Raw genomic sequence first — 72,089 nt, forward strand, 5'->3', positions numbered from 1 at the left:
AGAAATCCAACGGTCGGATTAAGATTTGGACATCCGGATGCAAAAGTGCAGCTTTTTGGTAAAAACCATTTTCAAAATTTTCCAAATCTCATCCTAATGGTCACAAACCTGTGGGAACACTTTGGACACGTCAAATAAGATTAAAAACACTTGATAGAACATTCAAATGATGAAAAATCCCTATATATTAAAATTTGACCACCCGGGTGCCATTTCCCAAAATGGACCCTAAACCCCCAAAATGCACAAATCATACAAGAGTGGTCACAAATCAATCCAAATACTATGTATTTATATAAATACATATGGTAAATATTTTCACTTGGCTCAGAGCTCTTTGTGGGGCCCACGCACCCACTCTCTCTATCTAAGGTATATGCTTGCCCATAGCACACCATTTACAATGTAACCAGTTTGCATTTGCTTATAAAATCACACACCACACACACACACACACACACACACACATATATATATATATATATCAAAATAAATATCTGCTTGTAATAGAAACTTAGTCTACTAAGTAAATCCATCAAAACCACACACCATAACTAAGTTTCCTAACCACAAGTCTACAAATAGACAAAAATTCATACACAAGCACACAATCCACACATATTCACACACACATATATAATCATATCCTACTGGCACCCTAATCTTAAATACATTATAATATATTTGCTCAAAAGAAAGGGGTTGCAGTTCTTTACAAATCACAAGCAAACCCCTACCTTTGCTCCTTTTCCCGTCTACCACTAGATCCTTCGCCTGGACCTAGAATATTGAAAAGAAAGGGGTGAAACAATCACAGTCTCAGTAACAGAGAAATTTACATTGATTATTACAAAGTAAGCCATAATCAAATAAATGAATAATAAATTCAACATAATATATAATTTAGCCATTTAAAATGCATGAATGCATGACCTAGGCCGGTATGGCCTTTCATGACCAACAGAATGCCCATTGGCACTCTTTAACTCGCAGGTAAACCTTATACCTACTTGTACCTCCACAGGCATAAAACATAATCTAAGGCATGATCTAATCCACCGAACTGCCTATGCCCCTTCGACGTGAATCCTGAGCAGTCAAAGTTAACTCCCTCCCAGAGCCAGCCCGACTTACTCTCCATGTGAGGGCTACCTTAGTCTAGACACTCAACCTCACACTTCATATGTCAGATTCCCTCCCCCATTGAGAGGTGTCGAACACTCAATACACTAACCACTTTAATGCATTGAGCCCATAATACGTAAGGCAACACTGAGTACTGACAGTGTGCCATAGAATATAAAAAGTACACACTTTCTCATTGGTGAACTCCCACCGAGATCATGCCTTTTATTCGTGTCTACCTTTTCTGAGTATTGACCACTTCAATACTCTAAGGTAGTATAACATTTATAAATCTCCCTTAAATGGTTCCTTAGCCTATCTAAGGTACCTTACTTAATTACACTTCCTTAAGTGTAACTTCTATTCCTTATTATTAAAATACATGTAAACAAATCTCGTTTTCATAAAAACATTGTTGTTAAATAATTAGAAAACATATTTGCACTATAATCAAATTAGTACCCCATAACCCCTTATAAAGCACATTTAATCTTTTAAAACATGTAATGCATGATAGCTAGTAATATTTATTTAAAAATAGCTAAAACAGAGTAATAAAAAAATAAATTTTCCTTGTTACCTCAACCCTTTGGTACCAAACGGGTTCCTTTTGTACAAAATAGAACTTGGCTTGTTCCTTAACTTCTGAACAAATTCCACCAATAATCCCTACAACATATAAGTGATCCACATCACTTATCATGTCAAATAGTATTAATGAAGACTATAACTCATATCACACAACTTGGGTCTATGAGCCATAATCCATCCCAATGGTCCATATATTAAACCAACCATTCACATAGTATTACTTAACCACCAAAACCATTTATTAGCTATCACTAGGCTAATTTCCAATTTATATAATTTTTTAATCAATTAAAAACCTTTACTTAGTGCCACCAACTTTCACCATTAGCTCTTATAATGAAAACCAAACCTTAATTTAAATCTTATTGGGCTCAAATAGCAAAATTATAACTAAATCAATAGGCTTAAACCATTGAGGAGCAAAAACCCAATTTCTCAGGGTTTATTTTGTGCCCAAAACACCTCTTTTCATCCAATTATCCATTCAAAACATTAGATCAATATATAGAAACTCAAAACATGCTCCCTAGGATCCAAAGAAACAAAAGCTTACAAGAATAAAGCCTTTGGGATCAAAATCTAAAAATTTTCTCTTGCATAAATTGAAAAAAAATCAAGAGAAAGGAAAGAGGATTGAAGTAGGGAGTTTACCTATCGTGTAACCGAGCTCGCAACGGTTGCAAAGACTCCTAGATTCAAGCCTAACTCCCCCTTTCTCTTCTCTTCTTCCTCTCTCCCTCTCATGCATTTTTTTTCCTTTCCTTTCTCTGCGTTTCTGCGTCTATTTTTTCCTTATAAAAGCTGATCTAAAAGTTTGGGAAAAATTACAAGAAAGGGCCCAATATTTTTTACTATTGCACAAAAGCCCAGGTCAACTTTGGTAATTTTTTCATAGTTAAAAATCAAATAAAACCAAACTTTTGCTTAGTAAAATTCAAACTCTAAACCTCTATCAAATTATTCTAAATTTTAATTTAATTATAGATATTTTATTTTATTTTTATAAATTCGAGTCTTAAAATTTCGGGATGTTACATATTAGGTCTTTTTGAATTTAGTTCAAGGCCTAAAATGGTCTAATGAGATAAGGAGAGTGATTTGAATGCTTGAGTGCGTAAAATTTTTTAAAAAAAGTAACTTTTTACACCTAAGTGTCTAAATTTTGATCGAACCATTAGATTGTGTCCAAATTATCATCATTAGTTATCTTATGGAATAAGCTTCATGTGGGCTCTTGTATTACTCCGATCGGAGGTCATATGTAGAAATGGTGTATGTCGAAAGTTTACCCTGTGAACTAGTTTTTGACAGCTGTAGAAATTGTCATGTGGGCCATGGTGCATAATACAAAGAAGGCCAACTCATGGCTTTGTGCCACATGCTGCGGTGCATGTGGTGCATGTCATGGCGCATGACCTAAATTTTGACTTTATTTTTTTATTTTGGAAGCATGCATGGTCTCTAATGAATGTATATGTATCTTTCACTATGCTATGCTCTATTTTGTTTTGAGTTAGATGAGAATTTTGATTATTTTCAAAATCGAGTCTTGGACCCAAGCTTTTCAAACTAAATATTAGATTACAATATGTGATATATGTGGTGATTATGCTAATCCTCTCCTTATATGGTGATGATATAAAGAGAGGGTTACAATTCTTGTGCTCTAGGTTGACTAGAACATCAAATCTGGATCTATTTTGGGGGTTAGGTCCTCTATTTTGGTATCTATTTCCTGTTTGGTACTTCGAGGTTCATGCGCAGGTTAGTCGTCAGAATTTCATCCACTAGCTATAAATTTCTTCTAGAGGGTAAGCTTCTGATGGCCTTGCTGGAGATTGAATTTGCTTTTCTTTATTAATATGGTTTAAAGAATGACTGGTGGGATTTCATATATTGTCTTGACTAGGATTATCTGAATCATTCTTACTCTTCTCTTTCTCTATGTATTTGCTCTTGAGACTATGTGGGTAGATGTTTTTGTTGTGGCCATAGCAACTGCATCTAAAACAAATAAGATTTAAACTTTCATATTCAACATTGTAAAGCTCATCTCTAATAAGAATCCTTGGCACAAGTTTCTTCTCGAGATCAATTTCAACACTAATTCAAACAAATTTTCCTCTTTTTGTTTTACTAGGCTCATTTTGAATATCTACTTCAAAGAGTGTGTTCATATTAACTTTAAGAGTTTTGCCTATACAATTTCCTATTCTCCATAGGATTCCTTTGTCATAGTATTGGATAGGAATATTGTTTAGTCTTACCCAAAGAGCTATCTTACCAATAATATTTGTGTTTGGGTTGAAGCTTGGTGCCCAGCTTTGGACCAGAATACAATAGTCAAAGATTGTCCACGAACCTCCATTAAGAATGTTTTGATAAGCTGATTGATCCTTGGTTCTAATTATATAATAACTATTAACCAAATTGATGAGTTCAAAATCTCTAATCTGCCACATCTTCGCTAATCTAGGCTTGAGAGATTCAGGATTAAGTTGAATACCCAATGTTTTGATGACCAGAGCATCCATCCAGGGTGTGCATATTTTCTTTCATTCTTCATCTAAAATTTGGATGCCAAGATAGTGGTGCATCAATTTCTTGGTATGGTTTAAGGGAGTCCACTTTGATTCCAGTTCCTTAGCTAATGTATCATTAATGTACTTAGTGTCACTCCCTTTATTAATCCCATAGCACCTATTATAGCCTATCAATGAATCTCCATTAGAAATGGGAGTTTTGAATGCTTTAATACCTTGAATCAATTTTTCTCTGCTTGGATTGCCTACTTTGTCACGAATACTCTCAGATTCTATGTCCATAGGAAGAACCTCATTCTGCTTGTTTATTGTTCCTTTGTCTATCATTTCTTCATCCACCTTAGGGGCATTTTGGTTGATCAAATCAACCTCTTCTTTAGATGCAGGTGGATCCATGTTAGCATGTTGTGTTGTTGAGGCAGAGAAGATGAAGTTGGGGTTAAGATTAGGCTTAGAATTCATGAAAAGCAGTCGAAAGTCTTTTTTGCTTCGGCAAATTGAAGTTGAGATGCCTATGGAACATTCACGCTCAATGCCCAATCATAATCAATTCCAACATTTGTTGCCAAGCTTGCGTTGGGACAGACTACTGAAGGCGAAGAGGCTATTATGATACTCAGAAATGGAGCCTGATTAATTTCTAGCCTTTATTTTTTACTATTTGTTTTGTCTTTTCTGGCTTTTCTACTTTCCTTTGATTATAAAAACAAAATGACAAGCTCGTAATTCACAGCAAAAAATAAAATAAAAAAATTCTTATCATAACCAATCTGAAAAAAAAAAATTTATCTTTAACACACACAAAATCCTTCCATTTAAAAATATAAGACATTTTTAACAAAATTTCACGTCCAATAAAGTAGTTAACTACTTTCAAACTAACTCTATCTTTCCATAGTTATCCCTATTAAACACCCCACAATAAATATAAAGTCATTATCAATAGGGACACTTTTGAAAAAGGCAATAATTACTCTTCAAAAGACTAAAAATGTCCTAGATTTTTGAATATTCAATTACTCAAAAAATATCTTACATTTTTGTACGGAAGGAGTATATGTTAAAAAAATCAACTTAAAAATGATTAGATTTTATAATTAGATATTTCAAGATAATTATAAACATATATTTTTAAATTAAAAAAGTTAGAATATACAATAATTTGTTATCATTATTAGTTCAAATTAATTTAAAATCAATCGTTGTGAGTTCAAAAAATATGAAGATAAAATGTTCCTATCTCTATTATAAGGCACCCCAATTATTTTACTGAAATCAACGGGAGACAGTTAAATTATTAACTCTATTTAAAAATAAAACAAATATTTAATTTTATCTCTAATTAAATGATTTTTTCAAATTCACATTATATTTTCTTTTATAGTTAATAAATTTAAAAAAGAATAATATTTAAAAAGGTAATTAACACTTCATAGTATATCTTATATTAAAGACAACAAAAAATACTTGAAAAAAATGTCCTATGATGAGGAGTGAATGGAGTATAATAATATCAGTTCAAATGCATATCTCAAAAATCAATTTCCAATCCCCTTGATCTACTCCCTCTAGTCCTATTTATAAATCATTTTTAACATGTTTCACCACAATATGTGAAAACCTTAAATCTCATTAACTTTCTCTTAAAATTTAACAAGTTTTCACCTTTACTCATAATAAATATTTTTAAATCTTATCACTGGTATTTTTTTTTATTCGAAGCATTTAATAAGGGTAAAAATGTAAGGAGGGCTATTGAAATTAACAAGTGCCTTATAAATGGGATCAAATTTTTTTCTTCTCTTTGTGCCTTAAAAATAGGACCAGAGGAGTATTTTACAAAAAAAAAATCCCCCTAATATATTAAAGCTACCATTCTCATATTTTGAGAAAACCAGTTCATCAAAGAACAGTCAAAGGAACAGCATACCTGTCTTCCATTGAATAAGGGCAAAAATGTAAAGAGGGCTATTGAAATTAACAAGTGCCTTATAAATGAGATCAAATTTTTTTCTTCTCTTTGTGCCTTAAAAATAGGACCAGAGGAGTATTTTACAAAAAAAAAATTCCCCTAATATATTAAAGCTACCATTGTCATATTTTGAGAAAACTAGTTCATCAAAGAACAGTCAAAGGAACAGCATACCTGTCTTCCATTGAGGTAGAGCCTGTAATTCGGGCGGGCCGAGCTTATTTGGGTTGGGCTTGAAGTATCTTACCCTCTCTTAAAAAAGCTTGTATAGCTAAGGCCAGCCCTAACTTTTTTCGGCTAGTTCAAGCTGGCCCGTCGAGCTTGGCCAAAATTGCCAACTCTATATACATATAAAACTAAAAATTTCAGCAATCGAGCTTATTCAAACTGAGCTCAATTCAAACTGGATATATTCCAATCAGGTTTAAAGATCCTTTTAAAAAACTGATATAGCTAAGCCCAGTTCTAATTTTTTTTGGAATGAATTTGGGATAGCTAGAGAATTACTGGCTCTACATTGAGGAATTTGAGCCACGTCATTTTCACCTCATCACAATGACATTCAAACTTGTTCCACAGTGTAACCACATCTTAAACATCCACTTGGTGCATGAAAAATCCTCCGTCTTTTTTCATACGTGAAGAGGTTACCACTAAGCAACCATCCAGTTTACCATTTGGATCCTTCCCGGCCCCTGCCATTGAGAAGCTATTAGGTTTGGAATCTCTAATATGTCTTTCTCTAGTATCTTTTATAACATTTCAATATAATTTTCCAAACTCCTTTCTCCTTTTTTTTTTTTCTAATAATTGACTTCTATATAAAATAAAAAATATTTTGATATCTTGAAGTCTTAAAAGAGTAAAGTTTTGTATTTTTTTAGAATTTTTCAAGAAAAAAAAGAATATAATGGTGATATTTAAAAAAATATTTACCATTCTCAAAATTTCAAAATACCTCTTATTTTATATAAAAGCCAATAACTTAACCCCAAAAAAAAAAAAGGAAAATAAGGTTAGAAGGTTGAGACATTACATAGAACATTAGAAAAACATAGGTCCCATTTGATTATTAAGATGGTATGGATTAAAAATAATAATACAAAATGAACTAAATTATTATTTTTTCTTTTGATAAGTATAATAAAACTCATTCGCATATACTATAAATGTAAAAATAATCATACCCTCTAAAAATATCATGAATTATAATCATCAACTTTATAAACTAAATTACCCCTATCTTTTATTAATGCAGTTTACTATTTATTTTAATCATCTCATTTGTATGTTTACTTTTTTAGTCAATTTCACTATTTTTTTTTTAATAATCAAATTGAACCATACATTAGAAGCTAATAACCGGCCGAAAGTATCGATCTCCGACCTCTCCAACCATCTCACGTTGTCGTCGATCTTCTTCATTATTTTGAGGTGGCAATTGTGCTTTAATTCTTTGAACAATATCAGTTGGGAGCAATACAATAAGGGAGAATTAAATTCAGCCTTGTTAAAAAAATTAATCACAGATAAGGATAAATAAAAAATAAATTGTTATAAAAATGAGAACATGACTTTTTTTTTTAATAGGACTTATTGTTAATACTTATCTGTAATTAATTTTTTTAAAAGAGCTGAATGTGATTTTTTCATAAATTAAGGTCTTCCACCATCCACGGTCCTTCAATTACTGCACATCAATTTACGCATCTCATCAGCTGCTGCACAACTGCATTTTGGACAGTACATGGCATCATCCATCAACCATTTATCTGTCCAGGAACGTGTCTTCTTTGCCATTATCCAACCTTTCAAAAACTAAACCGGATTGGCAAATCAGAAAAATCAACTGATCATGATTTTCAATTTTTCATGATTTAATACTACAATGATGTCATCATAAAATAAAAATCATATTTATATGTGTGTGTATATGAATAAAATATATTAAAAATATTGATAATATCATTCACAATTTAAAGTTGTTTGCACTTTTCGCATAACATATTAAGTTTTAATTTTTTTTTTTCATTTGTGTAGGATTTTTTTTAAATTTCCTTATTTGTCTTTTAAAGTAAATAAGTTTTTTTCCTCTACAGTTTATTTTATTTACCCATCATTATTTTATTTCTTAAATACATTTCCCGCTCTCTTATTAATAAAAGGATAGTTTTACAAGTTTACAAAAAATTAAGATTGTAAATTATATTTAAGAGATTTTAGCAGTATATGTAATTTTTCTAGAAAATACATTGTAAGTTGTGAAGGAGAGAGTATACATATAGTTCGGAAAAATATTTTATAATACTAAATAGATGAAATTTATATATATATATATATATATATATGTACATATATGTATGTATAAAAAAAAGATCCGAGCAAGTAGTAATTAAGTTGGACATGCTTTAATGTAATATGCTTTTTTTTTATTAGAAGAGCATGAAACAACTACTTTGATCTTATTTATAAGGTAGAGGAAAAAAAATTTAGTCCTATTTATAGGATAATTGTCAATTTTCAATGCTCATCTTTACATTTTTTTTATTAGATGTTTTGAATAAAAATATCAATAATGAGATTCAAGAATATTTATTAGGGATAAAGGTTGAAACTTAGTAAATTTTTAAAAAAAGTTAATGAGATTTAAGATTTCTCTTAATTTCGATAAAACATGTTGGAAGTGACTTATAAATAAAATTATAAAGAGTAACTATCTAAAATTACAAATGTGATCTCCTCTTTACAAAAGAGTATACATATCGCTAGAATTTTTTCCAAAACATTCTGGCGTAGACTTGATGTCTGGCTAATAAAAAAAATGTTATGTTATATGGGTGTAAATATAAATTTACTTTGTGATTGATGATGATAATGAGAGAAACAACAAGAAATTAAATCTCAAAAATAAAAATATTAAAAATAATAATATATAAAATTTTATTTAATTAAAATAATATTAATATAATATATTTTTATTGAATGGAATATAAATGATATAACGAAGTAGGCGTTGATACAAGAATTTCTCTTTCTCAATAGCAAATTATTGAAGGAGCAACCTTACTTTTGTGCCAAGGGTCAAATTATTGAGGCACGGACCCATTTATTATAAATTGTTGGGAAGCAGACAAGCAGTATCGCCGTGGTTTTCTAATTGACAGGCCAGCTGGCACGCGTATGCGAAGACTTTGAAGTTGACTCTGTTGATCTCTTTCTCTCTTTTAAATCTCACCCTTCTTCATTTAAACCAATCAATCTCTCAGTTCACAGTTCTTCCCCCATTGTTCTTATTTCTATGCTCTTGTTTTCTCTCACAGAATTCATTTCAGTTTCAAAACAAACATATGGAAGGAAAAACGGAGATTCCTCTATCAAATGGTTGAAGTCTCAATGAAGAAAAGGTAGAATCTTCTCATTCTCAGCATCTTACTATGTTTTCGCATCTCATGAATATATTCTCATTATGTTTAGCTTAGCTGTATACGGAAATCCAAATCAATTCAGCTGATTGAATTGTTTAATGGGTAAGCTAGTGTCTTGATTGATTTAATAAAATGATTGGTTATGACTAATTTGATACAGTTCGATTATGATTTAACCATTAATAGTTGAACTAATGTCTTGATCAGTTTGGTTTTCACTATCTTTCTTAAAATATATAGATTAAAAAGTATTTAAATTTTATATTCTTGTTTAAAGTTCCAATTATTATTAGAACTTAAAGCATCCCTTTTATATATTTTAAAAATTTTAATTTTAATTAATTATACAATAATAGCCTTCATAAATTTTAAATCCGAAGTTATTCTACTTATTTTTTTGTATAGTTTTAAGTAATTCTCATGTTTCTGATTTTGCAAATTTTTTCACTTTTTAGGGATTGCTCAAGTATTTCAAATCTTTTTTCTGATTTTACAATTTTTTCTTATTCAATTTTCAATTGTCTTCTACTTGATTACCCTTAAAACAACTTATATATATATATATATATATATATATATATAATGTTTTATTAATTGATTCACATGATTAGATATAAATACAAGAGGCTTTTGCATATATAACTTATGTTATAGGACCAAACCAAGCAAAAACTTAACATTTATTATATTTTATATTATGGCTAGTTTATATGTTTGTCAATGCTATACATACTGTTGTATATTAATGATAAAATTTTTATAAATTTTTAAAATTTCAATAATAAATTTCTTTGTATATCAATAATAAAATCCTTGTCTATCAATATGAACCAGTCATACTCTTTAATTTTCAAAATTTTGGTTCATATTTTTTGGATACAAGATTTTATTCAACTAGTGGGCCAATTTATCCTAAATACTATGTTGATCTCATATAGAAAACTTTAGAACAAATTTACATAAGAAGAAATTGAATTTTATGCTTTAATTAATAAAATTATTAATTTTGTGGTTAAATTAATATTACTAAACATGAAACTTATGTAAAATTAATTTGAATTTAAATTGAAATGGTTTATTTTTTATAAAAAAATTGAAACGGTTTTCTTAAACTTCGATATTGATTGATTTTAATTCGAATTATGTTAAGGGGCTTTGTAGATATAACTTATGTTATAAAATCAAATCAAGTAAATAGTTTTACACTTATTATATTTTATATTATGATTGGTTTATTATATTTATCAATAATATGACGTATATTTTTAAATTTTTATAATAAATATTTTATATATTAATGATAAATTCCTTATATGTTAATATGAATTGGCCACACTTTTAAATTTTAAAAAATTTAATTTATATTTTATGGGTACCAAATTTTTTTCGGCTGGCACGTAAGTCAATTTATCCAAATATTACTTATTTAGTGTGGCTTTTGTATTAAATCTAATACTGAGGTGGCATGCCGGGAATTCAACTTTAAGCCCAACCCTGCATATATTAGTTATAAGATAATCTATTATACGCATATTTTAATTAAAAATCATTTCACATTGGCATACATATATATATAAAAATAAAATTATCTAATAGGGTTAAAGGACAACTTTACCTATAAACCCTAAACTCGTTTTTAGCGTAATATTTTCTTTCAACTTTAAAAAAACTGTACAATGTCACCCCTATCATTAAAAAAAATTAATTTTGACTGTTAATTGATATGATAATTATAAAAAAGGACCCAAAATTAAAGATAAGGACCTAAAAAATTATTTTTCTTAGTCATTTTCTATAATTTTTTTGTCAAATTAATAGTTAAAGTTCATTGTTGTTTATGGTAGGAGCAATACTGTTTTTTAAAGTTAAATGTAAACATTATATCAAAAATGAGTTTGGGATCATAAATACTCCTGCACCTATAGTTTATAGACAAATTTGTCCCTCAGCACTATCTAATACGTGACCTTGATTTATTTGGAAAATATATTTATCTCCCCAACGGCATTACATTTAAAATAATGTTCATAAAAGTTTTCTCACAACTTGATAATGATTTTGTTTAACTTGAAACCAATAATTTTAATAATATAATTTCAAATGATTTTTAATTGAGTTTTCCATTATTCTCAACTAATCTTTTTCGTATTTACAATTGTGTTTGTCAGATAACAAATTTAAATTATCTTTAAAAAAATGTAATTTTCTTATTATTTGATGATAATATTTTAAAATTTCATTTTTTATTTTAGTTAAAAAATTATAATATTAAATTTCTTTCAATATTATTTTCAAGAGAGTTTTCAGTTGTTTCCAACTAATTTACAACTCTGATTTTCATTGTCCTAACTAAGCTATAATTCTTCCAAATTTTATAAGTGCAAGATTTATTTATTTAACTTTATATATTTATTGTACTTTTATTCAATCAAATTAAAACAATTGAATTTTTAATGTGCTAATAATACTAATAAAAAATTTTTATATATAAATAGTTTATAAATGATACACATATATTGATTTATTTAAAAACAATTATTTTTTTTGCCAACAAAACAATGATTTTAAATATATAAAGTTAAATATATAAGTTTTTTTCTAATATTTTGGGCAATATAATTATTTTCTCTCAGTGCGGCATCAAGTTTCTAACATTCATAACCATTGTCCTAATATATTTGTCCCTGTCACACCCTTAATAGATTAAACTGAAGGTTAAAGAATCAAGAATTAAGCAAAAATCATGGAAAAGAACAAAGACCCCAGTATTTTTTTTTTCCCCCATCCCGGGCTCAAGAACTAGATATTTGGACAATAGACTAAACAATTGTTCGGACGAGAAGGAAATTAGTCAAAAAAGAAAAAGTATAAAGAAAAACTCTTAAAAATAGTAAAATATTTTATTAGTTTTTAATTTTTTCCCTAGCCTTCACTCCGTCACTTTTTTCAGCATCCAAACCAAGCCTAAAGCCCGAGAAAGAAAATCTAGGCCCATGAAAACACCCCTTTAACAAGACCCAAGTCCAAAACCACCAAGAGAGTCAAGGTGGCACACTAAAATAATCAAAAAGTTAATATAGTTAGTATGAATCTGGCCTATAAATAATAAGGTCACAAAATAAATCTTGTTGTGATGGCCTTGTTAATGAAAAATTTGTAAATACTTTTAGAAGCACTTATTTGATCTAGAAGCATGCTTCAGCCTTACTGAGTTTTCGAGACCCAAACCCAACTCATCTAATTTTTTTTTAATGAAAAAACTATGTTAAGATAGATTTGACCCGTGTCTCAAATCCTCTTATAGAATTACTGCCCTATCTTTTTCTATAGCCTATATTTTAATCCAACAATTTATATAGCTTTAGCCAAATAGTTGAGATGTAATCTTATAAAATCACCCTTTAATTCATAATTTTATATATTTCTGATCAAGTATTAATTTTCAAGCATTTATGAAATTATATGACTGCAATGCGAATCGTCTTTGGCATGAGGATATTTGAGAGACTCATGGATTCTAAATCTTAAAGTAGAAAATATCCAAGAAAATTTTGCCTAAAAAACAATCAAGATAATTAAAGACACAAAAACGTGTGGGCCAGATTTCTGAAAACGAGTCCAACATAAAACTGGACATTATAACCCAATTATTCAAGCCTGCAAACAAATAGTTAACATTCTCACTATTACCCGAAGAGAGAAACATTCCAATTCTGACAAAGATCAACGCACTAAAAATATACCAAAGAGTTACAAGGCAATCCCAGAGTAATTTCATACTCGAGCCATCGAGTTGACGTGAAGTCCAAGTTAACCATCATAAGCTGATCCAAACAACAAGCGGTCATGCTTCAAGGTTCATAATTAAATGTTAGACCATAATGTAACATGGATAAACAATCGATCCAACAACTATCAATCAAGGGTTACAAACCAAACATAATACAGGAAACAAATTCATCAAGTTCATATACTTAGCATCATAGTACGGTGGTAAAAAATATAAAATAAAGCTAGTTCCAAATCTAATAAGACCATAATGAAGAACTACTTTTTCGGTTCCTTTCTCTTGCTTAAACCATCAGTACCTCCAAAATAGTTCGAATAATAATGGAAAAATGACAGTTAGATCCTAGTACACTGAATTAATAACAGTTGAATCCTCAACAAAATTTTGTATGAAATAAATTTTAAATATTAATTCAAACATTTACAAATGAAAATTTCTCTTATAATCTAAGAGTTATATTTACTTATTTACAATCTAAGACCTCCCCCCCCTTCGTTTTTCATTTACAGCACCTTTGAGGAGCTATTCAAATGAGGGAGAGAGAAAAACGCACAGCTCATTGTGCTTTGTACTTCTGATTGCAGTAGCTGAGTTCTTATTTTCCTCCATCTTTGTGTTTCCTGGTAAAGGTTCTTTGATTTATTAATCGACCACTTCTTTGTCTGATTTCCTTCTTCCTTCCTTCAATCTCAAGTGATTTACATATTTCTCTTCCCACTGTTGCTGTCAAACAACCATTTTTCTGAAGTTTTCTTCATTTCCGCACTCAAATTAGGGGAGAAGATTTGAAGTGATTGCTGGCCAAAAGGTTAATCATTTAAGGTCTAATGAAACAGGTATTATCATCACCAATTTTCTAATTGGCTTTTACATGTGAGAATAAACCTAGTGGCCTATTTGATATTCCTTTCTTCGTTTTCTAAGCTTCCACATATTTGAATTTATATCGTGAAATGGTAGATATGTAGTTTGGAGAAAGATTCGTATGTCTTGGGATTTATTCTATGATCATGATCACAAAGTGCACACAAACTGTTCGTCAAAATAATTGAAAGACACTCAAACTCCATGTTACTATATAAGTGTTAGAAACGTGGTTTCGCTTTTTGGAATCATTAGCTAAAAGGTTCGTCATTTGATTTAGACTATGTCGAAAGAAGATTGTAATATTGAACTGAAAACAATTGGATGTAAGAATAATGTCTCAGTTGAATGATGCGAATTGTCCTATAGTTATTGTATAAAGTTGGGTATAATTTCTCTGTTGACTGATATTATTGAATTTTGAGTTCAATAAGTGTTCTTGGAATAAAGAATTTGGAACATTATTAAAGAGATAAATATTGAAATTGAAAGTTTGGCTATAACATGGAATTCAGTTGAATGTAAAATAATTTTAATCTCTTTTCTTTGGACGGAGAATAAAGGATAGATATGACATGTCATGGTTATATTTGATCAATTGGGCCGTCAAAATTTTTTAGGGATTGTTGAGACAATAAGCATAGTTGTTCCTTTTAATATTAGGACTTCACAACATACAAGGGAGAAACTTTTACATGAAGGGCCATTAAAGGAGAAGCCTTTCTTTGTTACTTGTTTAGCAAGTAATGTCCCAAATATTTTTCTTACAGATAATATTTTTTAATCACTTGATATAATTTTAAATAAACCACCAATGTTTCTACAAAATTATCACATCCCAAAAATTAGATGTAACTGGTACGAGATATATGCATAAATATATATCCCTTAAGCCATGGTCAAGAAAACTTTAATCTAATGTTTAATATTTATTTTTAAAACATAATTATACTTATATTGAAATCTTTAACACCTTTAATAATTTTCATCTATAATAAATATTTCAATATTTTTGTAAAAATTTTAACATAACCTTCCTTATTAATAGAAAATTTCAAAATTCTACAATATAATATTTCAATCAAAATATTAAATCAATTAGGAGCAAAGCTCCTTTCACCCCACAAACAGAATATATAACAAAATAAAAAACTTAGCTATGTTCAGCCAACAAACAGAATATATAACAAAATAAAACACTTAGCTATGATCTATGTGGAGCATCTAAAATATGTTTACAAAATAAAATTTCATAATTAAATTTTATATCAAAGAAAGCTTAATCCTTAGTTCGCTCACCTTTAGTAATAGACTCCTCAATGTTCAGTAAGTGATTCAGTGTCAGCTATACTATCTAAGACCAAAATTATTTTCAATGAATAACATCCCAATAATGAATAATTGAACATGAATAAAAGAGAAATGTAGAACAATTATGCAAGTTAAAGAAACAATGATTTTTATAAAAATTAATAAATTTTGAAATAAAAGAGATTTTATATGACTTTAAATGAAATCTTGAACCATTTAATTTTCATATCACTATCACTTGCTTTCAAAAAAGCAAATAAATGAAATAAATAAAAAAATAAATAATTATAAATAAATTACTAATTCAAGCCAATGAGATATCAAATCACCAAATAATCAAATTCATGTTTATATGGACTTGTCAGAACAATTAATAAACATGAATACAAGTAAGTTACCAGACGTGGTCAAAGTCGCAAACAAATTTAAACATACAATCCATGAGAGTAACTAACCAGACGTGGTCAAAGCCACGAAATAAATACAAGCACAAGACCCACGAATAACAAGCGTGAGAATAAAATTCACGAAAATCAAACTAGCTAATGATTGATCATGGCACACCAAGGGCTAATAGAACTACCGTTAACAACTAGTGTTCTAAATAAAATCCCTTCTTAAATTCACTTTCAAACATGCGAGAAAATTATCACTTTCAAAATATAATTTCTCTTCTTCATATCAAACTCGCATGAAACATATAAAAACAACAATCTTTCTAAATATGAAAATTCAAAACTAATATTTCATACACTCTTCACCAATTTTCATAGTTGGCTTTATCAAATAAAGGACTGCTAAAATTTGTAAAAGCATTTTCATCAATATAAAAAGTATAGGTCATGATTTCAAGAAATAAAAATAATTTAATTAACAAAAATAACTAATGCAAAAGAAACACATAAATATCTATAAAATGTTAAAATCAATATTTTGATAAAGAAAATTTTTTAATATATAAATTAATTGGGATATTATTCACTTACGTGAAATGTTTTCAAAATTTGAAATTTTTCCCTTTTATCATTTCAACCGAATTTTTCGTCCTCCAAACATCCTATAAAATCATAATAAAATTTTATTGAATGTTCAACTAATATAATGGTTCCCTTTCAATCTCATCACCACCAATATCAGAGTATAATATATTTAAAACTTCAAAAATCAAGGCTTTACATTTTTTTAAAAAAAAAATCCTCATTTGCATTTTGTCAAACACCAAATGTGTGTGTATGTATTTATCATTTCTAACCCACTCAAAAAGACTCTAGCTTTCAAATATTTTATCATTGAACTATCCACCTCCAAGGATTCAATTAATCACATGTTATTGATTTCATGGTCAAATTTCCTTTTTAACTTTTAAGTTAAATTTCATAGATTAATAATATTTAGGCTAATTATACTTTCCACAAAAATTAGTAAAATTTTAAAAATATTTAAAATTAAGTTTAACTTTTTTTAACAAGCATTTTAACAAATATGTTATAGGTAATAATCTCTAAGTTTTATGTCTAAGGCCAATCTCGTTCTAACCAATTCTTCAACCTAAACAAGCCCAAATAAAAATCAATTTAGCTCAAAATTCTAACCCATATATATAAAATCAAACTTTAATATAAATGTAGAGCTTAATCTCCATTTCCATCTCCCTACACAGCACGGCAGCAGCAGATTTCCAGAAAAAAATTTGCAACTTCGACCACTCATTATTCATACGCACAGATTCAGCACAGCTTCGAACCACTAACACATCACACACACACTTAATTTCAAAGAGAAGAAGAGGTCAAAGCTTCTCGCTGCACAGCAAAAATAGAGCAGATAAACAAGAGGAGAGAAATATCTGATTCTTATGCTCAACAATAGCAGTTCATGAAGCAGAGAAGAAGACAAAAATCATGGCTGAAAAAGGAAGAGAAGAACTCACGATCTGTACCACAATACAGGGGTTCACGGCAAGCACCGAGCAGGGAAGAACGAACAGATCTCAGCCACGTCACAGTAGCGGCTAGCGGAGTTCCTACTCCCGTCGACTGCGTGTTGAACGGCGGAAGTCTGAGGTGGCTGGATCGAGGATTCAGAACTTTTGAGCACCAATTTTTTTTTTTTTTCTTGCTCCTCACAGTCCCTATGCGAGCCAAGATGAGGGAGGAAGAAGGAAGCCTCGGCCTAGCAGAACAGCGAAGGACTAAGCAGCAACAGCATCTACACCGGTAACGTCGAAAAAATGAAAAAGGAAGACGACGGATGAGTTTTTGGTCACTCAGTTCTGAAGCTTCTGGACCTCTCTGCTCACTCGAATGAAAAAGAAGTTAAGAGAGTAAAAAAATATCAAATGGAAGAGGGGGAAAATGGTAATTTTGAAAGAGGATGAAGCTGAAAAAAAAAAAAAAAGTCCCAAGCCTCCTTGAGTTTCGAGCTTAAGACTCATTAGATAGATGGCTACATATTAGATAGGTGGCTACACAGTATTCACCAGGCGAGCTCTTCTTCTTACCAAATTTGTTCTAAAATTAATAAAAATATACTTAAAACACTATATTATATATTATATATTATATATTTTATTTATTTTATTTTATTATTATTATTTATTATTTTTTTCTTTAAATTCTTGAGTTATTATAGAAATATTTTATCAAGGCTTGTTTATTCAAATTGTATCATTAACTTTCTTAAGGTTATCATTGATATTTAAATGTTGTGGCATTTCGGAAGAATACGTTTAAAGCTTTTAATTATTGTTCAGTTATGTTTTACCGATTTGTTTGTGAAAAAGCGATCATGCATGGAATTGGTGAAAACTATTTAGATATTAGTAATGAATTTTCATATAGAAAAGGTTTTATATTCTAAAAGATTCTTGCAAGCTTTCTATACTGGGAATGTATTTTGTATCTCAATAGTGATTTGATTCATTGCATTCTTGAGGATGGTTTTGAGCGGACGATATACAAAATATTAGTTGCAAACGACAATTTCGTTAGCCCTTAACATGTTATGATTAACACCTAATTAGTAGGGTTATTTGGAGGTACTTGCCTCATGTGACTGCCAACACACTTTAGAGTGAAGGGATGCATATTTGTGAGCATAATACTCAATTTATATTTGTGGGTCTAGTACTCATATTTGTTTCTGTGACTTTAAGCCATGCTTGATTAGTTAGTTATTTTTATGAATTGTATGTTCATACTTGTTCCTTTGTTTTGCTTAAATCCTATTTGAGAAATCAGATTTCAAGAATGTTTTGATTTACATTTTATAGACAAATAAAGTTTTATTTATAAATTTTCTTAATGATGTTTATACGATGATTCTATCCTAAATTTTCAATCCATGATGTTCATAGACATAAAGAAAATTTGATTGTATATGTTATGGTGATGTTTCTTTTCATACAATGGTACAATTAAATATATTTTTTTGGGGATTTTATTACGAATTTATAGTATTTTTCATGTAATTTATCCACAGTTATTTTATTTATATTTTTTTTATAATTTCTTATTTTGGGATATTATTTACAGGCAAATATTTTTGGCCTCATATATTAAAGTTGGATTTTCAGTTTCGTTGATTGATTATTGAAGGTATGTTCTGTTGATAGCCTAATAAGAAACTTCTAGGCACACCCTGTCTTACCATTTCGATTATAAAGTTTTAAACCTATCCTATATTGATTTATATTCAAGTTTAGATAAGCTGCACCTATTTTATAGGTAGGATCCTTGTCTTGTTATGTATTTTGGGATTGTGGTGATGTAAAACTTTTAGGAGGTCAATTTACATAGAGAATTCTACTTAAACTTCTACAATGAACTTGACATTCTTAATTAATCATATAATTAAAAACTATGTTGGGTGGCTGATCTTTTACATTATTTGTGAGTCTATACAGATTAATGAACATTTCTAGATGTCAAAAGCTTCAGCGATGTGGTTTACTCCTAAACCGGGCAGGTCACAGTCAAAATTTGGGATGTGACATACGTAAAAGACCTACATGCCTTCTCCTAAGCTTTTAAATGTACAATTTGGAGGATGAATTCACTTATATTCATAATAGTGGATACAATTTATATAGGGGAAGGGTGACAATATTTTCTGCTATTCAATCCCAACGAATAAGCAGCCATAAATGCTGGAAATTATGAAAAAAAAAAAGAAGATCCTATAAAATTAGGGATATGATTAGAATATGCCTTAGTGAGTGATTTGGTAAACAAATATGCCACTTCCCAGTTGGTTAATCCATGTTCTAGAATTATCAGACTTGAATCTATCTTTTCCTTTACAAAATATTAGTCTATTTTCACATGCTTTGTTCGATCATGGTATATGGAATTATCAACAACTCCTATGGTGGCTAGATTGTCACATTATACCTTCATTTGAGGCTTAACCTTAATTTTCAGTTTTGCTAACACCCTTCTTATCGATATTCCTTCACACATACCTAAGGCCAATGCCCTATATTCATCTCTTACATTACTTCTAGCAACCACAACCTGTTTCTTGCTTCTTCTTGTGACAAGATTTCCACATATAAAGGTGTAATACCCAATAGTTGACCTCCTGTTAGTTACAAACCCAGCCCAATCTGCATCAATGTACATTTCTACATTCCTAGTTGAGCCCGTCTTGAAGAATAGTCCCTTGCTAAGTATCATTTTCAAACACTTGAGAATTCTGAAAACAACATCCATGTATTGCTCTTAAGGATCCTACATAAATTGGCTCACAACACTAACAAGAAAGCTTATATCAAGTGTGATATGTGAGAGATATATGACCTTTCCTACTATTTATTTATATACTTCTTTGCATCCATCGATGTCCTATCTTTCTTGAACTTTGTCTTGTAGGTTGAATCCATAGGTGTCTCTGTTTAGCACCAATCATACCTATTTCTTTTAGTGACTCAAGCATACTTCTATTGATATACAGAGATTACATTTCTGGGTATAGCTATCTTTATTTCAATAAAGTTCTCAAGTTACTAAGGTCTTTTACCTTAAATTCTGCAAATAGAAACTCTATTTAGATTTTGTATACCTTCTTTGTTGTTACTGGTTATGGCATTGTCATCTACTTATACTATAACAATAGTGATCTTACCATTTCTTGCATGCCTTACAAAGAAAGTGTAATCAACTTGACATTGGTAGTATCTTTAAGCGTTTACAACTTTAGCAAGCCTCTCAAACCTATACTCTAGGTGGCTACTTCAATACATATAAGGACTTCTTTAGTTTGCATACCTTTGTTGGATTACTAGGATCCCTAAAGCCAAGTGGCAACTCCCTGTAGACTTCTTCTAAGTCACCATTCTAATATGCATGCATTTTTAATATCAAGCTAATATTAAGGCCAATCAAAGTTTTTTGCAAGAGATAAGAATTTTTATTGTATTAAACTTAGCAACAGGTGCAAAAGTGATACAGAAACTAAATGAAAAGGGATAATCTAATTTTTATTCTAAAACTAAGCAATGACAGGTGATCCTATTTATACTGCTAAGACTTTGAATGGAATAGACAAGTAAAAAGAAGGTTACAACATTAGCTTTTATTGGTTACAATTATCTTTGGGACATTTTCACTGTGATGTGAATGCAACAGCTCAAGCTTCCATTGCAGTAACTCATGCTTCCCTTTCATCTTCCCTAGGTTCAGTGGAACTTGCCCTTGAGTCAAATTTGGCATCATTGTTAATGTAATTATAAGCATTGTTGTTGATCTTTTGTACAATCTTGAATGAACCATCAACTCTTAGGAACAACTTGGCGTGTGGTTGTTTAGGAAAACATTCCTTTCTCAAATGTATCTAAACCAAGTCTCCCACATTAAAAGTTTGATATTTTCGATGCTTGTCACGTTAAGTTTTATATCTCAAGTTTTGCTTTTGTATTCATTCACGAACTTGTTCATGCAACTTCTTGATTTCCTTAATCCTTTAGTCAACGTCAGAACTACATTGCTGCTTATCAAGTGAAGGGGTTAAATCTAGTAGACTAAGGGGACAAGTACCATAAACAACTTCAAATGGATATTTTCTAATTGCTTGGTTGACAGAGTTATTGTAGGCAAATTCAACTTGAGCAAGGATGACGTCCCACTACTTCAAATTCTTCCCTAAGAAACTGTAAAGAAGGTTGCCAAGAACCCTATTTATAGCTTCAGTTTGACCGCCCGTTTAGGGATGACTGGCACTATTAAATTAGAGCTTAGTTCCCATCTTCTTCTATAACATCCGCTAAAAGTGACTAAGAAACTTCACATCATGATTAGAAGTGATAGTATTGGGAATGTCATGAAGATGAACAATCTCTTTAAAGTATAAATTTGCAACTTGAATGGAGTCATTGGTCTTCTGACATGGAATGAAATAGGCCATCTTTGAGAATTGATTCACGACTATCATGATAGAATCTTTATGTCATTGAGTTCGTGGTAAACCAAGAACAAAATCCATGCTCACATCTTCTCATGGTGCTTTTAGAACAGGCAGTGGCATGTACAATATCGTGTTTTAACTTTGACCTTAGCCAAATGACATATTTTGCATTTTTGCATATGCCGATTGACATCCTGTTTAAGCCTTGGCCAATAGAAATTCTCTTTGACTAGATCAATTGTTTTGTCTCTACTAAAATGACCAGCTAGCTCTCCATTATAAGCTTTCTAAATTATGGCCTCTTTTAAGGAACCCTGTGGAATGCATATGGTTTTGCCTCGGAATAAAAACCCATCATGTTTATAAAAATTGGTGGAAAGATTGATTTGCAGTTGCTTCCCACACTCCTCAAAAATCAAGATCATCCTGGTATAACTTTTTAACAAGTTCAAACCCAATAACTTTGGCCTGCATTGTTGTAAGTAACACATGTCGTCAGTTAAGAGCATCAACCGCGGAGTTTAAAGTTCCAACCTTATACTTAATAAGGAAGGTGCATTTCTTGAGGTTGGTATTAAACTTCTATTCTCATAAGGCTTGCAAAACTTTTCGTAAGTGATCTAAGTGTTCTTCTTGATTTATCAGGCGTATAAACGTGCTAGTGGCATTTGTCAACCCAAAAGGCATCACAGTCCACTCATACAAGCCATCTCTAGTCTTGAAAGTAGTCTTTCACTCATCTTTTGGCCGAATTTTGATTTGGTGGTATCCACTATGAAGGTCAATTTTGAAAAAGGTAGTGGCGCCATGCAATTAGTCTAACATATCATCGAGTTGAGGTATCAAAAATTGATACTTGATAGTAATCTTGTTTACAGCTCGGTAATCAATGCACATTCTCCAACTTCCATCCTTCTTAGGTACTAGAAGGATAGGTACAGCACAAGGGCTAATACTTTCTCAAACCAACCCTTTCTTCAACAACTTTTTAACTTGTTGTTAGACTTCTGCGTGTTCTTGAGGACTCATCTTAGAAGCAAGTTTATTAGGAATGACTATTCTTAGAATAAAGTCAATGATGTGCTGTATGTCTCGTATGGGTGGCAACCCTAGTGGTGTCTTATCAAATATCACATCTTGAAATTCATATAATAAGGGCATGACTCCTAGTGGATTGGTAGACTCATCGTTTACCTTAAGCACTAAAATGAAACTCATCATTTAGGCTTCAGACTTTGTCACCTTGAACTCCTCTTTGGTTATCAAAGACACTAATAGCTTAGATTGCCTTGAAGATTGGCTAATCTCATTGGGCGGTAGAGGTGCTAATGTGAACTTAACACCATCTTTTATGAAAGAATAGATGTTTGCACGCCCATTATGCACAGTATATTGATCATATTGCCATAGTCTCCCTAAAAGAAGGTGGCATGTATCCATGGGAACAACATCACATGAAACTTCATCACAATAGTTGTTTTTAATAGAAAAAGTCACAAGGCATTGTTTAGAAACCTTTACCTCATTCTCTTTATTAAGCCAATGAAGCTTGTAAGGGTGCAGATAGTCTTGTGTTAACAACTTCAATTTCTCTACCATATAGTCAGACACTACATTTTTACAGCTTTTATTATCAATGATAACATTACAAACTTTTCCTTAGGCCATGCAATGAGTGTAAAAAATGTTACACCGTAGTCAAGGTCCTTCCTTAACTTCAATTGTATGCAGACTTCGTCTAATCACCAATGCTTCACCCTGATCTGAAGGCATAACTTTTTTTTGTCATATACTGGATTAGTTATATAAGACTTAATCTTCTCCTTATCTTCTTTAGGTGCTTCAAACACTGCCCTTCCCTAATGGTGACAACCCTTCGGGTAGGACAATCTACAATAATGTGGTTTAATCCTTGGCATTTAAAGCATTTAGGTACTTTAGAGCCAGATTCTTTGGCGACATTTAGTGGTGGCTTGCAGCATAGTGCTAGATTACGCTTGCTTGAAGGGATGGACTATTGAAACTCCACCTTGCGTGTATATAAATAACCCTTGAAGGAAGAGGGTTGGAAAGATGATCTTTTAGGCATTTGCTTCTCAATACTAATGGCTAGATGTATTATATCATCAAAGGTCTAATATTATTGAAGCTGGACTGGATGGCTCATATCAATCTTTAAGCCTGCAAGGTATCGGGCTATTGTTTGCTCCTCTTTTTCTTAAATGTCACACTTCATCATGAGTTTTTCAAACTCTTTGGTATGCTTTTCTACAGACAAGGACCTTGGTCAAAGATTTTACAATTGGAGAAAGTTATCCTAGTGGTAATAGTCTGGTAGAAATTTCCTAGTAACTTAGTCTCGTTTTTTCACAAGTCTTAATCTTGCACTTCCCCTGGCATTCTTGCTTTTTCCTGATGCTTTCCCACCAAATTGAAGCATGTTTATTGAGTTTAAGGGCAACAATCCTAACTTTTATGCATTTAGAATCACCTTATATTCAAATACATGTTCAATAGTTTGAAGCCAGTCTACGAACTCATTTGGCTAGAGTCTTCCCTCAAATTCATGAATGTCTTACCTTGATGTCATTAGGACAAAATGGTTGTTGTTGAGGACAGCGGCGGTTGTTAGTGGATGACAAATTGCTACTTCCTAAATCTCTTTTAGGGTTTTCTCTGTTATTGTCTAACAAAGCTTGCTGCATTTCTATGGTAGCTTTCAACTCCCGCATCCTGTGTCTCATCTCTCCCATCTCAATCTCGTGCACATTGTTACGTCTTGGAGGCATTTGGTTAGATGTTGAGGCTAGGATAAGAAATTTCTAGAAAAAATCAAGGCAAAATGGAGATTTTAGTGAATTTGAGGGAAAATGGGAATATTGGAAAGGTTTTAAGAGCAAAATGGAAATTTTGAAAGGATATAGGGGTAGCATGAAAATTTTAGGAAGTATAAGGGCAAAATAGAAATTTCAAGAAGTATAGGGGCAAAATGGAAATTTTAAAAAGTATAAGGGTTAAAGTGTAATTTTTGGAAAAATTTAGGGCAAAAATGGAATTACAAAAAGTTATGTTTGACGAGGCAGGATGACATGGCAAACGGGACACGTGGTAGAATATGGTTGGTATGACTTGTCATTGACTAGTCAAAAAGGTAATGTGGCAGGTGACATTAGTGTCTTCAACCTCTAGCAGGTGCGTGGATCGGCGGCTATGGTGTGTGGGATTCCATCGATAGCGCGTGATGGTGCGTTATAGCATTTTCGACGATAGGGAACCTCTTGTTCTATGTTTTCAGACCTCCTAAGCACGATGGTGATGTTAGTTTCTAGAAAAAAGGTCTGGCTTGCAAATCGCAAAGACATTAGGGACCCCTCCTTTAAATCTTTCCTTCTTCGACCTAATCCCTCAATTCTCACCTTACTCTCTCACTCTTTGGACCAGTTCTGATACCAAAAAATGGCACAGGAACCAAATGAAAAGGGATAATCTAATCTTTATTCTAAAACTGAGCAATGCTACAGCAAAAACCAATGGTCTTATTTATATTGCTAGGACTCTGAATGAAAAAGACGAGTAAAAAGAAGTCTACAACATTAGCTTTTATTAGTTATAATTATCTTTAGGATGTTTTCGGGGTGATGTGAATGTGACGACTCATGCTTCCGTTGTAGCAACTCATGCTTCCATTTCAAAAAGTCTCTTAAAAGTCAATACCATGTACTTGGTTACATCCTCTCACTACAAGCCTAGTTTTATATTTATTAGTATCGCCATTAACATTGTATATTCCTTTGTAAAGACATACTTAAAGATCATCCCTGTTAGCACGAAGAATGACTTTTCTATTAGCTTTTCTTTGCACAATGCAAAATTTTGAGTTAAAGATCACTCTATTTCCTTTATCACAGCTTTGGCCAACACTAATTAGATTGTGGGATAGGCCTTTCACATAGAGAACATTCTATATACTGATTTTCTTGCCTTGTCTAACTTTACCAACGATAGCAATCTTTTCGTTTTGATCTCCTTTAAAGGTAACATGACCTCCATCTTTGTTAACTAGCCTAACAAATTCATTCTTATCATTGATCATGTGCCTTGGGCACCTACTGTTTATGTACTACTTCTTCTTCAAAACAGTGAGGCAAATATGTAAAATCAAGTTATTTTACTTTAGGTACCCATTTCTTCATGTGTCCTTTCTTATTAGTTGGTCTCCTAGGTATGTTGGTATCCTTAGGAATGCGTCTTATAAAGCCACTTATGTCATTCTTCTTATAAAGGCAACACTTAACATGGTGACCCTTTTTGTTATAAAAAGAGCACATAATAAAAGGACTAGAGGAATTTATAATAGGTTTGAAATAACTATATTATTTTTTGTGACCTTCTTTAGCTTTTTCTGAGATGTATTAGTAGTGGGGTTATACTTAATTTCTAGTCTATTAGAGATGCATCTTTGAGAGCCAATGAGAATGTTCAACATTTCAGTTCCGCAAGCAAACTTAGGCAAACCTTTTTTTAAGGATTCATTTTGAGTTTTAAGTGAAATGCAATGATCAGACAAGTCTTATTTTCATTTTTAGAAATCTCCTTCTCATGAGAGTTTTTTTAGTTTATATTCTAGAAAATTAAAGAGATTTTATTTTTACAAGCATTAATTGTTTACAAGTCTTTTGAAGTAAACAAAATAATTCTTTAAGTTCATCTTGCAAGCTTTCAGAATTTACCTCATCAGGTTGAGTTTGAATCTCATATTGGTCATCTTCTTCATATGCCATGAAACACTCTCTTTTACAAAGGTAATTTATCACTCATTTAAGTTTATCGAACTCAAGATACTCTATTCTAAATAAGTGAAAATATAGGATTGATTACAAAGGGATCAAATTGTCAAGTAACTCTCTAAAGAGTAGATATACAATCAATGAATCTCATAGTAAATTGAATACAAGTGCAAAAGAGTAGTTAAAGATACTAATGAAATAGTGTGTGTAATAACTTCTTTGCTTTAGTCTTCATAGATAAGTCCTTTTATAGTGACTTCGCCCCAAATATTTGTTAAACTCATAAAACTATCTATTGTGACTTGCTTCTTGTTAAATTGAATGTTGGATGTTTTTACCTAATTTTTATCTTTCCTAACAATGCCAAGTTTCCTAGAAAGTATGGAGGAAAGAAGGTTTTCTGGTTGGGTAGCATGTTTTAGGATTATAGCAACAATAAATGCCTAACATTATTACCGTTGAAGCTCAAATTTTAAAGATTTGAAGTTTTAGCAAAATAAGGATTAAAGAGATAAAACTTGATTAAGAATTAATCCAAAGAGTAGAAGATGTTAATATGAAGATAAATGAGTTTAGAAAAGATAATGAGTAATTTTAAATTAAATAAAAAGGTTTAACAGATGTGAAAAATAATCCTTGAATTCTAATATGGAGAGAAACTTTGAACATTAGAGTGAACAGATAAAAGACATTGAAGATTAGAAAACAAATATTTCAAAGATTTGAAATTTATGCCACAAACATAGAGTAGGATCTTCAAAGAATAAAGGAAAATTTCAAAGATATGACATTTAGATGTAGCATGAACTTTGAAGTTTTGAAGAACATTAAAGTTTTTAACATCTAGAAATGAAGCAAGGAAGCATAAGTGAAATTCTTCGAAGATTTGAAGATCTTGGAAAAAATTTTCATAAAAACTTTGAAGTTTTGAGAAATTTCAAACATTTAACACTTAAGAACAAAAAAAAGAGTAAGAAAGGCTTAGAAGTTATATTGAACTTCAAAGATTTGAAAGGGAAGCCTTAAAGATACATATAGCTATAAACTTCAAAAATTTTACAAACTACAAATTTTTTAAACAAGAGAAGCACACAATCTTCAAATATTGAAGGAAACTTTGAAGAATAAGAATTATCCTGAGACATCATAAACTTCAAATGAAGAACAAACTAAGGAGTTTTTCAGAAGGTAAAACAAGGCATGAACTTTGAAGTTTTTGGAAACTTTGAAGATTTTGAAAGTTTTTGACAAAATCAATAGAAGGATAAGAGAGCCATCAACCTTTCAATCTTACCATATTTCTAAAAAAATTAACCACGTGAAACACAAAATTTTCTCTAACTCTATCATAATTAAAACCAAGGAAATATATTTCTACAAGTTTGACTGTGTTGAAACATAAGAAGGTCCCCAAATGTCACTATGGATAAGGGAAAAGGGTTGAGAAGGTGCATAGGGATGAGGCAGATAATACTGTTGAGTATGCTTTGAAATGTGACAGGATTCACATTGGAATGAAGCAATATCTCTATTAAATAGAGTAGGAGACAACTTTTGCATATAAGAGAGATTAGTATGGCCTAATCTATTGTGTAACAAAGATATATCTTTTTGTAGACTTGCTTGCATTCACCATATGCTTTCGAGAGACTTTAGTACAGTAAAGGCCTTCAAATTCCCTAGCATTGCCAATCTTCTACTTGACTCCAAATCCCTGAGTACACAACCAATAGCATCAAAATTAGCAACATAATTATTTTTTGTAGTCAATTTCTTGACAGATAAAAAATTGCAATTAAAACGATGCACAAATAGAACATTTTTTACTATGAGGGTGCTATTAATAAGAGAGCAACCAACTCCATGAACCTTAATGAGTTCATCATTAGCAATAGTGATTGTTCTATCATTAGAACAGGGTTGAAGGTTATGTATAAGAGAAGCATTTCTAATCATATGATTAGTGATTCATGAATCTACTATTCATATATCTGAATTAGAGCCTCTAATACCTAAAGCCATATTTACCTATAAGAGCCATATTGCTTGTAGCTGATATTTGTTTTGTCTTCAACTCATACTTACTAAGTAGTTTTCCAAGTGCTTCACCTACCTCCTTGGTCATTTGAGAAGTTTCATCCTCTAACTTGTCATTTGATTTTAAATGTATTTTTGCCCATATTTACTAGGTATTTTTTTTAAATTAGTCTTTTAGGCTCTAATAGCCTATTATAGGTTTTTGAGCTTAAGTTATCCATTAGGGTTTTCATATTAAGATTTTTAGAGAGTCCATTTGAGTTAGGAGTCTTCTATTTATTTAAATGCTACTTGGATGGCATATAGAGAGCATATTGAATAAAGAAGTTAGTTCTCATTAATGAGTTTTACTTGTTCATCAATGTTTTGGATTGAATACCATGTGACTTTTCGAGTCATTGTGATATTGGCAGTTCCTTGTCTAAGAGATCCTAGGCGTGATTCCAATTTTTCATGAGGGCTACCATATCATTTGAATATAATTTTGAATTTTATTCAAGCTTATGAGGCTATTTTCAATTAGTGTTGTTTTTAGTGAAATAGCACTATAAAATTTTGAATTATAGTGAATTATTATTTGGTTGCTCCTATCATATTAACATAGATTCCACTACGTGGACTTGTCTTAGTAGCACATAATCTAATAAAGAGGTGCACAATCTAAGACAATCTGACTCACCTTGGCAGCACACAAGTCATGAGATTACAAAATCCAAGGCGATCTACCTCAACTTATCTTTCACATTACCAAAGCTTACATAATCCAAACATTTGCGTACCTAATGAATGTAAAGTAAATCAAAACACCCAACTGTTCTCCTGAATTACCTTAGACTATAAAATATGAAGGACGATGTTTGACAGAAACAGAAGGTGGAGGACGACGTTTGACAAAAACTAAACGGTAACCGCCTTTGACGGAAATTTTTAAGATTCTTGAACCACCATCGCTGCTATTCGAAAATGAGACTAGTGATGAATCTTGGAATTTCGGATATCAAACATGATATCAAATTTATTTATTACCAGAATACTGGATCTTTTTTTTAAGCGAGTGTCACCTTTTTGTTTTAACCCCACCCTTCCTTTCTCTCATATTTGGGTTTAATTATTAATTTCTTATGTCGTTTAGTGTAATAGTTTACTTTTGTAAACATGCTAGTTATTGAATTTTAGTATTTGACTTCAGCATTTTCCCCCTGCGATGAGTGTAATGAGTAACAAGTTAGTTTACATTTTTCTCCTGATTAACAAGTCTCTTGCCACTATTGCCTTGTATTTTTCTTGAACCCTTGATTGTTGCAGTTGTAGCTTTCAGATTTGTTTATCATTTTTGGTGCACCGATGATTTCAAAACATAAATCTAGATATCTAGTAGGATCTACTGACTATAACCTCGTAATGTTAGATGGAGCAATGCCTTCTTGACCTTGTAAAGAATGAAGTCCAAAGTTTGATGAATTTAGTGAAAAATGAAGCTCAATATTTATGTTGTTTCAACAGTTTTGTTGAAAATTTTGAGCAAGAAAGGAAAAGATTAGCTCCAAAACACATTGATATGAATAAAAAGATAAATAAAGCTAGAGGTGTTTTCAGTTTTAAGTCTGAAGCATTGGATTGGAAGCATGAAGCTGATGATATCATTAATATTGACACTACAGCAAAGAAGAAATGCTTTTTTGACTTATGTCCTAATTGCTGGTGGCAATATTGGCGAGGCAAGGAGTTGGCAAAGAAGACAGAATGCACTAAAGTACTATTGGGAAGAAGTAATACGAACATAATAGCAGGGAAAGCTTATTTACCAATCAAGGAATACTTTTTTCCTTCACAAGAATTTGTTCATTTCAAGAGTAGAGAATTAGAATTCCAAGATCTAAGGAAGGCATTAGAAGATGGTAATTGCAATATAGTTGGATTGCAAGGTATGGGGGGAACGGGCAAAACCTACATGGCAAAAAAAGTGGGTAGTGAATTAGAAGGATCCAGATTTGACGAAGTCTTCCTTCTTGAGGTGTCTATTCTTCCAGATTTCAATAAGCTTAGACGTAAGTTTGTCGAATATCTACGATTGCCCTTAGAGGAATGGAAGGAAGAGGAATACTCTATGATAATATGGATTACGCTCCTTGATATGAAAAAAAAACTACTTATAATTCTTGATGATGTATGGGAAGCGTTTGATCTGAAACGTCACTTGGGGATTCCATGTAGCCACCACCAGCACAAGGGTTGTAGTGTATTAATAACTACTCGTAAGGAACGTGTTTGTGTAAAAATGGAATGCCAAATCATAATTAAACTTGAGACTCTGAATGATAAGGATGCGTTGGATCTTTTCCAAAAACATGTTGGTAATATTAATGATTCCTCTCGTGGTTTGAAGGGTGTACCGGAGAAAATTGTCAAGCATTGTGGGGGAGTACCTATTGCTATTGCAGCAATAGCAGAAGCATTAAAAGGTCAGCCAACATCAGTTTGGAAGGATGCACTAAAATCCTTGAAAGATTGTCTTGGTGATCAAAATTTGACAAAGGCCTATAAATGTTTGGATTTAAGCTATTGTAACTTGAAAAATGAAAAGGCTAAAGTACTCTTTTTGATATCTTCTCTGTTTCCAAAAGGTTTTGAAGTTCCAGAGCAGCTTTTGAGCAAGATTGGTATAGGACTAGGCTCTTCTGGGGATAATAACAAATACCATGCAACAAGAATTGAAGTGCTTGCAGCTATAATGGAACTCAAAGATTCTACTTTATTGTTCAATAGTGGGGGAAAATTTGTAATGCATGATTTGATTTATGATGTGGCATTGCAGATCAGAGAAAAAGATTTTCAAATGATTGTGAATTCTAATATGGTTATAAAAGACAACATACGATATTTGTTTTGGAAAAATAGTTATTTTCCTGGTGAATTTGATGGAAAGGAGCTGGAGCTTTTATCAATATTTCTAGATGATTCAAAGGATTTGAAAGTCTCAAATGCATTCTTTATGGAGATGACAAGGCTCAAAGTCTTGATTTTAGTTAGTACTTGTGACTATAGAATTTCAGCTCTATCATTGTTGCATTCTCTTCGGTCACTAGCAAATATTCAAACACTCACCCTGATGAAATTGAAGTTAGGAGACATCTCTATGTTAGAAAACTTATCAAGTCTTGTAACTCTTTCATTGCATCATTGTTCATTCATTAAATTACCTGAAGAATTTCCCAAATTAAAGAAGTTGGGATTGTTGGAGCTAGAAATGTGTGAAATTGAAATGAATAATCCTTTTGAAGTGATTGAAAAATGCTCACAGCTAGAAGAGTTGGCTTTTGTTGGTAACAAGTGTGGCAAAGAAGAAAAAGATGCAATTTCTCAAAATGAATCTTCTCTTTCATTGCATAGATATCAAATATCTAATGGAAGCCTTTCAAAGTATCATAATAAGCATGGTTCCGTATCAAAATGCTTTCGGTTAGATGATTCAAGGCATTTAATCTCGGAGGCAACATTTAAGCGACTTGTGGGAGAAACTGAACTTCTTATCTTAGAAGGAAGGTATGAAGAATCTAGATGGAAAAATCTTATCCCTAGCATTATTCCAGTAGATAATCAAGGAATGAATGAGTTGATGATTCTTTATTCAAGTTCTTGTCCTGATATAGAGTGCCTTGTTGATACTAAAAATCATTCTTTTCATGTGATTGCTTTCCCCAATCTGGTTGAACTACATCTTTATAAAATGGATGTTGAAGAATTATATCAGGGTCCTATGCCATATGGCTTTCTGGAGCAGTTGAATATTATGAAGTTAAAGGATTGTCAGAAATTGAAGGGCGTGTTATTTAATGGCAACTTCAACCTATGCTATCTTCAGTCATTGGAATTGGAAGATTGTCCTATGTTGACATCAATTTTCCAGCAATCAACTACTCAAACACTAAAGCAACTGGGAGAATTAAGAATTAAAAATTGCAAAGCATTGCAATACATAATGACATATGAGAGTTTAGGAGGGGAAATAGTGGATGATGGTGACAATGATCAAGAGAGTTATGGTTCATTGTTCCCAAAATTAAAAACTCTTCAAATTACAGGATGTGACCAATTAGAAATAATCTTGCCAATCCTTTTTGCTGAAGGCCTTCCATCTTTGGAAGAGATAAGCGTATGTGAGTGTGAGCAGTTGAAATTCATATTTTATAAGTTTGTGGGGGAGGACCATGATATGCTCCCTTCACTAGAAGAAATGGAACTCTCTGTAGTACCAAGTTTGATGGGAATTTATAAAGAATATCAACAACCAATAACTTCACCCATGCAAAAACCACCATCTCCACTTGCAAAGGATAATTCCAAGCAAATACTTCAACGTTTTCGTTTTCTGAATAGCTCGAGGACCACCAATGAGGATAAATTGCTTGACCACACAATCCAACAGGTATGCTATACTTGTCTCCCTCTATTTCATATGTTGAGTGAATCAAATATTAAACGTTCTATTATTTAGAAAATGGTTAACAATTGAATAAAATAAGGTATGACTTTCAAAATATCTCACGCAAATAATTAGTTTTTTACATTTATGTGCTATTTCATTAAATGAAGGGGAGGGGAGGGGAGGGTTTTTAATAATTACTCCAAATCCCCTCAATTTGGAGGGGATTAAAATTTTTCCTCCCCTCTCCTCCTCTCTAGCAAATCAAATAAAAGTAGTTTGTATACTTCTTTTTTTTTGCTTGACTATTTGTAACAAAAATTTCTTAAATGTATCTCATTTAAAAATTTCATTCCTTCATGACAAGGGCAAGAGTCACACACGCGCATGCAAGGGTGTGCCTTTTGTATGTAGCAAGAAAAGGAAAAAAAAAAGCAAGAGAAAGCGATCGAATATATATATATATATATATATATAGCAAACATTCTAAACACCAAAAAAAAAAATTGAAATAGTTTCTCATGTAAATTTCTTGAAATTATAGTTGTATCATTGTATAAAGATTGATCGGATGAATTGCTATTTCCCCATAGATTCCATACGTAAAACCATTAATAAGTTTAAACTAATATCTCAAACCTGAGGGCCAAAAAGAAACTACTATTGATTGATTGGTATTAGTATAGCATTCCATTGAAAGTAAACTACTATGTGGTTGATTTTTTAAATAAAAATTTTTATTTTATAGGGCTTAAGTGCATCAAAAAAATGGATTAATGCTGTTGATATCCTCAAGAGTCTCAATGTTCATCATATCAGAAAGTTGAAAATTGTGGATCTCACTTTGAAGTCAGCATCACTGCTCACTTTATCTATGGCCTCCATGATAATGTGGGAAGAACTGACAATTGGGAAATGCATTGGACTGAAGCACTTGATATCAAGCAAGGCATACGATAATAAAGATCAAATCAACACCAGCTTCATTTTCCCAAAGTTAGAAATGCTAGAGATTTGGGAGTGCAAGGACTTGAAATTTTTATTTCCATCTACAACACCTGTAGGAATTAAAAATTTGAAGTCTTTGACTATCAAAGGTGCTCCTGAGCTAAAATATGTCTTTGGAAAATACCAGCATGATGACCATTTATTAAATCAAAATTCAGAAGTTATGCGTTACTTTGATCTCCCTGCTTTGAAGTTCCTCTACTTTAAAGATGCACCGAAGATGATCAGCATTTGTTTCATGGATTTTATCGTGGTATTGCCATCTCATGTCATTTTGGAAAATTGCGGCATTGAATCTGTGACTAAATTGATGGTTTGTTCAGATGAAGAACATCTTAATCAAGAAGCCACAAAGGTAACACTCTTTCTAACTTAGGAAAAAGTGCATCTTTGATCTTCTAACTAAGATTTTAGTTTATAGTTCATTAATGTTATAGAGTATCTTTTCAATCATCTAACCCTGATACTATCAATCTTAAATGATGATATTTTTGTACCCATCATTGTTATTGTGAAAAATTGCATTTAATATGTAAGCATTTGAGAATGTTTTAACATTTAAAAGTTCAATGTTAGCATTTTTTTTTTGTTAATGAAACTAACTATGCTAGGATTAAAAAATTGAAAAGACAGTCTACAAAATTAAGGAATAAAAATAAAACATTATATAAAGTTAAAGAATAAAAGTTGCACTTTTGCCGTTAACTTACTTTCATTTGTTCTGTTTTGGAATCTTATTGATCAATGAGGCTGCATAACTTGAGGACTTGTGTTAGCTTTTCCTGAAATGAAAACACTTGGAACAAACCAATGATAAGTTTGGTAAATCAATTTTTTGGTAATAAGGTGAATTATCATGATATTCTACTTTTTGGAGTGATATTTGTTGATACTTGTACTATTAAGATTATTAATATAGAGTTAACTTTTGATAATATTTGCTAAATATAAAAACTACTCAAATAGACATATAAGATCTTACGTGCATGTTATTGACTCTTGTATAACCTCAATATTCTTATCAATGACAAATTGAGATAAACCACACGATCCTCTTAGCCTATAGTTTAATTATAATTCTAGTATATAGAACTCAAAACAAACCAATTTACCCTTTAAATTATTAGAGTGAAAACACTGTAAACTGTTTAACATTAGCGTCTAAAATTACATGCTTGTTATGCGATATCTTATATTTACACCAAGATTCTCCAATTTTTCTGTTTTCATTTCATATCTTACATTTTCAACATCACATATCGTCTTGGAGGTTATTTTACTTATGCAATAGTTTACTCATTATTATAATTTTAGGGCCATAATTTTACATTTAAAGCTTTCATAGTAAATTTATAGTTAGGTTGTTCAAGAGAGCAATTCTTTCCCAATTAAATTGGTCATACAAAAATTTGCACATTGAGATTTTATATATTGTTTGTTTGACATGGGTAATATTTATGCATTTATAGGAAATACATCCATCCATATATGGATTTCCTCTCTATCAAGAAGTCCAAAACCTTACGGCTGGAACATTGACAAATATTAAGAAGATGGAACTCGAGAACTGTTCAGAATTAACATCAGTGTTAACTCTACCAGTTGCCTCAACGATTTTGTTGAAAACTTTGACAATCAAAAGATGTCGTCAACTGAAGTGTATTGTAGTAGATGAAGGAGATGCTCAAGTTTCCACAAATAGGTGCTCCATTTTCCCAAAATTAAAGAATCTAGAGGTCTCGGACTGCGAGGAGTTGGAATTTTTATTTCCAGCCACATTATCTGTTGAACTTGAAAATTTGGAGTCTTTGACGGTCACTGATGCTTTTGAATTAAAATATGTGATTGGGAAACACCAGCAAGAGGGTTATTTATCCAATCAGAATCAGAATGTTGAATTTCACTTTGATCTCCCTGTTTTGCAGTCCCTCTGCCTCCGAGGTGTACCGAATCTCGTCAGCTTGTGTCCAGAAAATTATTGTTTAAGAGGACTGCCTCGGGGTTCATTGAATTGGAAATTCCTCGTACTATTAGATCTTTTACTGATTTCTTGGTTTGCGTCAGTGCAAGACAGCAGAGTTCCAAAACCATAGAGGTAGGACCATGTTCAACTTTTCTTTCTTGGTCTTAGTAATTATTTTTATCAAAGGATATGTTAAAATTGATTATATTACCCACTATTCTGAACTATTCTACATTTTCTGCGAAAATTGTACGGTAAGATTTAATGCATGCATTGCTAGTGCAAAAGATCATGTTTTGTTAATCATAGATTAATGTTGAAACAAATGTGAGCGGAACTTGCCCCTCTTTCAATGCTTATCCATAATCCCTCTTTTTTTTTTTGGCCAAATCAAAGTTTCATTAATTGAATTTCCTATCTCTTAACGTATCTATGTGTTTTAGTGTTAATGGCTTGTTAATTTTTTCATATTCTGTGAAAGATATGCAGTATTCTTTTGTTTAGGTTCGTTTAATTCAAACACTTTAACTAAATATTGGAATATCAATTTTTTTTATTTCTATTTATACCAATTGAGTCTAAGTATTTTTATTTACTTTAATTTGATACTTTTTTTCCTCCCTAATTTCTATTACGTTTGGTCATAAGGGAAAGATAATTGTCCATGACATGTTAAATTGGAATTTGATACTGATATTGTGTCATTTTGTTTTACAGGTAATTGAGATGCATTTGCATGATTTGGAATCTCTTGTAATAAAAAACTCTAGAATAGAAGAAATTTTTAACTTGATGAATCTGAATGTAAAGAAAATTGAAAGAGGAATTGAACCATGGGCATTAAGCTTGCGATCCTTGTGGTTAGAAGGTCTAAGTGAGTTGAGGAATATATGCGTGGACCCCAAGCATATCCTGAGGCTTAATAATCTCTCCTGTTTGAAAATCATAGGGTGCCGTAAGCTTGAAGTTGTCTTCTCTGCCTCTACATTGAGAATCCTGCCAAAGTTAGAGGAACTAACTATCTCAGAATGTGGAGAATTAGTCCAGATCATTGAAGAGGAGAATGAAGAAAGTGCTCGAGATCATTTGCGTCATGAACCATACTTTCCAAAGTTATCTGAACTAACTGTTGAGGGCTGTCATAGGTTGAAATATTTGTTCTCTCTCACAGTATCTGGTATCCTTCCAAAACCACACGAATTATGTGTAAGAGATGCCTCCACCCTTGAGCATGTATTGATCAGACCAGATGAACCGAAAGAAATGGCAATGGAGGATGTGCTACCAAATCTTAGAAGAGTGACACTAAAGAGAAATCAAAGCCTCATTAGCATCTGCCACGGGATTGATTTTCAAACATTGGAAGAATCTTCTGAAGTGGATGATTGTCCTAAATTTTCTTTTCATGGTATGCTTTCAAACATTCAAATTGAAAGTTATTATGTGAGTTCTAGAATAACATTGAGAATCCTTACAGAAACAACTGCTAATCAGCTTCAAGTTGGCCCTACAAATCTAGATTTTGAACGTAAAGCAGAAGCCGAGAAAACTCTTTCTTCACTTCTAAGTACTAATCAATCATACATGGGAGAAACCAAAGGGAGGCCAAACTTGGAAACCCAACAGTCCCCACTTAGTTCACCAACCTTTTCAAGGGTATGTCTCATTTCACTGCCTTATGCGCGCGCGCGCGCGCGCGCGCGTCATTTAACTGCTTGTTTGTATGTACATATACATATCGTTTGCTTATGACATTTCTATTACTAATACTTCGTCACAAATATATCCACAACCTTGTATTAAATTCTGTCATTCTTTAGTGCATCATTTTTCTATTTTAAAGTTATTTTGTGAAGAGATATTTTAATCTAATGCTTGACAGAAAAAGCATTGACTGCTTAATGGCATTCCCTTGCTTTTTTACGAATATGATTATATCTACAAGCTTGTATTATGCTTCCATTCTTTAGTACACAAATATTTTTTTTTTATGTTTTAAAGTTATCTTTCGATATATGATTTATTTTAATCCTAATAATGGCAGCAAAAGTCAAAACATTAAATTTGATGAGATATTTAAAAAAAAAAATAAAATTACTCGCACACGCACATACAATACATTCTCTTTCATTAAGGAATTCCACATGACTAAACTTCTTTTATCATGTGTTGTATGTTAGGGCGCCAAGGAAGGAACAAAGGAAATTGTTGAAGAGGATGTTATCTCGGAGATAACTGATACACATAATGCATCTCTAAAAGTGAAATTATTCTTATTTCAAATATAGACATATAGATTTATGCTAGATGGCTATAAAGTTTCTTATTTATCTTTATGTAGGATAACCTGGTTTGTAAAGAAGAGCAAAACGGAAAATTCATGATAGATCCACAACAACCCACAAATGGTGAACCATACTTGGCAAAAGTATGTCTAATGGCATCATCATATGTATTTTCCTCTTTAAATTTTTAAAAATAGAAAGAATGAAATTGCCTTACTCAAGAGTGTGTGCATGTGTAGTACTTTTATTTTTCTGTTTCACAATATGTCTTTTGAAAGGTAATGACTTTTCGACCAAACAATGGCCTTCTCTTCATCTCACCAGTACTTTATCCAAGTGTTCTCTAAAGAGAGTGAATTTAATGACCCTATTTAAAATGCCAACAAAACTTTGTTCGGATTTTTTCAATTTAATTAGTATATGTGTGTACATACTTATGAATTCAACATAACTAGAACTTTTATATTATGTGCTTTTCTTGGTCAGGGTGCTCAAGATTTTTTAAAAAACTAACTTCAAATTTATCATTTTGTTTATGCAGACTAGTAAAGAAGTACGGTTGACAACTATTCTAGGAGGTCCTGATTCAAAGAAAATTGAAACAAGAAATCAATTAACAGATTCGAAGGTAACATATTTGTTCTTTCTAATATTAGATGCATAGCTTAAGGGTAGATGACTTGAACTTGCATCTCTTTCTTATTCATCTTCATATAGGACGAGATGGTCCACAAAGATGTGAAAAAGGAAACAAATACAACCGATCCTCATTCACATTGGCGAACCAGACTTGACATAAATCTAACAATTCAAAAAATGTTAACAATCTATTGAAGATTGAATTTCTAATGCTTTAATTTCATAGAAAAATGAAACTTAAGTATCTTCAATGGTGTGCAGATTGCTGAAGAAAGAGTTGAAGAAGGTGATTCATCAGAGACCTTACATCCAAGCTACTTAAAGGTAGGCTTCTTGCAACCATTAAGCATTTAGGTAGTGTTTGAATTAATAGATTTGGATTTAGATTTTAGATTTGAAATCTTGCATTTTAAATTTCACATTTGAAATCCATGCATTTAAAATCCTTTGTTTTGTTTGTTTACAGAATTTAAAATAAAGAAAAAAAATGAGTTGAGATTCAAAATGAAAAAAAAAATAGAAATGATGAGTTTATTTTTATTTTTTAATAGACAAGAAATCAAAAAAGATATGAGAGTCATAGATATATCAATAGTTAAAACACAAAGAGAACAAGATGTTTGAAATGATTACAAATTTAAATGATTGAAGTATAAAGGAAGTGTTTAAATTCAAATTCATAAATTTTTGTGCATCCAAATAAGGGATTTAGTTCAAATCCAAATCTTCATTAATCCGAACATACCTTTAATGAATTTGTTATTTCTATTATAATGATCCATTATTTCCAATAGAAGGTTTCCATTCCTACGAGTTCAAACCTCACTAACCTTCCTGTTGGAGATATCACTGGTACAACTATAACAATTTTGGAAGAGGAAGAGCAAGGGGAAGAGGAAGGTAAGATCTTAATGTCTTAATTTCAGATTTTACAGCTCCTTCAATTACCTATTTTAGGCTTAAATATGGCTTGATAGCTACCCCAGGTCCCTGAAGTGGCATGGAGGTAGTGAGTTCTTTACTCTGAAAACAGCACAACACTACCCTTCATATATATAGTCCTTATTGCTTTCTTCAACAAAAATATTTCATACTTTAAATCGCATTTCATTTGTATATATTCTGTTAAAGGTGACCCTTCTATGCCACTCGCATCAAATATTTCAAGAGAGCAAACTTCTGAGGCAACGAGTCCAAAGCAAATCCCTTTGTCCATTGTCTCAGAGTCTTCTTATGGTGAGATTTGCTGCTATCTTCTTTTAGTAACTTCCCATCATTTTTTCTATTTTGGATTTTGGATAGATTTTATTCTAACTTTGCCTGCTTTAGGAAAAAACATCCACGACAATGTTGGAACTAGTAACCAACGTTCGCATGAAGCTTTGGATGCTATTGAAGTTTCTAGTTAGTATTGTGCCCTTACCCTTAAATGGTTGCTTGTATTATAGTTGACTACATTCCTCCATTAATTTCATGATGAGTATTTTGCCTTTATGAGGTTGCTTTTGTTATTTACTTATATTTCATTTTCTAATGTGACTGTTTTGTTAGGTAAACATGCAGTCAAACATGAATCCGCAGAGATTAATGTGCCATCTTTTAATGAGACAAGTAATGCTTCGAGTGTTCATGGGTTGCAAGAGATAGTTGATACGATGAAATTGGACAGCGTTGAAGCTTCCATTTTGGCAGAAGCATTCGAGACTCACCCACAACTACGTCTTTCTAAGGAGGATCGAAGCACTCAGTTGTTGTGTGACTCTTATAGGGTGTTGTTGGATATTTTGAACATTTTGGCCACAAGGACTCCCTTCACAATCACCAAGGAAGACAAGAAATCATTAGTAGAAAATTTAAAGGATGCTTTAGTTCTAGGTTTTGACAGGGAATGGCTTGAGTCCGTGAAAAACAATGTTTTCAATTGTGATGTATCTGAAGTTCGCCACATGCAAGAAGTTCTAAAGAGCTTCGAAGATAAGCTAGAGACTAACAAGACTGAACTTGCACTAGTTTGTGATCAAGAAGATGAAGCTGCAAGGAGAGTAGAGGTGGCTCAGAAAGAGTTAGAGGCAGTTAGGGCACGTCATTATCAACTTTCAAAGGAACGCCAAGACCTCCAAAATCAACGAGATCAATGTCGGGAAACATTCGCTGCTAAATTTAGAAGTTTTGGCTTTTAACATGGATATCATGTGGACTTCATAATTGGCCTTTCAATTGTTCTTATAGTTTTACTTTTGTTTTGAAAATAAACAGTTATGGACTTCATAACCTGTGTTAAGAATTGTTGAAGTTGCATCATGTACAAGGCCCTGACACTCCCTCTTGTTAGAAATAATGGAGCATAAGGGCCATAATGCATAACAGTAGACTTGTAGTCATTGGACAAGTATTGTTTTTCTAGTTCAAGAAAAATGAGCTTAGTGAGATGGTCTCACTGAAGACTCATACTCTGTTATTTACAGCAGAAGCACGTCTATTTACAGCTGGCATATAATAGATGGTAGATGAGAAGATAATAACAATCTTATACATGGATGTCGACAATTTGAATGTAATGTAAAGAAAGACTGTAAGATTTAGTTGATTGAAATGAGGTTAGATCTCGTGACTTCGGACTATGAGGACGTTCATTATGATCAAATGTTATAACTTCCCTTGACTTGAGTACACAAGGGTTTCATGTGCAATTTGCAAATCTCTAAGTAAACTACATAGCATTTTTTTTTCTGCATATTTTTTCGTAGAAGGATCAAAATTTATTATTTAAGAATTAATATAGCACAAGAAAGAGGATTCAAGTTTGCCTAAGTCCACATTAATATTACTAGAGAGCATGTGGAGAAGTATTGTGCCGGGAAGGTTTGCTTCTTAAAATAAAAGATGCAAAGATTCATGTCAATAGAGATTTCAGGCGACGAAGTTTAGTGGCCTATTTGGCTACCTTATTTTCAGAATGGTTTTATGTTATGAAAAAATGAAAAAACTTATTAAAAAATGTGTTTTCTTTTATTCGTTCTAAAAAACGAAAAAGTTAAAAGCCGAAAAACGAAAAAGTTAAAAACTTATGTGAAGCAACTTATTTTATTGCCAAATACATGAGTTCAAATATTTACATCAAATGCAGATAATGTGTAATGATATTGAATTTTAAATTAAATAAATTCTATCCCAATTAGTATTTAACTTATTTAAATTTTATGACAAAGGAGTAGTAATGATTTAGTGAAAATTATACCGATTATTTATATCAAAGTCTAAAATTTGAATCTTATTTAAATTAAATATTAATTTTATTTTTTATATATAAAAAAATTACTGAATGTGCCCTTGCCTTTTGTAATAAAAACATTTTAATAATTATGAAAAAAAAAAAATCTGATGGGTCTTTTTGTGTAATTTTGTCTTCTACTATTTATTCGGCCGACTTCACAGAGAGAGCACGGAGGGAGAGAAATCGCGACTGTTCTTCACTTCTTTTCTCCTCTTCCCTGTCGCACTTTCCTCCTTCCATCGCCGTCAGTTCGTCCGCTGCTCTTCTCTCCGTCCACCTTCGTCGGCTACAATGGGGTTGGGTCGCTAGATTCTCTTCTCCTGTCATCGTTCTCTGTTCTGCATCAACGAGAGGTGAGTGGTCTTCAACTTCTCCTCTTGGTGTCACGTTTCTGTAGCTGGGAATGCTGGAGTTTTCGAATTTTCTTCCTCCTTTGCTGTCATATGCTTCTTTTCTGCATGCTATGAATCGACAGTAGTGCATGAGTAATGAGTTCCTCCTTCCTCTGTTTTGGACATCTTCGTTCTCTTACCCTTCTTTGTTGTTGCTGATTTATGTCTGAAGTTTTGAACTTCTCTTTGTTAATTTCGTGCATGGGTATTTTAATGGTTGAAAATGCTAAAAATGCCTCTTCAAGCTGAATATATGTGTGTGGGGGTGAGAACTAATTGTTAGAAAATTGATCCTTTCTCTCTATTTCTATGGGTCGTGCGAATGTGTGGATGGTAGAGGCCTAACAAAGATGGATTTAATCAAGTATTGGTGTTGTAGAATTGTTTGAGTGAAATTTGGGATGAAATTTGAAGTGGAGAGTCTAGTGTTAAAACTTAAAAATTTATGCATGTGAGGTGTTTGATAAAATACCCAATAAAAGAGTCTTGTTTGATTATACATTTTTAAAATTTCTATTAATTATGGTGATAAACATGATTGATTCTAATGTTAATTAGTTGAGCTTAACTTGAAGGTTGTAAAGGAATTTGATTATGAAAATATTCTTTAAAGATTATATGATTGTTGAGAAATTGTGGCTAAGATTATGGATTTTTCCTATCTACTGTGGGTAATGTGGAGTTGGGAGATGATTTTCTTCAAGTATTAAGCTGATTTATGATGAAGGAGAAGTTTGATTAATTTAAATGTTGATATTAGAATTTATGGAAAATGATTAAACTTGGATAAGAGAACCTAGATTTAGTAATTAAAGAGTTCATGCCAGCAAAATGTTCAATAATATGTTTGAAAGAAAGGGTTTGTTGAAGGATGAATGTGATGATTGTATTATTGATAATTAAATTATTATGGAAGTTGATTATTCTCCATAAAGGAAGTTGAAATTTGAGGCAGAGATGTTTGGGAAGAGTTTTTGGCTATTTCAGAGCTAATTTGCTATTCATATATATGTATGTTTTTGAAATGTTTATAAAATGTCGATGTACTGTTAGTGAAAAATGAAAGTTGAGGCTTATTGTGATATTTCTTTGGAATTTCAGAGTGAAGTCATCAATAATAAAGTTTATAAAAGAATATAACAATATTGTTATCTGGACAATAGGAACTTTAAAGCCAAGCATTACCACCAAAAGATTAACTTGGAAGCAAGTTATATGTGAAACCCTTCAAGTAAGTGAATAGCATCCTAATTAATTTATCAATAAAATTCTCTTTATAAAATATATTAATGCCATTTTACTTTCGTATCATTTTATTTTTAGTAAACCATATTTATTAAAGAACAATTCCTTTCTTGAACAGATTCTAATATGATGGATCAATTTGTTGTGTGAAATTATTTTATTTTGTGAAAATATATATAACTATGGCAAATGTATAATCAAGTTATAATATGTACATGTATTTTTCCTTATGAATTATATTTTTAAGATTGTTGAAGTTATCTTGAGTAACTTTCGAAATTTTAGTCAGCAAATAAATGCCAGAACGAATATTATTTATGAGATTTTATTTTGCAAATATTTAAATTGATACTTACAATAAATCATGCGAGTTTGGCATTGAAAGTAAAAATTTTATTTAAGTAATGATTGTTTTTCTCGTATGTTTGAAACATGATTTTAAGAGGACCATAAGCAGAACACTGTTGCTAACAGCAATTTCAGTAGCTCATAGTATGCTATCATTGATGACTAGCTAGTTTAATTTTCGTGGGTTTTGTTGTCACGTTTGATATTCATGAGTTTAACACTTGTGTTTGTTTTTATGGCTTCAAACCGTGTTTGGTTAGTATTACTCTTGTGAACTATATATCCGCGTTTGTTTCGTGGCTCTGGTTGTGTTTGGTTGCTTACTTTTATGGATTGTATATCCATGTTTGTTTTTATAACATAAGTCACATTTGCTTATTTATTTTCATGGATTGTATGTCCACGTTTGTTACTTGTTCTGTTAAGTTTTCAAAATTTTAAAATTTTACTTAACATTTGGTAATTAAAATTTCAATGCTTTCAATTAGTAAATTTATTACTTTGATTTACATGTGGATAATTTGTTTTTTCAAGCATGATAGAGTGAGGTAATTTTTAATTTACTTTCATTTTATGATTATGATTGAAATTTATAGATTTATTAAGTTTATTATAATGAATTATCATCTCTTCAGTTATCTCACTTAATTGTTTGAGTTTATTATTGTTACTCTTTTAAATTTTATTTTTGAGAATGTTATTCACTAAAAAATATTTTGTCTCAAATTCATTAACTAATATTGGATCTCTTGCCGATCATTGAGGGACTTTCAACTATACTGGGTGAATATTTATCTTTGGAAACGTTAAGTATAAGACCGACAAATAATAAATGTGAGAACAAACTCACGAAAGTCAAACTAACTAGTCATTGATCATGGTGCGTCAAGGCTAATGGAATTGTCGTTAGTATTAATGTTCTAATTAAAATCCTTTAAAAATACATTTCAAACATGTGAGAAGAATAGTCACCTTTAAAATACAATTTACATTCTCAATACCGAACTCACATGAATCATTTCAAACTTTAATCCAATACTTGTCGAAAATAAAATTTCATACATAATGTGTATTATAGCATTTATTAAATATTCAAAATTTTTTAAAGTAAACAAAAATAATACCATAAATCTTGAAAATATAATTCATGAATAAAAATACATGCATTACCACATCTTAGTTATCCTTTGCAACCATTTGTGTTTCTCATGATAAAATAATTTCATTGGCAACATACCCAACTTATCATAGTAATTAAAAATGATCTACATAAAAACAAATATTTCAATAAAAGATTATTATAAGTAAATTAATTGGGATGCCATTCACTTATGTGTCGGAGTTTCAAATTCTCAAAAATATTCTTCCTTCAATTTCTACCAAGATCCCCTTCTTCCATACATTCTATAAAGATATGAGTAAATAAAATTTAATAATTTTTCTCTAATTTATAAAGACTTTCTTCTACTCCTAATACAATTCCAATCATCCATTATTATTTAAAATTTTAAAACCAAAATTCATGCTTTAGAGTTAATTCAAGCATTATCCTTCATATCACTAACCTTCATATAGTTTTAGTTATACCACTCTATTTACTTGAGGCAAAATTTTCTTAGACTTTGCACCAATTACTTTAGGTGCATTAATTCTAACCATTCAATTAAAATATTTAACAATTTACCATTAACCATATAAATTCTAAGAACTAATGAAATTTTAAAATACTCAAATCAAGTTCCATTTCTTCGTACAAGCATTACAAGCATTACAAGCATTTCAACAAACATCTCATAGGCACAAATATTTAAGTTGTATATTTAAATTATTCTCTTTCAATTTCACCTTAATAAATTCTTACCGTCAATCAATCCAAACAAAATCTCCAAGATTATGACCCATATGTATATCATTATCAAGCTTTATTTCTAGCTCAAATTTGAATCTTCTTCCTACAATAGCACGGCAGCAGTAGAACCAAAAGAGAATTTGCAATTTCAACAGCATCATTTTAGCCACTCGCATGCACAGATTATACAAAGAGAAGAAGAAGAGATCTCAGCTTATAACCTTAAATGTCCCACACACACGAACAGAGAAAAGAGAAACTCACACACCAACAAGAACCTATAGTGACGCACGGACGAACGAAGGAGCAAGACTGTAATTTCCGATCACCCAAGCCTCTGGCGACAGCAATAGAAGAGTAGGAGCTCAACACGTCATAGTAGATACAAGCTGGAGTAGGGGAGAGCAAAGGGATCTTGCAGACGCACAGCAGTGACAAGTGAATTCTAGCACCTGTCAATGGCGGATGAATGAAGCAGTGATGCTCACTCATGCCAGCGACGACGATGGTTGAAACGGAAGAGGAGACGGCAAAGGTACAGAGGAGGAAGAAGAAATGAAATATCAGAGAACCCTTCTCTCGATGTGTCTGGAAAACTCGAAGAGACCTTATTTAGATTCAAACTCGGACCAAATGAGAGGATTATTTGTACAGTTTCCACTGCACTAACATTCCTTCTTTTCATAATTATCCCAAAATTAATATAACTACAATTAAAAACAATAATATATATTTAATTTTTACTTAAAATTCCTGAGTTATTACAGTTTTTTTTTTCATTTTTCATTTCTGAGACTTATTCTGACAAACTATTCTATACAATTATTTTAAGAACTAAAAACAGGAAACAGAATCAAACAAATCTTAGATAACTTGTTTTAACTATATGAGGCTCTTCTGTAAGGAACCTTTAGACACCAGATCTTCCGAAGATAGATTGATCTGTGCCATTTGAATCCCTTCCATGTCAAATAATGGTGACAACTTGCTTTTTGTTGGAGATCTTAATCCTCCTGAACCATATAAACCATCCAGTAAGGTTTGCTTTTAGGTCCTGACAATTTAATTTCGAGCTCCCCTTGTGTTATCAAGCATGCTTTGCTTGAATCCTTCAAGTTTATCTTACTGCCATCATCATTCACATAGGCTCTACGCCTCTACCTCTTACCATGATTTTTTATTTTTAATTACAAAAGGCAAGCAAAGGCTTGGAAAGGAAAACTAAAAGATTACGAACAGTTGTAGAAGCCCATTAAGCAGGACAGTGTCATCCGCGAAAAGCATCTGTTGGTGCTGAGCTTGAGGATCCGAGCCAGCTGTGCACTCCTTGCAAGATAATCAGCAGGACTAATGATCTCCCTGTAAGTATGATGAAAAGCTCTCTAGTGTGTTCCAAGAGATCCCTTAACTGATGACCCGTTCCTCCATCTCTCAACAGCATGTTGATAGCATCCAGTGAGTCTGAGTTAAGTTGGATCTTTTGAAAACCAAGAGATTTACATACTTCCATACCAGTCTCATGATGTGTTTGGATTACCTCTCAACTGAGGTTGGGGTGGTCCAAACCTCAGTTAGAGAGTAAAATCCCATTATCTAGATTAAAACCTTGTTTAGGAAAGAAAAAAAGGTAAACAAACGTTGAAGCCTAGAAGAGCATTTTTGTTGAAGTTTGGAGACAGAGTGCCCATTTGGTTTCACAACTTTTTACATTGAGTATGTGCTTTTCATCTTTTTGAAAGTGAGATGTTTGAAAATTATTTGTTATTCAGATTGACTTTTGAAAAAAGTACATTCAAATGAGGTTGAAAGTAGATCTAGCCAACCTATAAATATGGAGCTTTTGGAATTGAAAGTTGGATATTATATATTTATATGACCAAGTTGCCCTTGTTTTCCTACGTCTTTCTTCTCTCTTTTTATGATCTCTATTATTTGTTGCTTCTACACATATTGTATCATACCTGACATTGAAATAGTATTCAAAGGTGAGTTCAAGTTTTTGACCAATAGCGATGGATGCTTTTGAATGAAAAAAAGAATAGGGATGGCTGGTAGGAAAAAAATTAAGAAAATTAAAATGCAAGTGAATTCTGTACATTTTTTTGAAAAAAAATATAAATTTGATTATACATTATAAATTGAACAATTAATCTTATTAATTTTTAATATTATTGTATATTAAACTATTTATATGTATTTTAAATATTTTTAATATATTATATTTGCATAATAAAAATTACAAATCATATAAATCAATGTCTTTTTTTATCATTATATATTCAAAAGCACTACATTTTAAAAGCATAAATTATCACTAATTCAAATAATTTTTAATTTATGAAACTGACTTTTAAAATAATATATTTAAATATAAATTTTATTATAACAATTAATTTTTATTAAATTAATTTTTATTAAATAAATATTTGATAAACTGACTTTTGTTCAACGGAACCAAACACACTAGGAGCTTTTCTTTCAACCTGCGTCGTGCAGCGATGATAGCTGAAAGGAGCTGCATATGTCAGATTCTTCTCACTCTTCCATTACTCCACCTCCTAATCTCGCTGCTTGTTTCTTTGCTTGTATATTTTAAATGGTATTTTTTTAGTAGAAAAATGGTATATTTTTTATATAATGTGTCTTGTATAGTGGATAGATATAATTGTAATTTATTTGACCAAAAAAATAGATATAATTGTAATTTAACATTATGATTTTTAAAGTGAATCTATTTTAATATGCAAAATCTGTGTTTAATAGTTAGTTATTAGTGCTGATTAGATCCCAAAAATACCCCACCTATGAAATTTTTTATATTCTATTTTTTTAAAATGTAATGTGAATTTTAATTTTGGCCCCCCACTTTCATGAATTTTTTTTCATTTTGACCCCTGTGTGTCATGTTCTGGACCTGTCACTGGACAGAGCCATCAACGTCTACGTGGACAAATTCAGACAGCTGAGGAGACCATACTAATTTAGGTTCGGTCAGAGTGGAAAACTTTATTTCTCAGTTTCCCATTAACTATGTCTTCCATCAAGTGAGCCAAGCATAAATGGTAGACTTCACTAATTAGGGGAGGAGAGTCTCTCCACCTTTTTTCCTTCATTTGCTCAATTATCATCATTCAAATTATTTTATCAAATATTCTTTTAAATGATAAAGCAGTACCGAAAAGTCAAACCCAGGCCAGGGCCATTGCTTCGTTTTATGATTCCTAGGATTGTGATGAGAGTTCCATTCGAGCCATACCTAGAGATTACCACAAAAGAAACTATGGTGCATATTGGGATTAATAAAATTAAGCCAAATGTTCTTGCCTCTGTCACAGTCACGGACTAAGTGTGAAATATCATTCTCACAATTACAGTCAAAGGGACATAACCTATTTTCAGTAAAACCTCTCTTGGCTATGAGAGAATTTGAGGCAGCCTCTCGTGAGAAACTAGCCACAGGAAAAGTTTGACATATTCAGGAATAGGCCAATGCTAGAAATTGGACCATTGGATTCCAATCTCCCCCATACATGTAAGGGTCCAGGATTATAGAAATGATTGATTTTAAGATAACAGGACTTCTAGGTCTGATCTCATATGCAGATCTTACCATGGATATTGTGAAAATACAGGATGAAATTTTACCATCCCTATCAGACTTAAAAATAAATATCCAATTAGTCATTATTATGCAATTTTTTCTTCTACTGTCCTCATCAATTCTAGCATTTCTCCCCACACATCCAACCATACATGTAAAATCTTTTTATTAATTAACTCTCATGGATAGAAACAGGGCCAAGAATTTGCCAATTGCAAATAGAATGTTTCTTATATGCTCTTCTCATCTTTACTTTTTCTTTTTGGACTCTTGCCTCCTTGTTATATAGGTTTTTTAGCTTAATCAAGAGAATTCAACTAAGAATAAAAATTGTATAATAAGCCCAAGAAAAAAATTGTATAACAAGCCCATAAAAAAAAAACCTAGGTGAACTCAATTTTGACTGTGCATCTTTTTTTTAACCAGTGTTAATTGTGCATCCCAGTTTCATGAACGGAATATGTTGTCTTATCTACATAATTGTTTATATGCCTTCTTTTCTTTTTATAATCTCAAATTCCATTCAAAGTAATAAATTTCATTTTATCTTTTGTCAACATCTAATAACTATTGTCTCTCCATATGATTTGAACTCTTTTAAACTACCCTACACTAAATATATTTAACTTTTATAAATTGCACTTGTTTAAACATGGAAGTTAGCTGCAAAATTAAGTTGTCCTCTCAAGTCAACATTAGAATAACTTACAATGTTCTTTGCTGTGTTATCTGACATGGACGATGGTTTTTTTCTTTTGCATTATTTGAAAATTTTTATTACAATCGCATTTATGATCATGTCAAGGCCGTGTCAATTTTATATATTTTGTGTTTGGCAAGCGTTTGCTCTTTTGTTTGTTGAGCGTTTTCGAACCACCATAAGAGTAAATTTAATTTCAATATGTACTAGGAGAAACTTGAAATTTTAGAAAATTTCAAATTATTCAAGCATGTTACTAATAGTATCTGCTGCTAGCTTGGAAACGCACCCAAATAAGTGTCAAACTTTTCCAAATAAGTTTCAACTTTCTTTGTGTTTAAGTTCAATTGTTTTTTCTTTTTTCTTTTTTATATAAAATTTTCTCTTTTAGTAAATATATTGAAAATTAAATGTTTTACTGTAGCAAAAGGTCTACATCCCTCATAGGGGGGAAGGATAAGGAAGCACAAGAGCTTTTGGTTTATCAACCTGCAACACTAAAGACAGAGCTTTGTGTTCACTGGAATGCCATAGGGAAATATCCCTATGGGAACAAGTGTCTCTCCTCTCATGGCAATAAAGAACTCCATTTTGTTATGCATAGTGCATAATATAAGACTAGATGGAACCTATGAAGTATCGATACTTCAAATTACTTGATGTTCTGTGTCAATATCATATGCGATACCAATACACGCCAATACTTCTTTGATTAATATATCTAAAGTTTCAAAATGTTATGTTTTAATTAAAAAATATTTTAAATTTTTAATATGTATCCGATACTTGTAATTTTTGATACTTTTAATTTTTTAATTGTGGCTTTAGAAAGTATTCTCAATGAATCTCAAAGAAGTTGTGACTTCATCAAATCATAAATACCACTACCAAGAAGCCTATTTTAACCCAAAATGGATAAAAACAAAGTCATTATGACTTGATTGCCACAAGACATTTATCGTTGTGGTAAATTTCCTGATACCAATTGATTGTTGGATTTATGCAGTTTGCAAACTAGGTACTATTTAGCGAGTTCTACAAAAACCATCAAGATGCTCTATTAACACAGATTTTCAAGTTAGTGATTTGTTGTGGAATAAGAATGGGCATGAATTGTTGAGTTGTAGTGAATTTTGTTTTTTCCTTCCACTTATAAAAAGTAATATTTTTTGTTTTGCTAGTTTGTCACTAATCGTTCCTGCAAGTGTATGCGATCACAGTAATAAATTATCTAAAATATTTCAAGTGTTAAACCCACATGAAAGTTGTGATTTTACTAATTTCAATAATTAATAGTTTAAGAAAAATAGATAAAATGGATAATTTGATGAAAATATAAATAATAAAAATACATCTAGAAAATAATGACGATGAAAACACAATTAGTTGAAGCATTGAGATTTAAGATTCACTCTATAAGTTACAAGTTCTACCTTTTGAGTTGATTCTTGAATCAATTATAGTGATAACTATCCTTAAAATATACTAATATTCTCTCAAATTATTAGTCCCTTTTTTAATTAGCTTTAAATTTGTTCCCATGATACCTAAATAACTAATTAAACTGTAAAACTATAGTTTCTAACCTAGCTATTTATATTTATTTCTCTAAATATAGGTTTTCTCTTCACTTCTCAATCCATCAAGATTACCCGTAGATTTAATTAAATAGTGGCTAGTCATTAAATTAATGTGAAGAACAAAAGCTCTACAGTTGGGCTACATCCATACCTCAATTGGATAATTTAGAAACACATAATAAAATCAAGTAATACCGTTCTAAAATCCTTAATCATGAAAAACAATTATAGAGAAAATTATGGAGTAGAAAAGAAATAATTATAATTTATAAAACTCCTCAATAATTTCGCTTTTAACATTCAAAATCCTTCTATACAAGTTTCAAATATCTCAAAAAATTCTAGAAGTACTTAAATAAGTAATTGGATATCTACCCTCTTGATAGAAGGGAAGTATTTATAGTTAAATTAGAGGGTCTTCCTTTATTCCTAATCGATGTGGAGCTCTAATATATATATATTATCACTGCACCTATTCTTCATGAGGCTGCTACTTGGTGAATTGTATTTGTGTGTGTGTGTGTGTGTGTGTATTATGGATATGTGATGTGCGGCTGCTCTTTCAAATATATATATATATATATATATATATATATATATTTTCCTTGTTTATTGTGTTTTCTTCTTTTGTTTAATCTCTTATTTTCTTCTTGCAAAATAAAAAAGAAAGATATGAATAGATTTTGTATTAAAATTCATTTTGATCTTATAATTAAGTGATAAGGAGAAAATATATAAATATTAATTAAATAGATATGAAACCTTAATAAATATAATTAAATTTAAATATATTTAATTATAAAATATGTACTTATCAATTACGTTAAAAGTTTTTTTTATTTCAAGGGTACTGTATACATTGATTTAATAATACATATTGTTAATCATAAAATGTAAAGTCAAAAATATGGGCCTTTCTATTTGGCTACCAATTTAAGCATCTCTTTCTTTTGGGCTTAGGCTTTAAAAATTGAGATATCATTATATATATAAATAGGGTCAAAACTTATAAGAGAATGTCACATGTTTATTTTTAAATTTGTTGTAATATTTATTACTTTGGGATACCTTTCTTATGATTATATGCTTCGAAATCAAGTTTGAAGTTAGGCTCAAGATGATTTATTATTTTTTAATATATATATATATATATTCAGATTTGGAGTTATGTACGGGATAAATTATTAATTTTAGATGCATATAAATATTCATTTTTCACCTATTTCAAATTCAAATAAGATATTATTTGAATTTAAATTAATATCTATCTATTGAAAAATTAAGAAAAAAAACATCAATTTAAAATTTCCCATCCATCATCATGATTTTTGAAAACTTTCACTTATCCTAAATATTTGCTGAAAATCAAGGATCATATGATCGAATGTTGTGTATATATGTATTTGAATTCAAATTTAAATTAATATCTATCTATTTAAATATTTAAAAAATCTGTCTTTGAATATTTAAAACTATTCTCATGATTTTAGAAAATTTGTGTCATATAATAAAGTAGAGACATATCTTTATTTGAAGTTAGATTAATATCTATCTAAATATTTAATATATGATTATGGGTTTAAAAATAGTAAAGTACCTATTTTTTGATTTACGAAAATGTATATAATCAATTATTTATGTTAAAAATATTAATTTGATTGGTTGATATACATATTAGTATTGCATGGGTTAAAAATATTAATTTCATTATTGGTCAAAAAAATATTAATTTCATTTATGATTTACAAAATATATGTTATCAGTGATAATTGATTTTTGAATCCAAATTAACTTGGGATCACTTTAAATATTTGTCATCAAAAAAATTAATACTTAATATCTATCATCATGATTTTAAACAATCACCCATTCATTTTCTTTCCCAATTCAGCCTTATTCAATTATAAATTACTAGGCTAGGCTAGGCTAATATCATATTTCAAATTTCACATTTGACTCATTTTTGTGATACATTAGGTTTATTCTCCCCTCGACTATTATTCATATTATCCATAACTTTATATCTAATATTCACACAATTCATACCATCAATACAACAAAAATTGGTATATTGTTGTTCGAGTGATTCATCATGTGTGGAGATTGCTAGGGACAGATACATCTGAAGATTTCAATGGTGTTGAATTGGTATATTAAGATGTTGGAGTAAGTATTTGTGACTTTTTATTTCCTTTTTTAACTATTGTAACCCATCAATTATGTCCAATATGTAATACTTATTAAATCTATTTGAGACTAGATCTCTGCAGTTATTTGGAAACCTTTTGTAAAACATTTTAGAGATAGGTTGCAGCCATTTAAGATATATTAAAGTCTTCCAATGCTCTGGATTGTATCGAACAGTGAACCATCCGTACAAGATTAGCTTTATGTATTTGACTAAGACAGGTTCTATCCATTATTTTGGATTCAATTTTGTCAATATTTCATATATTACAAATAGGGAAACAAAGTATGATAATTAATTAGTGGGTATGTCATTAAACTTTTTAAATTTTTTATTCGAAAACTTTATTTGGCATGTTTAAGATAATATCTTATATTAAACTTTTCATATCTATTCAAAACTTTATTTAATGCCCTTGTATATACCCTATCTATTCGGAAAACTTTCATATCTTAAACTTATTTAATGAAATATATATGTAGCATTATACTTTATTTAGATGAAGCATGTTAAGTTAGACTTGCTATGCTACAGATATGGGAATATGATGGCAACATGAAAGTTAAATAAGAATAAGTTGTTTATGATCGCAGCAAGTTTTTTTTTTTACACTTTATAGTCCTATTTTCACCAAAATATGCCTATACAATGCTTTCGTACGAAAAGATGGGCTGATCAAATATGGTTTGTATTTTATATTTTATTAATATAGTTTGAATTTTATATTTGATATATGTAATACATGTTTTTTTCATAATATGATATACTTAATATGAATTTTATTCTATGTAATTCCAAATTTCAAACCATAATATGATATTTAGTTAATTTAAATTTTATTAACGCCTAATTTATGCTTATTTTTTACACAGCTTTTTCGTTTATTTTGCATTAATTTAAATTAATTTATTTTGAAATTAATATTATACCAATGATAAATAACTAATGTCGCTAATATTGTATTTCATATCTCTGGATTTGACCAACGCCTATGACCTCTTTAGTTTTATTTTACTGTCAAGTATTCTTCAATTTAGTTTTTGAGCTCATTGTTTTGGTGGATAATGTTTAGCGTTTAATTAATTTTTTTTCTTATTTGCAGCATGTGTGACTGAAAAAAACCTTTTATGATTAAATGTTAAATATAAATGAAAATACAACCAGTTAATTTCATATCATATTAAAAATTTATTTATTTAAAAATAATTTCTAGCAAAATATTTTAATACTAATATTCAAATTGATAAAAAATTGTTCCAATAATTTTAAACTTAAGATAAATATGAACAAAAATAGTTTTAACAACATTTTAAAAAAACAACATTTTAAAACTTATCATAACCTAAAAAATATAGATAATAAAAAAATTAATAGACAAAAATTTACTATTCATTAGGGATGTAATATTAAGTTGGCAATCCAACAGGTCCAATCTTATTTAAGAGATTAAGTCAGGCTAGACAGCAAGTTGTGCTCGAATCTGGTCCTAGCCTTCCTAAGATACATTCGTGTGTGTGTTATTTAGAATTTTTTTTACATTAATTGAATTTATAAGATTAACTTTGTTCATGGTTTATACCTAACATAAATTACTTTGTTGTTATCATGAAAAATATTTAAAAAATCAGTTTATAATTTAATTAAAAATTTTAATTTTTTTTTTCTAAAATAATATTAATCATTGAATTTTTATAATTTTAAAAATATTATTTTCAATAGAAAATAGTTTTAGATTGAGATAGTGTGTAAAATTTATTTTTTATTTTAAATTTATTTATTAATAATCATGTTTTTCAAAAGAAGACCAAACCTATCCTTTATATAGGGTTGGCTTGGTCCTAGTCTTGGTACATAAGGACCAAGCATCGGATTGATAACTAAACTAATTTTGTCAATAATAAAGCTAGAAAATTTGGAACGTGAGGGCAACATACATTTATATGTATACTTGGGAAAATGAAAAATAAATATATTTAAAATAAGTAAATGACAAAATAATATTAAGAAATGGAGTAATTTTCTTAGTAATTATATTTTTGATACTCTATAAAATAATAGACAACATAGTTGTTAAAACCTACACTAAAGTTGTCAATAAAAAGATAAAGTTGTTAATAAAATAAACATAGTTGTTATTGCACTACTAAATTAAAGTTATTACCAACTGTATTGTTAATACTTAAACTAAAATTATTAATCACTAAACTGAAATTAATTTTTCAAGAAATATCGTCCTGTAAGATTGACACTTATTTATAAAAATTATAATATAAGATCCATTCATCGCATGTGTACTTTACTAGTTTTTATATAAAAAATTCAACCAGAAAGATAATTAGTTTTGTAATTTTTTGAGTAATTAGATTTTATTATATTCAAATTCAAATGAAATTGGGTTATGGAGAATAAGAAATAATGTTGACCATAATTAAACTATATAATCATAAAATATAGATAGATTTGAAAAACAATTAGATTTTATAATCCTCTCAGAAAATTAGAATTTTTTTATCAAATATGAAGTTGAAATACAAAGAATATAGACGAAAATAATTAGGTTATATACTTAAAAAACATGTATCGATCTTAGATCCCACCTGAACAATGACTAAAATGTACAATTAGATTTTTGAAGATAATTAGAAACACCTAGGTTTTTAAAATAAAATATAAGTATGTTATACAATAATTAAGTAAGAATTTCAAAGAGGTACCAAAATGATCAATTAATTCAAGTTAAGTTTTAAGCATTAAATTTAAAAATTTACAAATTAATTTCTCAATTTTGTAATTCTGTTGTGAAGAATTTGCAACTTGTATTCCAAATTTTAATAGGAAAAATAATTTTTTATTCTTCAATTATGTTAAAATTTAAAAAATAAGTTATAAATTCATCACAACGTAGTTGCAAAATTGAAAAATGGACTTGCAAATTTCTAAAGTTTGACACTTAAGACCTAACTTGAATTAATTAATTTTTTTAGGACCTCTTTGTCATTCTCCCCAATAATTAATTAGTTGTCATCCAAACCAATCTAACAAATTAAATTAAATTATTTAAAAAAATTATCAAAACAATAATTAAATTTAAAAATACTATATTATTAACTCTGAAAGCACATAATCAAATTATACAAGTAAAAAAAATTCAAAGTCTAAATGAGTTACATGACACATTTAGATTTTAATCTTAATGTTTATATCTTGATTGGTTATAATTATGTAAAACAAATATTTAGATGGGAGACTGATTTAATGTGAACAAAGCCTCGAGAGATTAAAAAAATGCTTCCATGCCCCAGTGATCCTTTCATGAAAAAGGAAAAGACATTATCATCCTTCCCTATTCCGTCCTTTCCTGACTTCCTCTCACAGTCACATGTAATATATGATGGCAATTTTTATGACAAAATAGTAATTAGGGCCTTGTTTAGAAATCTATTTTGAGAACAATTTTTTATTCTCCAAAATAAAAAAATAAAAAAAATTTATTTAATAATATGTTTTTAACAAGTGTTTTGAAGAATAAAAAAATAAAATATTATTTTAGAAAACAGAAAAATGAAAATAACTTTTAGATTTCTGAAAAATAAGAGATAATGATAAAAATATTTATTATTATTATTATTTTTATTTTCAAAATATGTTCTACATAATACTAGCTCTTAAAATAATAAAATAAAAACAGTTTCAAACTTTCTTAACGCTCTCCCTCTCCTATCTATGAGTGCATTTTTTTTTTCTTTGGCCACCGTAAATTTAAAAATTATAATCTTCAATTTCTGAAAAAAAGTTAAGTATAAATTATTATTAAATACCTTTTTCACCCCCTGTAACTAATTTTTTAGAAAAAAATATTTCACAAGTTATAAATTTTAAATTTTAGTATATTCTGAATTTATAGTTATATATTTCAAAACCTATATTTATTTTTGACCAAATAATCTATATTTATTATTACTTGGATTTATAACTTCTTATGTCTTGATTTATAAAATAAATTGTGAACACATGATTTAATATTGATATTTCTCTTAAGAATTTGTTTGTTCAATTTCGGATTGACAACTAAAATTCTTCACTTTGCAACTTATGATACTTTAATTTGCAACTTTATTTCTTATTTTTAATCACACGTTATTTGACATAGAATTTTTTCTTGGAAAACTATTTGTCTGGTTTAAAGAATCTGCCACCGCACTTTCAGATTTTCAATTTGCGATACCCTACTTTGCAATTATGTTTCCCATTTTTAATTAGGAATGCAAAATTAATATTAAAATTTTCTCTTGAAAAATTATTTATTTAATTTCATAGATTTACATCCATACCTCAAAATTTATATCTTGTTATACCTTGATCTGTAAATCCATTGCCTATTTTTAATTAGGAACATAAGATTTAGCATCGAATTTTCTTTTGAACAATTATTTTTCCAAATTTGCAACTATATCCCCTGAATTTGTACCTTGTTGCAACTTCATTTCCTATGTTTAATGAGAATCATGATTTAATATTAAATTATTTTCTTGAGGGATTATTCAATCTTAGGGCCATTTTCAATTACACATTATCAATTTGCAACTTGTTATACCATGGTTTGGAACTCTATTTTTTTAATTAGAAAAAAATATTAAATAAATTTTTATGTAAAAATTATTTGTTCATGAATTTACAATTAAAGTTACCATATTAACAACTTCTTATATCTCGATTTTTAACTCATTTTTATTTAAAAAATATTTTTCTTTGAGTTTACTTTTAAAAATTTATTTAACCTAAAATTTTTAATTTATATAAGTAATTTTTTTGGTAAATATATATATATATATATATAATTAATTTGAATAAAAGTTTTGTTACAAATTTGTATTTATTTTTAAGTTATATTGAACCTCATAGCCGTGAAATACTTTTCCTAACATATTTGATTAGTTATATTTAATAATAGTTGTTATCCTTAAATTTCAAACAATAAATTTTCTTAAATTTTGATTAGAAATTGGAAGATATAGTTTTGAAAATTATAGAGGCAAAAAGGATTAAAAAATGAAAGAAAAAATTTTGGAATTTGGTTATTATTTCATAATAAAATTTGCCAACATGTACGGAGAGAGGATGAAGCCACATCACATCAGTTATTGCGGGAGGAATAAAGCTTTCTTTTTCTTTTTCATGAAAGGATCATTGAGACATGGTTAGCATTTTTCAATCTCTCGGGACTTCATTCACATTAAATCAGTGCTTTGGGACCAAAATGTCGTTCTTCCTATATTTAGATTGATATATTTTGATATTATTAATATTTTGGTAGTTACAATAATTAAAAAATATTTTGTTAGTTACAATAATTAAAAAATAGATAATTTTTTTTAAATCAATCACTTAATTATCCCTGAACCAACTATAAAAACGATTACCAAACCTGTTTCTAAAACCCAAAATAATAAGAATTACGTATAATATTAAATCTCAAAAATTTGAAAGTGAAATAGTTGTTGAATAGTCATTCAATATATCTCCTAATTAAGTAAGATAAAATAATTTTATAATCTAAAAATACTTGAATAATTGGGACTACTTATTTCAAATTATTTTTCAATCCTAACCAGAATTAGAAATAAAATAACATATTTTTACTATAGTAAACAAGCATAAAATAATTTGACAATAAAAATTAGTAAGAATTAATACCTGCGCTGAAGCTATATATCCAAAAAATTAATAACAATCTCTTAATGACAATTTATGTAATTTTTTATTTTAAAAAAAGTAAATAACATTTTTATGTACATAAAAGTAGTTGAGAACATAGTGTTGATTTTGTATGAATAGTTGGTCATTCAATAGAATCAAAGCACGCTAAGAGACTCCATACTTTGAAATTTCGTATGCCTTTCCATATTGTACCCCATTGCCAAAACCTCCCATAAAATATTTTCAAATAACTATGAAAATTCGGTCATTCTATAAAAAGGGAGCACAATTAACAATACTTTATGTAAGGGTGAGCAAAACTGAACTGAAACCGAAAACCGAACCGAATCAAATTGAATTTTATCTATTTGATTCGGTCTATTTGATTTTTTAATTCGATTCAGTTTTTTTATTTTAAATATTTTGGTTGATCGGTTTGATTCGGTTAGTAAAATTTAAAATCGAATAGACTGAATCAATCGAATTATATATAATTTATTAATTTATAAATTATATTTCTTTATTTTGGCCACCTCTAGCAGCCATTACAATTGTTTCTCCTAAAGGAGACGGATTAGTGATCAAAAGGTGCTGTTCCTCATCTTGGGAGATTATTGCATATGCTTGATTAACACTAGGCAAGGGGTTGAGAAGCAGAATACGGCTCCTAGTTTGAGGATAATAGGAGCATACTCTTTGGAAGTTTGACAATGACAAGTGGGAATTACCCCAACACTTGCATACTCATCCCAAAGATCTTTTAGTTTGGCATAATATTGTGAAATAAACAAAGTACCTTGACTCAAGGAATGGATTGCTCAATAGAGGCCATAGATATTGGCTATATCTCTCTTATTGAGCCATTCTTGTGAATCACTCCACATCAGGGAAGAAAACTCAAAGAAAGTAAGACCAGTTGACAAATCTTTATCCGCGGAGTTAATAATCTAGGATAAGACGATGGCATTACATCTGACCCCTTGAGACTTAAGAGAATCCAATTGCATCGAACTAGCATATGACCCATCAACAAATCCAAGTTTGTTTTTACCTAGGAGGGCAATGCGCATAGCACGACTCCAACTCGAATAATTGCTAGAACTCATAAGCAGATGAGGAACAAGAGTCACACCTTGTGTATCTATAGGATGAAGGTACAGTGGGTGTTGGAAATCAATATGAGATTTAGAAGAAGGATCACTTCTGCCAGCTATGAAGAAATGATGACAGTAGGAGATATGACGACGAGATGGCAAAAATATGACAGACACTGTTGTGTCTACTGGTGTTTATGTGAAAATAGGGTCAAGAAGCAGAATAAATCAAGAAACCATCAAGACACTCGGATTCTTGAAAAAATGGGTATCAATGGCATGACCCAATTTGCAAGGAGTAGGCCCAAAATCCCTGCTCTAGTCCCATATTGGACTTCTTGAAAGATAATGTTACTGAATAACCATCTTATAATCTTAACAAAGAAAAGTCAACAATACTATATAACTAAACCTATTTATAGACACAAGAAATAAACTTATACAGACTCAACATTAAGTGGGCTCAGCCCAATACACCTGTTACTAGACCTAATAATATCCTTACTTTCCAACAAGCTTGAATCAGTATCTCACTCCATCTAACTTCCTTGAATTTATTATATTTGCCTTTTCTACATCATTATTTTATTTATATTCCTTTTCTTTATATAATCTCACATGTATTAAAATTTTAGAAAACTTTTAAAATATCTTAGCATATTACTAATTGAAAGTTAAATATTTTGCAGCATACGCTCTACATCCTTGCTGAAGGTGATAAGGAGGCATAAGAGCTCCTGATATATCCGCCTGGGACACTAAAGATAGAGCTTTGTGTTCACTGGAATGCCATTGGGAAGTGTCCCTATGCGGACAAGTGCCTCTTTGCCTATGGTAATGAGGAACTTTGATATGTTCTGAGAAGCTCAGAGTACAAGACAAAGCCTTGTCGTTAAGGAGCTACTTGTAAGTTCCAGACAAGATGTCCCTGTGTCCATCCAACTGAACCCAAACAGGGCCAATTCGGTCAATTCAATTAGCATGTTATCTTTAGGGTGGATGTAAACTTTGGTCATTGAACATATTTTGGCTAGTGAATATGCGAAATATTTGGTTTATGATAAACAATAGTGTGTGACTCCTGAGCATTCAATATCAAGTGATGAGAATACTATCCACAGTGAAGCACATGCTTCTCCAAACAAAATATTCCTTTATAGCTTGAAACTTATACAATGCAATAATTCTCACATCACCCACACCCACACTATTACTTTCACTTTCCGCTTCTTCACCCTTTTATTATTGCTTCACTTTTCATTCCTTTTTTCAAACATTTTCCTTAATTTTTTTATTTTTTGTACAACATATATATATCCACATTGTTTTTGTACCATGTGTATATATATATATATATGTGTGTATATGTATGTGTGTGTGTACGTATATGTATATATATTTTGGTAACGGTGAATGCATATCCAAACCATTCCTTTAAAAATCAATGCTTCATTGTTCTCGTGGCTTTTTGGCTTTTCGGAATGTGGATTTCATATTTTTCTATCCTTAATATAAAGCAAGGTTATGCTAGAGCAATTGATATTTGTTCAATATAATTTAACATTCTATTTATTAATTTATTATCATTTGAATTTCTATATAAAAATTTATTATGGTTATTAATTGTAAAGAAGGACAAAATTGAAAAGTTATGTATTTTTTTAACAATTTTAATAGGGAAAATATTAATCAAGAACCACTAGAAGAAATTTATATCAATAAAGAATTTTTGTTATTAAAACTTGAATGGATTCTTATTGATTTGAGTTAGTCTTTTATCAATATGTATTAATTTGAGTTTTGATAACAACTTATTTTAAATTAACAAAAGTTTATTTAGATTTTTTTTATTTAAATTTTGATAACTACTATCTTTGGCTGATTAAATTTATTTAAATGGTCCATCATCACTATTTTTCCATTTAAATAATATAATTATCTTTTTTTAATGAGCATGAAGTTGGTTAAATTTGTTTTATATTAAAAATTAAAAGAAGTACATGAGAATAATGGGATGTTAAATTACTGTTGGCAACTTTATAATTTTATGCATTGAATTACAAAATATATATTTGATGAAAAGCATTTAAATAAATTTCTTTCTTTAACTAATTATTACACCTCATCAAAAGTTATTTTCATTTCTACTTGCGTCATATAAAAAAATATTTCATTTCTTTTTTTTTTTTGGCCAAAATTATGACAATTCAGTAGTATAGAATATGGAGTTAAATCATGCATGTACGTCCAAAATTATGGCAAGAGAATGATTTTCTTCCCGCGTTGGAATCAACTTGCACACTAGCCAAGTGACCATCGATAACATACATGGGCGCGCGCGCGCGCGCGTACATAGTGTACATGTGGGCGCGCGCGCGTGTACATAGTGTACATGTGGGCAAGACAAGTGGCTGAAAATCCCACTTTATGTATATTATAGGAAATTTGATAAAATATGTACATAAGTATTATGGGAAACACCCGATATTTAACTTTATATATTTAATATATTTTTATCTAATTAAATATAATTAAACTTTTGATGCAGGTCGCTGGCAGTGTTCCAGTAAGGTGAATTTTTTTAAAAAGATAATAAGTAAATGGAATCATGGTCATTTCCCTTCTAAACATTTTTCCAATTTAATTTTTTGATTTTGCTTTGAATTTTTATATTTTATTAGTTCTGATTTTAAATTATGTCCTATTGGCTGTCCTATGCCGTAATTCTCCCTTAATTATTTCTAACCATAGAAATATTAAAAATAAAAATTTAGACCTGACTCTAATTTTAAATTATAAATAAAAGTAATAAAGATCATCTAAAGATATCTAGATATATTATTTTATTATAAATAAAATTTAAAATAATCTTTAAAAAATAAAATAAAATTCTAATTTTATGAAAATTTAAAAATATTCAAAATATCTTTATTCGAATAAGATAATCTCAAACACTAGAGAATCTTAACTCATAAAATAATGAAAAAATATTTAAAAAATAATAATGCTATTGATGAGCAAAAGTATTTAAACGTACATGGTTAATCTTATGGATTGGTTAGATAGATTAATATTTGCTTGCCATCGGCAGTCCGAGCTAGTCTCTCTCCTCCGTCCCTCCTCACTCACCGCCTCCGTCTCTCCCCCAATTTTTTATATGTCTTCGGTTATGGCTACCAGCAGAAATCATTCTTCAGGCGAAAACGTGAGGCCATGATACAATTTGCTGTCCCAGCGAATTGACTTTTTTTTTTTTTTTTCTGGCCTTTACTTTTCCCTTCGAACTAATGTTTTTTCGTGTCTTTGACGCTCAGATAGATCGATTTATTCCGAACAGGTCGGCCATGGATTTCGGGTTTGCTCACTGCATGCTAACCCAGTCAAACCAATTGGGCAAAAAGGATTTTGCATGGTCGTGGTTACCGAATCCTCTGAGTCGAGAAAGTTATAAGGAAAAATTGGCTGAGGCCCTTGGAGTGAACCACACCAGAATACTAGCCTTCAAGAACAAGCCAAAGCATGAGTCTCTTTCTGCAACTCTTGAAAGCACATCCTCCAAGCTCTTGCGAGATATTCCTCAGGTAATTTTTAAACAGAATATCTACATTTGTTTCTGGTTTTCTTGCTAGAATTTTACTTACACAAGTAGTTTTTGAGTTATATGTTATTTTGTTAAAATTATAATTTCAGAGACCCTGCCATATGTTGAAGGCTCTTGGTCTCAGAGACGATTCGTCTTTGAATTTAATGGACTGGAGTAACAGCAACGTCTTTTGCATTGCCCTTGAGCATACAATATGCCTATGGAATCCCTTAGATGACTCTTTCTCAGAAGTCGTCACTTTCAATGATGAAGATGGTCCAGTTACAAGCATTAGCTGGGCTCCTGATGGACGGCGATTAGCAATTGGTTTGTTCAATTCTCGTGTACAGCTATGGGATACTACGACAACTAAGCGGGTAAATAAAACACTAGATTGAGTTCATTTATTCTCTTTAGGTCTTGTTTAGCATGATGAAACTAGGCTACGGGCTTCTAATGTATCATTCTCTAATGTCTATTATAATGTCTTAACTTCCCAATTTTATTTTTTCTTTCTTTAAGTTGTTGGATTCTACATAAAATAAGAGATATTTTGATATTTTGAAGTCCAATTTGTACATAAAATAAAAGGTATAATTGTAATATTTTTCTTTAAAAAATCATAGAAGATACAAATCTTTATCGTTGTGGAATTTTAAGATATCAAAATATCTCTTATTTTGTGAAGAAGCCAATGATCTAAAAAAAAGAAAAACAAAATTAAAAAGTTGGGGTATTATAATAATCATTAGAGAAGGGCACATTAAAAGCCTTAGCTCGATGGAATTATTTTGAAATAAACAAAAAAAAAAGAAAGAATCACATCCAGCCCCCTCTCAAGAGAATTAATCACCGATAAGGACCAATAAGAAATTTCATTCAAAAAAACAAACTATGTTCCTATTTTAACAACAATCCATTTCACATTAGTTCTTACCTGTAATTAATTTCTTTGAGAGAAGGCTGGATGTGATTTTTTCAAAAAAGGAAGAGGGAGAGAATGCTTAATACTTCTCCTGTTTTCAGAGAGACAGATTTTTCTCTCGTTCCTTAATTAGGTTCATTGAATGCTACTTGCATCCTGACCTTTCTTCTGTTTATGAACGCAGCTAAGAACATTCAAACACGGACGCCAAGGTCAAGTAGGTTCACTAGCTTGGAACGATCATCTTCTCACAACCGGAGGAGCAGATACACAAATCATAAACAACGATGTTCGAATCAAATCTCATGTTGTTGCAACCTATGAGGGACATTCTGGGGAGATAACTGGATTGAAATGGGCTGATTCAGGGGAACGATTAGCCAGTGGTGGGAAAGATAGATTAATTCACATATGGGACAGGTCCATGGCATCTTCGAAATCGTCCACCCACCAAATCCAATGGCTTCACAAGCTTGCAGGTCACAGAGGGAGAGTGAACGCACTAGCTTGGTGTCCGTTCCGACTAAACCTACTCGCTTCCGGTGGTGGAGGTGATAACCACGATAAGTGCATCAACTTCTGGAACACTTGCACTGGTACGAGCGTCAACTCTATAGACACAGGTTCACAAGTGAGTGCTTTGCTGTGGAATAAGAAGGAACACGAATTGCTGAGTTCGCATGGATCTCCCCATAACCAGCTCATACTTTGGAAGTACCCTTGTATGATGAAGATGGCTGAGCTCACTGGTCATGTGTCTGGTGTGCTATCCATGGCTGAGAACCCTAATGGGTGTACTGTGGCATCAGCAGCCGCGGATGGGACGGTGCGTTTATGGGATATCTTTGGAAACTCAAGAGCGGCTAAACCAATGCGAAAGATTAAGACAAGCCCTCATGAAGAGCCTTTTGCTGCTAATTATTTCAACCGCATCCGTTGAGTATATTTTCCACCTGGTCCGTGATTGTAAGGAGATCATGATCGTTTGCAAAACTATAATATGTAGTGTATAATATCTACTCATTGTGAAAAATGCAAAACTGTATTTACTTGATTAGACTGGGGGAATTTTTTTTTTTTATGGCAATGGAAAAAATTACACAGTATAACAAGTTTGAGGAGAATGTATTCTACGATGAACGAAAAGCATCATTCAAAAGCTGGTGATAAATTTTACATGCTTACATACCTAACTACTCGCACTACAATTTCTTTGACATCTATCATTTATAAAGAACACGGACTGAATTTATATGTAATACAAAATAACTTGCATTATAACAATAGAAATCACCAGAAAAAAAGTTACAAGTAAATCCTAATTAAACACAAGAACAGAAATAGTCATCAAAACACAATACTTCAGCCACAACGAACCTAAGGAGACATTTTATTGAAATATATAACATAAAGTCATAAACAAAAAGGGCATGATAAAGCTAATATGAGGCAACGAAAGAGTTCATCAACATCCAGATCTGAGGTAACGGCTCTGAGGACACTGCGACGAGATGCAACCAATTTTCGTCCTCAGAGAAACAATGACAGTCAAAGTGAAAGAGAAGAGAAGAGCCAGTGATCGAGGACGACAACGGAGAAACATTGAGGGGTCAACTGAAAAAAATCCACATCATATCTTGCTAATCATGTATTTGTTAGATTGAGATACTATATTAAATAAAGATAGATGTGAAAAATGTATAATTTTTAATATTATTAAATAATTTATTGAGGGTGTCAATTTGTTAAAAATATATTATAATTTTAAACGAAAAAGTACTTCCCAGTCTATATATTAGTAATATTCTAAAAAAATTTGATTAGCCTATAGCTTAGTTACTTAGTATAAAACAGACACTATTAATTAGCTTATTTTAAAAAGTACTTCCCAATGTCTCTTAGTCACTCTTATTTTCAATTTTCTAATATTTTTTTAAAAATTTATATTTTTAAATATGCGTAAGCTTAAAAGGTCATTTCATTTTTAGATCATTTTTTGTTATTTAATTACCCCTCCTTGATTAGGAATTTACAAATGCCTTATATTTAAGAGGAGGTGTATTGAATAATGATATTTCCATCATTATATAATGAGTAATTATCAAGATTTATGATATCATTTTAACATATTTATTATTTATGCACTTTTTAAGCTAGCTCTCAATTTTTAAATAATTTTTTTTATAAACAAAAGTTTTAGTGAGTTGAGTCTCAAAAACACACTAGAACTAGGACATGTTTTAAGATTTAAAGAATATTTACAGAGATATTTACAAATCATCTACTAACAAAATCTTTACATCAATAGTGAGATTTGAACATATAACTTTATAGACTAAATTCTTACCAACTAGACTAACATATATTGATAATTTTTCAATAACTTGCACAACACATAAAACAAAAATGTTGAAAAAAATAAAAAATAAAACTCTAGCCTAAAATAGAAAAAAATCTTCATATATAGTTTTGCCACTGGAAAGCCAACTCATAGTGAATCTTAATAAAATATTGTTGATATTTAAAATGATAACGATCATCATGATGATGCTATTAATATTTGGATATTATTGTTTTATTGATATTTAGAAAAGACTTGTTCAGTTTTATTTTAGAAATTTGAACTAGTTAATATTTAATTATTTATAGTTTAATTTACTATATTTTCATGTATTTATTTTACAGTCTAAAAAAATTTAAAATAATGGGGTTAGGTTTAGTCTCTAACAAAATGGCAAACCAAAGTTCAGATTCCCACTATGAGAGGTGCTCGCATTTAGTGCCTAATTGTGCCGTAAATAGGATTGCCTTCAATAAGATACCTATAAGTAATTAAAAAACAATTAAAAGGGCTTGATGCTCTTACGGTTGACCTTGCAAGCTCAATGATTAGACTTAAAAATAATACTCCCTCCATTCAAAGATGTAAACTATTTTTTTAAAGAGTTAAATGTTCAAAAATATAAAGTATTTTTAGTCTTTTAAGGTATAATCATTGCCTTTTTTTCAAAAGTATCCCTATTGATAATAACTTTATATTTATTGTAGGGTGTTTAGTAGAAGTAAATATGAAAAGATAGAGTTAGTTTGAAAGTAGATAATTACTTTATTGAAAAGCGAGATTTTGTTAAACATGCCTTACACTTTTAAATAGAGGGAGTATAGTTTTAGGCAAGTAGGCTTTTTAGGCCTTAGCCCTCAAGGGTTACCCAAAAGGATTGAATCGTTTTACCATCTTTGACATATCCTTTATTGATTTTATTAGAGTCTCATCACCAATTAAGATAATTCAATTAATAAGATTATGAAAATAACTAATAAATGTTCCTGTATTTGTTTCCAAAAATCTCATGTTTCTTGTTATTATAAGAAGATAATTGACAATCACCACCAATGCGTAAAAAAGTTAGTAGTGACAAAAACAATATATCCTCTAAAACCACCTAGAATATCAAGAAGGATTTGCCTAAAGCCTTCATCAAATACAACTTAAAAAAAAAGGGAGCATAAGCATAATTAATAAATAATAAATAAAAATGAAATTGGCATTACTTTATGAAATATCATAGCCACAAAGACTTTCTCAACATCATGAAATATCAATTCAATACCATTTGATTTGTTTGATAAGTTTTAATCACGTATTCTTTAAAGATGAATTACTCAAATTATGATTTGTCAATCTCGACTCAACATTTTTATAGCATGATTAGTGTAAAACTCATATGCTAGAGTAGAATAAAACGTTAAAGTAGAATTGTTGGGAATAGACGAAAGATAAGGTAAATATTAGTGAAGAAAATACATGAGGGACACTGAAAGATAATTTTTACACACTATTTGCACAATAGATTGATGAATGATACTTGAATTAATCAAAACTGAAAACGTGGAATAAAATCTCAGCTAAGTACATTTATTTGAACTTGGCTAGTCTCCACTATCCTTTCTCTCCATTTCCTCTCCATTACCATAAAATAAAATTTGGATTGTCTAGATTTGGTGTGTATTTTACACTTATAATTTTTGGATCCTTCAAATTAAATTTGAATTGTTTTGATTGGTGATAAAATAAATTTATTAAAACTTTTAATTTTAATTTTAATAAATAAAAATAAAAATATACATAAAAATAAAAACTTTAGATCTAGACCATCTAGATTAAATCTGGATGATCTAGACTTTATTTTAGAGTAATGGAGAGGAAATGGAGAAGAAGGGTAGTGGAGACAATCCAAGTCTCATTTATTTATAATCAATATAGTATCTATGTTAGAGAAACATTTGAATTTAAATTGTAAATCTAATCTAATTACGAGATATTGAAATTTAAACTAATTTAAAATTTGAAATTTAAAAATAAAGTCTTTTTATTATTAAGGTAACTAAACTAACCAAATTAAACCTTGGGAAGATAATTGGCATAGTATCTTTGGAACTAAACTAATCAATTTAAAAGTGAAACCATCTTTAAATCTCGATTTAGTATATCTTTTGAAATACAAATACAGCTCATGATATGCTGCTTGCGAATTTAAGAAAATCAATTTTAAGTTTTGATTATGCATTGAAACTTTCTAAGATTATATTAATCTATCTTTTTAATTACTTAAATTTAAGTTGTGGAAATGCATGAGTAGTTATCATAATTTTATAAATAATCTCTGATTATATAAACTTAACCAAGATTCTTAAATGTAGTTAGCCTATTATTAAGCTTATTATATGTGGACTTGAATTCAATAAAAAAAAAAGTGATTACAGTTCATAATATGCTGCTTATGATTTTATTTCCAATTATATAAATTTAAATTATTTTTATTTTTCAACTGTTACATATTTATTAAACGTGGTAGCTTCTTAAATTTAATTAACTCATAATTAATCTTCTTATTGGATTTAAATATGTCACTTAAAATTTTATTTATGATTATATACATTTATATTACTCATTTTTGCATATAATTAATTTCAATAATGTGTATATATATATATATATATATATATGAGGTAAATGAAAAAGAATGGTATGAATTTGGGAAATAGAGAAAGAAATTATAAAATTATCCCATTACTAAATAATAAATTGAATTTCAAATTGATAAATCTATAAATTTTATTATTTTACTTTTCAAATTGGACATATAAAAGTATGAACAATATTTAATTTTATTATTGTATGAAAATATAAAAAATTTGATTTCCTTTTTTAAATGATTCAATTTGAATTTCAAATATATATGCACATTCACAACCGGTAACCACTCTCTTATATATATATATATATATATATATATTAATATTATTTGTCATATATAAAATATGATAAATTATCCCAAACCTAACTAATACTTTATTTTATTTAAATACAAAAATAATAGTAAATTATCCGTAACCTAATTTTGGACCTGATTCTGAAGCACAAAAGCATCCCTAAACACGAAGTTACAAAATTCACAAAAAAGGGTCACGTGGCATGAATACGTAACCTGTTATTCTCTTTATATATATATATATATATATATATATATATATATATATATAATGATAAATTTGTGCTTACTCGTAGGACTTCCGGTCACTCCTTTTGTACACAATTGTCTTTTTTGGTAAAGTTGTCACTAAAAACATCAATCCACATACTATCCTAGATTCCTAGATGCCATTGCTTTTTATTAAATTATTGAACATATATAGGTTCTTTTAGTAGCATAACAATGACTTGTTTTATATTTTTATATAAATAAATTGTAATTTTTTAAATAATTTTATTTTACATGTTACTTTATTGTTTTTTTATAAATTTAAAATCAATATTTATTGAAAAATTATTTTTTAAATTTTCATTTCCCTTTGGCGTTAAACGAGGATAAAATATAGTATTCATAAAGTCTCTAGTCTAAACCCCATGATTCTTTAAAAAATTAGGATGATAAATTAATTGGTCAAAATAAATGTCTAAACCTATTATTATCGGGTCTTATTATTATTTTTATTATTATATAAAATAAATTTCCTAGTCTCTTTCTGGATTCAAATTTAAAATATTATTTTTATTTTTATTTAATTAAATCATGTTATATATAACATGCGTTCGCTAAAAGTTACTAATTTTTCTTCTACGGCTACCCTATAATTCTAACTATGAATATAAATAAGCAATCTATTACCTTTTTATTCCTAATTTATCCATTATATTTTCCAATGAGATTTAAATTCAATGACTGATCTAAATATACTACTCAATAAATGGCTTAAGTGATGCAATAATAATCATTTGATTTAATTAAACGACTGCTAGTGATTTTGTGGTATAATCATTTGATTTGATTAAGTAACATAAATTTTTGGAGAGAATAGCATGAGTGAGGAATATTCTGATCAAGAGGATTGTCGTGAATATTTGAGGAGAACATATTTTGATAATTTTTAAGTATTAATAAAAATT

General features: G+C 30.2%; 4 protein-coding genes and 1 long non-coding RNA gene across 8 annotated transcripts; all 5 read left to right on the forward strand.

Moving 5' to 3' along the window:
- Positions 1 to 9,506: 9,506 nt before the first annotated feature.
- Positions 9,507 to 19,215, forward strand: LOC129312491 (uncharacterized). Of its 2 annotated transcripts, XR_008593595.1 has the most exons (4): positions 9,507 to 9,635; positions 13,956 to 14,069; positions 14,222 to 14,282; positions 19,155 to 19,215. XR_008593595.1 is itself a non-coding variant. In XM_054955132.1 (2 exons), the coding sequence occupies exons 1-2, from the start codon at positions 14,274 to 14,276 to the stop codon at positions 17,839 to 17,841; spliced, it is 360 nt and encodes a 119-aa protein (XP_054811107.1). In that variant the 5' UTR covers positions 14,120 to 14,273; the 3' UTR covers positions 17,842 to 18,050. The 2 variants fall into 2 exon arrangements, 1 of the variants encoding a protein (XP_054811107.1); XM_054955132.1 differs by lacking the exons at positions 9,507 to 9,635; positions 13,956 to 14,069; positions 19,155 to 19,215 and adding an exon at positions 17,491 to 18,050 and having other exon boundaries at positions 14,120 to 14,282.
- Positions 19,216 to 30,255: 11,040 nt separating this feature from the next.
- On the forward strand, positions 30,256 to 34,654 carry LOC129314075 (probable disease resistance protein At4g27220). Its single transcript, XM_054957452.1, has 2 exons — positions 30,256 to 33,273; positions 34,019 to 34,654. The coding sequence occupies exons 1-2, from the start codon at positions 30,256 to 30,258 to the stop codon at positions 34,652 to 34,654; spliced, it is 3,654 nt and encodes a 1,217-aa protein (XP_054813427.1).
- A 1,187-nt stretch (positions 34,655 to 35,841) lies between these two features.
- LOC129313047 (uncharacterized) lies at positions 35,842 to 41,785 on the forward strand. 3 transcript variants are annotated; one of them, XM_054955873.1, is made up of 12 exons: positions 35,842 to 35,980; positions 36,204 to 36,373; positions 36,959 to 37,649; positions 37,719 to 37,897; positions 38,422 to 38,502; positions 38,583 to 38,669; positions 39,068 to 39,154; positions 39,427 to 39,489; positions 39,960 to 40,065; positions 40,297 to 40,401; positions 40,495 to 40,569; positions 40,717 to 41,785. In XM_054955873.1, the coding sequence occupies exons 1-12, from the start codon at positions 35,950 to 35,952 to the stop codon at positions 41,343 to 41,345; spliced, it is 2,304 nt and encodes a 767-aa protein (XP_054811848.1). In that variant the 5' UTR covers positions 35,842 to 35,949; the 3' UTR covers positions 41,346 to 41,785. The 3 variants fall into 3 exon arrangements, with proteins under 3 accessions (XP_054811848.1, XP_054811849.1, XP_054811850.1); XM_054955874.1 differs by having other exon boundaries at positions 39,963 to 40,065; XM_054955875.1 differs by lacking the exons at positions 38,422 to 38,502; positions 38,583 to 38,669 and having other exon boundaries at positions 35,843 to 35,980.
- An 839-nt stretch (positions 41,786 to 42,624) lies between these two features.
- LOC129314371 (uncharacterized) lies at positions 42,625 to 47,001 on the forward strand. Its single transcript, XR_008594094.1, has 2 exons — positions 42,625 to 42,792; positions 46,386 to 47,001. It is a non-coding gene; the product is annotated as an uncharacterized LOC129314371 (long non-coding RNA).
- A 17,238-nt stretch (positions 47,002 to 64,239) lies between these two features.
- Positions 64,240 to 66,581, forward strand: LOC129314076 (cell division cycle 20.2, cofactor of APC complex-like). Its single transcript, XM_054957453.1, has 4 exons — positions 64,240 to 64,338; positions 64,448 to 64,714; positions 64,824 to 65,093; positions 65,826 to 66,581. Exons 1-4 carry the CDS (start codon positions 64,291 to 64,293, stop codon positions 66,579 to 66,581), a joined length of 1,341 nt encoding a protein of 446 aa, XP_054813428.1. The 5' UTR covers positions 64,240 to 64,290.
- Positions 66,582 to 72,089: the final 5,508 nt, after the last annotated feature.

Source organism: Prosopis cineraria, unplaced genomic scaffold, assembly GCF_029017545.1.
Source record: "Prosopis cineraria cultivar Desert tree isolate PC_DT_omini unplaced genomic scaffold, ASM2901754v1 PC6, whole genome shotgun sequence".
Taxonomy (NCBI): Eukaryota; Viridiplantae; Streptophyta; class Magnoliopsida; order Fabales; family Fabaceae; genus Prosopis; species Prosopis cineraria.

Excerpts from the sequence above, each read along its gene's own strand:
- LOC129314075 (XM_054957452.1), top strand. The coding sequence starts at position 30,256 with ATGGAGCAATGCCTTCTTGACCTTGTAAAGAATGAAGTCCAAAGTTTG. Across the intron at positions 33,274-34,018 it reads TTGACCACACAATCCAACAG|GGCTTAAGTGCATCAAAAAA; the intron begins GTATGCTATACT and ends TTTATTTTATAG.
- LOC129313047 (XM_054955873.1), top strand. The coding sequence starts at position 35,950 with ATGAAGGAGATGCTCAAGTTTCCACAAATAG. Across the intron at positions 39,490-39,959 it reads TACATCCAAGCTACTTAAAG|AAGGTTTCCATTCCTACGAG; the intron begins GTAGGCTTCTTG and ends TATTTCCAATAG. Across the intron at positions 40,066-40,296 it reads AGAGCAAGGGGAAGAGGAAG|GTGACCCTTCTATGCCACTC; the intron begins GTAAGATCTTAA and ends ATTCTGTTAAAG.
- LOC129314076 (XM_054957453.1), top strand. The coding sequence starts at position 64,291 with ATGTCTTCGGTTATGGCTACCAGCAGAAATCATTCTTCAGGCGAAAAC. Across the intron at positions 64,339-64,447 it reads ATCATTCTTCAGGCGAAAAC|ATAGATCGATTTATTCCGAA; the intron begins GTGAGGCCATGA and ends TTTGACGCTCAG. Across the intron at positions 65,094-65,825 it reads ATACTACGACAACTAAGCGG|CTAAGAACATTCAAACACGG; the intron begins GTAAATAAAACA and ends TTATGAACGCAG.